Below are 65,553 nucleotides of genomic sequence, written 5' to 3'. Positions count from 1 at the left end.
TTTAAACATCCAATCGGAAACTAATAATCGAGTTCCATTGGCCTAATCAAAACTATTCAAAACTGAATATGACCGAGAAACCATCATCATCTTCTACGCTTTCGGGCTATTTTGCCATTATATGTTGTTCATTTTTTTATTCAATAATTGTCATAACTGAGCTGATTTAAAGTCTGTTAGTTTTCTCCTTAAATTCTCTTTCCAGTGATACCAAACTTGATAAGGTTTGTTTAAAATAGGCAAAAAGTGTCGGACTCCCTAACTTGATTTGCCAAGGTCACGGGAACCAGGCGCTATTTTAGCAGAATTTGAACCAGGGTCTGTTTACACATGTACAATTTGTTTGAATAGCTTTGTTTTCAATAAGTTGACATATAAATATCATGTATACTACAATTATGAGTCAGTTTTGAGGTGTGTGAGTGAGATGGCAAATGTTTCAAATCAACAACAATCGGGTGAAAAAATAATGAAAATGTGTTATGTGATCATCTTTGGGGATTAAATATATTCATGACTGAATGATGTCATCGTCTCTCGGCCAATTTTGGTATGTTTTTACCGGCTGTATATCCATTTTTATAAATTAAGTATTCAATGAAAGTTTTCACATTGTTGTTTTACTCTTTAAGGAAGGACAACAGTCTCATTTCTTTCACAATATTTTATTTATGGAAACAGGTAAAATAGAAACTTATAAATCTTGTCATCTATTGAGATACTTTAGCCGATATTTACCATATGCAACAGGATCCACTGCACAGGCCAGGCGCTATTTGACATCAAATTGTGGCGCCTGGTATGCTCATGTGAATCATAATCATGTGGCGCAATTGGTGGCTGTGCAAGTGCTATAGGACGATTGCATGAAAGGTTAAAAGGTTGATAAAAATCACCTGCAAACAAACTATTATCATCCTCTGTGAATCTTTGGCGCGTCATTCAAACCCATGCTTTGTAAGGAATATTAGCACTCTGTGGGTGATATTTCATTTTCACATGCTCCAATATCGTTGTTGTGCCTCCAGGGCTAGTGACCTGTGGCGAACATGAAACCTGCCTATTAGCGCTCAGCGCCCGCTTGTTTTGAAGCTTGCCTGCAGTGAAAATTGTTGTTTGGAGTCAACTGTATGTTTTGAGCAGAGGTGGCCTATTTTGAACAATCTAAAATATACTAATATGTTATACATCTACGCCTTGTTGGAATAGTGTATTTGAATGAGAATTCAACTACTGTATTTCGTCAAATAGTCACCCCCCTCAAATAAATGCCCCCCACCACTTTTTTCAACCAAGATGTTTCAAAAATGCCGATATTTCCATGCTATCTTGTGTAGTAAGCTTACCAAGTTGCGCACATGGTCGATAATAGTGTCAATAATTGGCGAAAATCTGGATCAGAAACCCGGAAGTGAGCCAGAAGTCAGTGTTTCTAGTTCATAGTTCGTCATTTTAGCGTGTGTTTTTACTTTACCTTATGATTTTAACGGGAATTATCGTTCTAAAATTGACCTTGAATAAACGCCCCCCCTTGGGAAAATGTAACGCCCCAGGGGCGTTTATTTGACGAAATACGGTATGTCAATACTGCTGTTGTCCTTGTTTATTGCCAAATATTCCATGTAACTAATAACAATTTTAATGACATTTCCTTCACTTTTATAGGCACTTTATGAACATTTTTTTCAGGGATCACTGAATAAGACTTTTAGTAAAAAATAAGCAATGTTTCAACAATGTTTTCATTGTAGATCCTGAGAATGGCTCAGCTAGGGATGAGACACCTGATTAGTGGTCTTCCATCAAGGAGCCAGTCCCATAGTTACATCTGGAGAAAGCTTGTAAGGTACATCTACAGCAAGACTGGAATTTGGGTAAGCTACATCAGCTTTTAGGCGACTTACATGCGCATATTTTTTGGGGGGGCTTTGGGCGCGCCAGCCCCGAGTAAAAAAGCAGGCGGCCAAAATGAAAGGCGGCGGAAGAAGAAAGGCGGCAAAAACAGGGGCAGCAAAAACGAAGGGGGCGGCAAAAAGAATTAGTAAATAAAAAAAAAGGGCAGAAAAATAATTTGATAAAGCATAAAAATTTTGGAAAAAATGGTACTATACAGGGCAAAAGCGCCTGCTTTTTTTTTTTTTTTTCTCTTCACTTTTTCAAACGACCGAGAAAAAATTGGGTCAACCTTTTCGAGCTTTTGAGGAAGGGGCGGCCACGGTACGCCACTGACTTACTATGCCGACTAGTCAACAGTGTTTGAAATAAGCACTTATCCTCTTGCCTGCTTGTCCAAAAACCAAAAATCATGATTAGCCATGCACTTGTCCAATGGACAACCACTATTTATTTTACCTCCAACATAAAGAAAATAAATATGATGTCATGTTTCAGTGTCATTTGTATCAAGTTCTCCAACTGTATTTTCCTAATTTCTTTACAATTGCTCATCAATCATGCTCAGTTCTGGATATTTTTGCTGAACCATGAAATGGTATCAGCCTATAAGAGTGAATGTTACTAGCTTACTTACTAGCTTACTTACTAGCTTACTTACTAAGTTACTAGCTTACTGACTAACCATTTGGTCTGAAATGGACATATCTCTAAATGCCACGAAGGTATGACCCCATGAGTGGTGTCATATGAAAGAGTAAAACATAAAGAATATAATAAAAATATTTCCAAATGCTGGAGGTCATCCAGGGGTCACAGGGGTCAAAAAGGTCATTTTAACTGAAAATGCTCGATTGAGCTTAAATTTAAATGCAATGATCCTTGTGACATTCTAAACATGTTTTAAACATTTAAAAATTTATTTAAGGTCATTAAGGGGTCATAAAGGGGTCAAAGGTCAAGGTTCTCAAAATGCTCCAATTGAGCTGAAATTTAAATGCAATGATCCTTATGACATTCTAACCATTTAAATATTTTAAGATTCATTTAAGGTCATTAAGGGGTCAAAAAATGGGGTCAAAGGTCAAGTTTTCCAAAATGCTCCGATTGAGCTGAAATTTAAATGCAATGATCCTTATGACATTCTAAACATGTTGAAAATATTTTAAAATTCATTTAAGGTCATTAAGGGGCAATAAAGGGGTCAAAGGTCAAGTTTTCAAAATGCTTCAATTGACCTGAAATTTAAATGCAATGATCCTTATGACATTCTTAACATGTTTTAAATATTTCAAAATTCATTTAAGGTCATTATGGGGGTCATACAGAGGTCAAAAGTCAAGTTTTCAAAATACCAGCTTCTCACGATCAAGGCGGCAATTAATGAAACAGTCTTATTAAAATTAATAGGGGCCAACTATCCTGCACAGTATTGCTGCTTGATCAGATCGTCACAGTCATCCGCCTAACTTACCTCGTGCCCTTGCAAAGGGCACAGTTGCTCTAGTTTATTTTATATTCTTTACTTTTCTTCTTTCATTAACACCACTCGGGTGGTCATACCTGCATTTCGAGATTATGTCCATTACAGACTCCGGGTGACAGTGGTATAGGCCTACCACAATATACTGCTGAAGCCACATGGTTCAGCTATGGTGCGGTTATCGCTCTAGTTCATTAACCATTTAACTAACTACTGAGTAGACCAATGGTGCCAGTTATTGAGAGCCAAATTCTGAAGCTAGTGCAGGTTTTGTAAGGGGGCTGTCATTTTCTTCAGAAGGAGGGAGTCACAAATATATGGGGGAGGGGGTCATAATTTTTGGAAAGAAAAATAGGGGGATGTGGTCATAAAAATTTGGATGACCAAAATGCAGGGAGTCACAAGATGACCACAGATAGTGTGTTTATTTTATTCAAAAAGACTGATTTCAATACAATGTTATCCTGTGTAAGGGGTAAAAATGCCGTGCTGCGAAGGTCAGCAACCAATGATGCAAACTTAGTGGTCTTTTTAATTCAGTCTTCAATTATAGTTATTACAATGCTGACTATTTGGAAAGTACAAATTCAAAGTAACATAGTACCCAGTAGTTTATTAGTCAGTATTAGTCAGTGGTTCTTGAGTTATGTTGTAAAGCGGGCTGAAACAACAACACTTTAGCAAAACTTACAAAATTCAATAAACAACAATAAATCACGCACGTTTTAATGATTTGTAGAATGAACTTTTGCAAAACGTCAAAGTGTTATTTTTCAAAAATACATAATGAAAATCAATTTTTGCTGAACCATGAAATGGTATCAGCCTATAAGTGTGTATGTTACTAGGTCCCTAACTAACCATTTGGTCTGAAATGGACATATCTCTAAATGCCACGAAGGTATGACCCCATGAGTGGTGTCATATGAAAGAGGAAAACATAAAGAATATAATAAAAATATTTCCAAACGTCAGAGGTCATCCAGGGGTCACAGGGGTCAAAAAAGGTCATTTAAACCAAAAATGCTCGATTGAGCTTAAATTTAAATGCAATGATCCTTATGACATCCTAAACATGTTGCAAATAGTGTAAAATTCATTTAAGGTCATTAAGGGGTCATAAAGGGGTCAAAGGTCAAGTTGTTCAAAATGCTCCAATTGAGCTGAAATTTAAGCATAATGATCCTTATGACATTCTAAACATGTTGCAAATATTGTAAAATTCATTTAAGGTCATTAAGGGGTCAAAGGTCAAGTTTTTCAAAATGCTCCAATTGAGCTGAAATTTATATGCAATGATCCTTATGACATGCTAAACATTTTAAAAACATTTTAAGAATCATTTAAGGTCATTGAGGGGTCATAAAGGGTCAAAGGTCAAGTTTTACAAAATGCTCGATTGAGCTGAAATTTAAGCATAATGATTCTTATGACATTCTAAACATGTTGCAAATATTTTAAAATTCATTTAAGGTCATTAAGGGGCAATAAAGGGGTCAAAGGTCAAGTTTTCAAAATGCTTCAATTGTAGGTATAGGCCTACCACAATATACTGCCGAAGCCACATGGTTCAGCTATGGTGCGGTTATCGCTCTAGTTTTGGCTGCTTTGATCATCAATTTGGCAAAATCACCATTTGACTCCAGCGCCTTTAGCGTCCACTGGTTAGTGTGTCAAGGTTAAGCTACTAAGTGCAGTTTCATACATGGATGTATAATTTATATTAATATTCAAATATTTTGTTTGTTATCCAGGAGGAAGAATACAATGCATCAACCAGGCAGGAGGTGGAATCTTACTGGAAAGAGAAAATACATAAATATAATGAGAGTCTGGCTTATAAACCACAGGTAGGAAAACAATAGGATAGCATTCAACATGTGGAAGAAAAGTCTTCCACAGAGGGAGAGAGTTAATCATATTGAAACCCATATACTCCCCCTGTATATGGCTTTACCTACAATGTACATGTGTATGTGTTCCACAATTTGAGTAAAGGTACCCAATTGTCTATTCTATTTGAAACCCATACTCCCTCTGTGGAAGACTTTAGCTAATCTTCCACAGGGGGAGTATAGATTTCAAATGAAATAGCCCAATTAAGCATCATAATACCACAGTCCAGTTATCTTAATCAGTGGTGCTTGACCAGAGAAGATAACTTACCCTTCCCAGAATCCTTTGCAGCATGATTCATCGCCTCACTTCATCAAATGACAATCTCATTACTTTGTACAGGTTCTCCCTTGGTTTTCATTTTGAGAATAGACTGGCTAAAAATTTGTTGATAGTCAAGAAATAAACATATTTTGCAAGCACCGGATCTGCTAGCCATAGCCTTGAAAATAAATATCAAAAGCTATCTTAAGAATCACTGAACAAATACTAGGCTTGTTTGTACTCATTTTAATGCATTTTTCATGCTGATTCCAAAAATTTAAAAAAAAGGGAAACTTGTCATCTGCAGTGTAGAGGGTTAATTTAGGGATTCAATCATGTTTCACCGTTGTTCATCACCGTTTAACAACGATGCGGCCGCGTCGTCTGCGTGGTTTACTTCGCGAGGGCAGCTTGCGAAGTAAACCACGCAGACGCGCCGAACGCGAAGTTGTTAAACGGTGATGAACAATGATGAAACTATGATTAAATCCTTTCAACAACGAAAAGAAGCTAAATATCGTATAATTCACGATTATTTTTACGAGGAATGTCAGTTAATCATTGCCACTCAGCCTTACAAAAACTTCGATGATTTCTCTTTTGATATCAGCAATAAAACTACAGAATAAAGCGGCAATGTTTAGCCGCTACTTGAAAAATACTGAATTCAACATGCGCACAAAGGTTCCAGGCATGACGAATTTTACGGCGCTCTCGCGTAACTCGTAGTCTCGCTCGCGTTCGCGTATACGCTACAGTAAAAGTGTGGATTCATCACGGTTTAACAACGGTTGGCTCCTGTACAAAGGTATAGGAAGAGTTGTTGAAACATATTTTACCTTTTACCCTATAACAGGACAACAAAGAGAAATATTATGTACTTTCCATGTTTCCGTATCCATCTGGGAAACTACACATGGGCCATGTGAGGGTGTATACAATCAGTGATGCGGTGGCGCACTTCCATCGTATGAATGGCAAACAGGTGAGTTGGGTATAGTGCATCTTATCTCAAGTTGAGAGCAACGCCTTGTTGGCAGATTTGAACCAGTGCGTTTATGCATTTGCATTTCCAGCGTACAGACAAATCGCCCTTCAACTAGTGTGTATATGTGGGCATGATTTGAATATGCCACTGCGAAATCCAACATGGTGTTGCTTTTTTTTGAGATGAGACACACTACAGAGTAATTGGGAACAGTCCATTAGTTGATCTGAAGGGTCATTAGTCCGAAAATGGTTCAAGTTAAATAAATTTAAAAAAAAAAAAAAATTGGATTTATAAAGCGCCTTTCTCCAGATCTTAGAGGACTCAAAGCGCTGTAATTTCGCTGCAATGGTGAATCATCACAATCAGATCGCATCAACTAGGTTGCTGCGAGCGGCGCACACCTATCCGCATTTAGATTGTAACATCCACCAATTATCTGTGCAGCTCCCCAAATTCCATTGGGTGAAGGAAGTTTTTGATAACCAAACAACTAATCACCGATTTGTGCGATACAGGAGGAAACCGGAGATCCCGGAGAAAACCTGCGAGAGCGAGCATGGAATCGGGATAAACCAAGTGCACATGAGTCCTTGGGCAGCGCCGGGCTTGAACCCGGGACCTCAGTGGTGCAAAGCGAGGGAATTACCGCTGCGCTAACTCGCCCTCCCTAGGGTTTAGGATATTTTAGGTTGGGATTAGGGTTGATGTTAGGGTAGGGCTTGGCATTAGGGTTAGTGTTAAGGTTAGGCTATGGTTAGGGTCAGAGTTAGGATTAAAGACAGGGTTAGGTTTAGGGTTAAAGATTAGGTAAAGGTTAGGATTAGAGCTTAGGTTATTATAGGTTAGGGTTAGGGTGAAGTTTAGGGTTACGGTAATGATTAGGATTTATAATACTTTGATTAAGTTTTGGGACTAACAACCATTCAGACTATCAACCTGTAACCCTGGAGATTTTGGGTTGGTACAATCAATGGCAAACAGGTAGTTTTGTAGTGCAATTCTGTGTATTGATATAAACACAACACAAAAAGAAGTCTGTACTTATGTAACCCGTCCTACACCACAATCTGATCTTGTTATGACAATTTGATTGATAAAGTCATGTGCAGAATCTTGTTATCTCCAATTTGATACCAAATTTGCTTTCAAACACTCTAAATTGACAAAGTTGATACCAGTATATGAAATTTGGTGCATTTGTAAAAGTTTGTCATATTTCACTTTAAATTCGTGCAAGCACCCCCTATGGAAGACATAACCTTAGGGAGTGTGAATTACAAATGGGGTTACTTAAATGGGTGGCTTCATTTAAAATCTATGCCCCTGGTGTGGGAGATTAAGGTAATGTCTTCCATAGGGGGTGTATGGATTTTAACTGGAACATCCCATTTCTCCTGTTATTCAGGTATTACACCCCATAGGATGGGATGCCTTTGGTCTGCCTGCAGAAAATGCTGCTATTGAAAGAGGTCTACAAGCTGATGAATGGACATACAGGTAAAACAATCAAAGCTTGAGAAAACCTGTGGTTTACCCACAAGATTAGATCGGAATTAGGCCTGGGAGGAGGGTACTCAAGTTTTGTTTTGGTAGGGATGTGCCACTAAGAATTTGAAAGTGGACCCATCCATATACCAACATACCATCCATATACCAATTTTCCAAGAAATTTGGCCTCATCGCTATACCAAAAGTCCAAAATTTTGACCAAACATATATATTGTAAATTTAATTTTCTAATACTTTTCCCAAAATTTTGGCTACAGTTAGGGGCAAAATTAGGATAATTTTGCAAAAAAATGACCCATCCATGTACCAAAATTGGCTTAGAAAAGGTCCACAGTTACCCCTTCACAGCCCCCAAGGATGCAATGTTGGGATGTCATGTCTGTAAGGAGCCTAGCTGGTCTAAAAACATTTACACAGATACTTGATTTTGTAATTATTTGCAGCAATATTGACTACATGAGGAAGCAGCTGAAGGATCTCAGTATGTGCTTCAACTGGGAAAGGGTGAGTGCAACTTGGAATTGTAAGAAACTGATTTATTAAGTTAAAAAGCCAGCTGTTGGAACCTACTTATCCACAAAAATAGCCTGTTTAGTAAGATTTCAGAAGGGCAAAGTGGCATTGATAAAGATCCTGCTAGGATTGAAAGCTCAGGATGTACTGCCCTGTTCTATGCTCCGTTGTGACAAGATCACAATCGGAAGTTCTAAAAATTTATTTTCAATAACAAACTCGGTCAAAAGGTGAATTTGAAAACAACTGTGCAGTCTTTATACAACAAGAATTCTGTTGCAAAGTCCGCCATTTTTCCCACATAGTTTTCTCAGTCTTCAACCCAGACAGTTGAGGTACCCCATGTGTTACACATTTTATGGTGATGATATGACATATGTGTACATCCATATCAAAACGATGCACTTGTCGGCTGCTACATTTTGTCTTATCTCACATAGCTAGAAATAAATACCAGACTCATCTCAAGTGGAGGTCACTTCAAATCATCCCCAAGTCACATGGTTAAGGAATGTTCTCTGTATTCCTAAACCATGTGACTTGGGATGATTTGAAGTGACATGCACTTGAGATGAGTCTGGTATTTATTCTCAGCTATTATGTGAAATAAGCCACATGTAGCACCCGCCATGTGCATTGTTTTGATATGGCTGTACACATATTTTTGTTGAATTATTATTATTATTATTTTTGATGTGTTTTTCTTTAGGAAGTGACAACATGTAGCCCAGACTATTATCGATGGACCCAGTACCTTTTTGTTAAGATGTTTAAAGCAGGTTTAGCATATCAAAAAGAAGCTCTAGTCAACTGGGATCCTGTGGACCAGACTGTCCTGGCCAATGAACAGGTGAGTATTATTTTGGTGGACCCAGTCATTTTTTGTTATTAGAAAATGATTAGGTAAACAAATCCAGTATAAATTTACTCACATCTTTAGCTTTCATCATCTTGGATGAAGACTTTATCAAAGGTGACCTGGTTCACAGCTTCTTCTGCAGAAACAGGCTGTATAGCCTCATCACCAGGGGTGCAATGGTGTAAGCAGTGAATCATATACGGGATCTAGAGTGTAACTGCCGATGTCCTAGGTTCATGGTGTTTGCCCCCGCAGGAAAAGCAGTGAACCAAGTCACTTTTGTGAAAGCCATCATCCAAGATGGCAAAAGCTATAGACCACTTGACATGAGACGTCATTGCCCGGCAGTATGCGCGCAAATTATGACAATTTCCATTGTTCTTTGCCCTGCAGTGTGCATACGCATTTTAAATTGCCCACCACATTTAATATAGTACAAGAAAGCCATTGAACTGTGTAGAGGTTCGTTGAAGCATATCGATAGACCAGTCCCTCGCCTTTGTTGATAAACAATGATGTCAAGTGGTCTGTACTGGATTTGATTACCTAATCATTTTCTGATAACCAATTAAGGGTAGACAGGGTATTGTTGGTCGAAGCAGCCAAAAAATCGATTGTTATTGTCTAAATCAATATATTAGTGAAAAATAACACTTTGATGTTTTGCAAAAGTTCATTCTACAAATCATATACTTTGAAAACTTGCTTAATTTATTGTTGTTAATGAGTTATGTACATTTTACAAAAGTGTTGTTGTTTTAGCCCTCTTTACAACATAACTCAAGAACCACAGGACCTATAAAAGCATTTCTGTGATATTTTAATTCTTCTACACGCTCGCAAGGAAATGAGCAATGCAATTTTTGTCGAAACTCACTACCATTCGCAAGATGTTGTGAACTACCAAATCGCAACACTTTAAAATTGTGTATTACCTTAAGCCAATACTAGAGATGAAACTGTTCAGTTCTTACATCTTCCTTTCAAGGTGTAGAATGCTGCAGAAGGGGCAGTGGAATAAAACTAATTGTTTTCTGGTTTCATATCATATTCAGTGTACTTTTCCTTTCACAAGCATTTTGTTTGTATTAATTGAAACAATAATGCTGAAATATTATATTTGTGCACATTTCTCAGGTTGATGAGAATGGTTGTTCCTGGAGGTCTGGGGCCAAAGTAGAGAAGAGACTGCTGAAGCAATGGTTTCTGAAGCAGCAACATTATAATAAGGTAAATGATAACAGTAGCAATGGCAAACTTTGTTGGGAACAAGAGGCAGGTTCTGGATTTGTACCAGAGAAGATCGCTCGAACATATAACCATACAATTGCCAACAATTAACCTCTATTCACTTTTCTTTGTTTGTGGTACTTAAAAAACTATTTAATCTTCCTTTACAGCAACCTGTTCATCCGTCATATGCTAACAGATTCGGTAGTTCTCTTAGTTTATCGGATTAGATCATTGATGGATTGGCATTACAATAATATGTTTGTTTATTTGTTCCTGTTGTTTTGTAGGCCTTGGTGGAGAGTCTAGAGGATCTACCAGATTGGCCAAGTGGGGTTAAGACGATGCAGGCTGCATGGATAGGGGACTGTGATGGGTGTACCTTCAACTTCAAATTGCAGGTAATTGGTAATGCATTCAAGAAAGATAAGCTGTACATCACAAAAGGAATTTTTGAGAAATAGCCCAAAGAAATGTGTCATTGTTGGGGGAACCATAAATCCAGTTGTAATAGTGTTATTTGTAAAATAGGCTGAAAAAATTAATGGAATGGTGATGCTCACTACCCATATCTATGGACAACATATTTGAGTACCTCTTTCCGTACTTTTCTCAGAAAAAAATAATTAAGCTGATAATGACGAAACTTAAAAAAACCATTTTACCAAATACAATATCAAAACCTATATTTATTACCCTGTTTTTGTATACATTTCTTTCAGATAAACCTTGGCGACAGCAGCTTCATACTACCCATTCACACACCTACACCAGAGCTGATATATGGTGCAGCATACATAGTATTGGCTCCATACCACACTCTATTATCAAAGACAGAATTCATGCAATGTCTCAGTGAAGAAGTTAGGAATAGGATACAAAAATTTGATGAGACTACACAAGGTAGGTGCACACACCCACACCAGAGCTGATATATGGTGCAGCATACATAGTACTGGCTCCATACCACACTCTATTATCAAAGACAGAATTCATGCAATGTCTCAGTGAAGAAGTTAGGAATAGGATAAAAATGCTGGATAAGACTACACAAGGTACACTTTGATCAGCTCGTAATCGGAAGGCCTTATAGCATCGCGGATTAATATTTATATATTTAATTTCGAGAATTGTCTTGTGACATCTTGCCAGAAGCATCTCAAATTGTTCATTTAAGTCCAATACGTTGTTTATTTTCTTTAACAAGCACAATAGAGACCAGACAAGTCAACTATGACACTTTTAATGTGGGTCTACTTTTCGGCGTAGTGATAAAAGCCCAACAATTCCTGCCGATTACGAGCTGATATCCACACCCACACTAGAGCTGATATATGGTATGGCTTACATAGTAAAATGGACAATAATTGCAGAATGAAAACATTGCAAATAACTTGTCCTGTGTGGATAGCCTCCATAGCATTGTCTGCTCACATTCATACGTTAACCATGGTTTCCAAATTTGATGGCCTCACTTGTGTGATAATAAAAGTATATGTATACACTTATATATCTTCATATCAGACTTAGTCTTTATTAGATTGCTTTGACATTGTCAATTTACACAGTGTGTTGTTTTTATGCTTGATTTTTAATGAATACCAAAATTTTGATGGTGTTTTTAAAATTGTGCTAATGGAGTCTGGCCCTAAGTACTTGACCACATTTCTATTTTTGGTGTGAAATCTTAATATAGAATCCTTTCTTGCGTGACTTGTTCCAACAAAATGAGCATAAAGTCACCAGGGTCCTATAGAAGATACAGTCCATTAAACATGACAAAATTTAATAGCAAACAAATAAAATTCTGGAGGAGATATTGCTTTTGAAGACCAAAGCAAGGAGCCATCCAAACATGTTTGGCATGATTTTAAAGGGTATAAAATAAGGATTTCTGGAATTTCTCAGGAAGTTATTTTGCAAATTTTATGCTCATTTTGTGAGAGCAGGTCACAAATATTTATTCATAACCTCATGAATAAACGCGATGCGTGCGATCCAATCATATTTTATTATTTGCGTAAAAGCTTAAGCGCAAATCGAGGTCATTAATATCTCACAATTGACGCGCAAAATGCGTAATTGTTCCAATGTCGCACACAATTGACTTCTGCGGCGCTGGTATTGTGCGTCCAACAAACTCTTGCAGCGCTGGCTGCGTATTTGGATTGGCGCGCTACCATATTTGCACAGATTGTGATACGCACTTTTGTTATTGGTCGTTCTGTTTTAGCCTGATCGATTTTTGGCAAGGGAAGATGTAAAAATCATCTATTTTTATCAACTTTTGAGCAAAATTTTGTGTTATTTTGTAAGGTGAAGAGATTAAAGTGAGCGGTTATGAATGAGGTTAATAACTTTGCATCGGTAATATATCGGGCATTGTGAAAAATCTAAACATTTTGCTTTGGACCTCGGAATATCCCTCGGGCTCGCCCTCGGGATATTCCTCGGTTCAAAGGCAAAATGTTTAGATTTTTCACAATGCCTCCAAATAACCGATGCGCAGTTATTAACCTCTAATTGATCGTTGATTCATATGATGGTAATTAGTAATATACTAACCACATCTAAATCACTATTGTTTTTCTGTGCAATCCAATCAATTTGCCATTCCCCCTACACCATGTGCAAACTAAATCATCTAGGCCTTGATAATGATAAAATATTTCATATTTAATATTTTTCTTATAGATATTGATCTAGGCATATGTGCTGTGCACCCACTCACCAACCAGCTTCTACCCATCTATGTATCCAATAGTCCATCTATTTTCAACGAAGATGAAACCCACATAGAGTGCCGGCTTGGTATTCCATCAGCCAGCAAGGAGCTAGCTGAGTTTGCAGTGCATCATGGGATTGATTTTGTTCCAGTACTTGTAGGAGAGGAGGATTTAGATAGTGATGTTCTTATCAACTCTAAACAGGTAAGCTAAAAACAGATGATTAAAGCTTTCCCATGATTCAGTTGGATTTACCAAGGAGCTAGCACAGTTTATAGGGATTGATTTGAAAGTTGGTAAAATCATGGAATTTGATTGATGTCATGGAAATTTAAAAAACAAATGTTAAATTCAGGGACAAGACATTTCTTATGATGTTTAACACTAAGGTCGGTGTACTGTACCTGCCCAAAAACCAATGACGTCAAGTGTTCATATTACATGTCCTGTGTGAAAAACTAATGCTGTCAATATAAGGTAACAATTCATGCGGAGTGCCCATCTCTCTTTCCTTGATGCCAGACTCATTCATGTATAATGTTGCTGTGGGGTGTCCTCTGCTCCTCCTGCAAATAGAATGAGTCTTCCTTCCCACTTTAAGCCGGTACCCATTTACACCTGGGTGAAGTGAAGCAAACTGGTTTTAACAGAACACAAATACAAATTTTGATGATATTTTTGCTAAACAAATGAATCTGCAAGAAATTGTTTGCACATAAACAATATGTAGCCAGAGGTTTTCAGCAGTATTAAAATCTAAACATTTTTTGAGAAAAGTGAGCTATGGATCACGAAATGACCCTTTAAACTAAAAAAGTTTCAAAATGGTGTTATCGGTTTTTGCTTCTCAGCTCTTTATGTGCTGTATTTTTTCACCAGTTTTCAGGGTTAGCAAGGAACAAAGGCAGAGTAGCTGTATTAGACTATGTGAAAGATAACAACTCACTAGGTGAAGCATGGACTAGTCCTAGGCAACATGATTGGCTGGTATCCAGGCAACGCTATTGGGGAACTCCCTTACCCATCATTCATTGCGAGAAATGTAAAGTAAGTATCATCGTTTTGCTATTGGTTATACAGTGTTATTCCAGATGAGAACGAAACTGGAAAATAGCCTCTGAAAGTGTTTTCTACTTTGATAAAATACCAAGGAAATGCTTGACACTGCAGACCTCTTGATCACTTACATAATTAGAGGAGCAAACTTATATGTGACAAGATCAAGGGAGATGAGTCAGATGTCGCTAATATTAATTTTGAGATATAGGTAGAGAAAATTATAAATTTCTTTTGTTACAAGCCGACGACGGATGTCGGCTTGTTCTGTCTCTTCTCAATTCTTTCTTCTTTCTTCTTACAAGCCGACGACGGATGTCGGCTTGTTCTGTCTCTTCTCAATTCTTTCTTCTTTCTTCTTCTTCTTTCTTTCTTCTGGCAACCAATCAACTGCATCTAGCTTCGCAAAGGATTGACAGATTTCAACCAAAGTTGACCCAAATGACCACTGGGCTAGGCCAAACCTTCCATTTGACTTTGACCTCGCTGTGACCTTTGACCTAGCTATAATGGTCAAAAATGTGATTTCACAAAAAATGCTACTCCTTCCACAAATTTCATGCAATGATCATGTGACTCATGCATATGAATCAACATGTGGCAGTGCTTTTAACTTCCTAAAAAGAATTGAGGTCAAAGGTCATTAAGGGGGTCATTTCCGGTCTGAAAGCTAAAAATATTCAAAAAATCACTGTCTTTACAAAATATATAGCAGAGAGTCGCCATTAGCACACATGCATTGCTACTAGCCAGGGTCTTTAGGATGCCTACAGGTTTGGGGTCAAAGGTCATTAAGGGGTTACTTCCGGTCAAAAACCAAAAATGTTCAAAAATTTTTATCTCAAAATGTAAACAGACCAGAATAATATAACCAACATACATGAATTAGTGTTCCCTGATGTATGCATGGTATTTTTTATTTTGGGGTCAAAAGGTCATTAAGGGTCACTTCCTGTTTTTAGCTGAATAACTTCAAGAATTTTTATCTCAAGAACTGAACATGTTAGAATTTTTTAATTAAAATTGGAACAATGCATTTTGTCGGTGTACATAAGGTTTTTTTTTACATTGAGGTCAAAGGTCAATAAAGGGGTCAAAAGGTCAATCAAAAATTTTCAAAAAATCAAAATCCATGTATAAGTTCCGATTAAGCTGAAATTCACCAGGAATATTTCTTATGACATCCTAAGCACAGTGCAAGAGCAGTTGACCCCATCCGTAACCCAGGGGTCAAGTTATAGGGGTCAAATTGCGGCTTGTATTCAGCGTCTGTTGACTCTAGTTACAAGCCGACGACGGATGTCGGCTTGTTCTGTCTCTTCTCAATTCTTCTTCTTTCTTTCTTCTTCTGGCAACCTCGTGACATTTTGCGTGAATTGCCACGTTTTTCGCCCGAGCTCTCTTATGCTTCGACAGATTTCAACCATACTTGAGCCAAATGACCACTGGACTAGGCCAAACCTTCCATTTGACTTTGACCTTGCTGTGACCTTTGACCTAGCTATAATGGTCAAAAGTGTGATTTCACAAAAATGCTACTCCTTCCACAAATTTCATGCAATGATCATGTGACTCATGCATATGAATCAACATGTGGCAGTGCTTAAAACTTCCTAAAAAGAATTGAGGTCAAAGGTCATTAAGGGGGTCATTTCCGGTCTGAAAGCTAAAAATATTCAAAAAATCACTGTCTTTACAAAATATATAGCAGAGAGTCGCCATTAGCACACATGCATTGCTACTAGCCAGGGTCTTTAGGATGCCTACAGGTTTGGGGTCAAAGGTCATTAAGGGGTTACTTCCGGTCAAAAACCAAAAATGTTCAAAAAATTTTATCTCAAAATGTAAACAGACCAGAATAATATAACCAACATACATGAATTAGTGTTCCCTGATGTATGCATGGTATTTTTATTTTGGGGGTCAAAGGTCATTAAGGGGTCACTTCCTGTTTTTAGCTGAATAACTTCAAGAATTTTTATCTCAAGAACTGAACATGTTAGAATTTTTAATTAAAATTGGAACAATGCATTTTGTCGGTGTACATAAGGTTTTTTTTTACATTGAGGTCAAAGGTCATTAAAGGGGTCAAAAGGTCAATCAAAATTTTCAAAAATCAAAATCCATGTATAAGTTCGATTAAGCTGAAATTCACCAGGAATATTTCTTATGACATCCTAAGCACAGTGCAAGAGCAGTTGACCCCATCCGTAACCCAGGGGTCAAGTTATAGGGGTCAAATTGCGGCTTGTATTCAGCGTCTGTTGACTCTAGTTTCTTTCTTTCTTCTGGCAACCGCAATCAACTGCATGTAGCTCCATGCAAGGATTGACAGATTTCAACCAAAGTTGACCCAAATGACCATTGGGCTAGGCCAAACCTTCCATTTGACTTTGACCTCGCTGTGACCTTTGACCTAGCTATAATGGTCAAAAATGTGATTTCACAAAAATGCTACTCCTTCCACAAATTACATGCAATGATCATGTGACTCATGCATATGAATCAACATGTAGCAGTGCTTATACCTTGCTAAAAAGAGTTGAGGTCAAAGGTCATTAAGGGGGTCATTTCCGGTCTGAAAGCTAAAAATATTCAAAAAATCACTGTCTTTACAAATTATATAGCAGAGAGTCGCCTTTAGCACACATGCATCGCTACTAGCCAGGGTCTTTAGGATGCCTACAGTTTTGGGGTCAAAGGTCATTAAGGGGTTACTTCGGTCAAAAACCGAAATATTCAAAAAAATTTATCTCAAAATGTAAACAGACCAGAGTAATATAACCATCATACATGAATCAGTGTTCCCTGATGTATGCATGGTATTTTTATTTTGGGGGTCAAAGGTCATTAAGGGGTCACTTCCTGTTTTTAGCTGAATAACTTTAAGAATTTTTATCTCAAGAACTAAACATGTTAGAATTTTTTAATTAAAATTGGAACAATGCATTTTGTCGGTGTAAACAAGGTTTTTTTTTTTCATTGAGGTCAAAGGTCATTAAGGGGGTCAAAAGGTCAATCAAAATTTTCAAAAATCAAAATCCATGTATAAGTTCGATTAAGCTGAAATTCACCAGGAATATTTCTTATGACCTCCTAAGCACAATGCAAGAGCAGTTGACCCCATCCGTAACCCAGGGGTCAAGTTATAGGGGTCAAATTGCGGCTTGTATCAGCGTCTGTTGACTCTAGTTTTATATTGTTTTTAGCGATTGATAAATTGATGTAACTTCGCAAAGAAGAGTCGTATCAACATGGGGTTTTCAGTTTCTGTAAACTCTAAATGTCCTCTTTAGAAACATGTGTTAAACTCATTTTCGACCAGTAGTCGACATGTGACTCATTCCCCTTGATCATGTCAAATATGTGGTATATGGGCCATACATTGTGTATTCACCGTGATACACACTGATGCAGAACCCTTTTGATCAGTTTCTATTAGTGTTAACCAGCTTTTTCTTCGGCATTATCCTACTTCTTGAAGGATAATTTCCAGAGAAATATCGGAAGAAGATCAGTTGGTAGTAGCTGGCAAATGCCGGAGGACGGCAGGGCATTTCTAATCCCTAAACCGGAGTATTCCAGCATTTTTACCTCAATAGAAAGTGAATCTGTGTTTAAGACTCCGATTCTGTGTTTAAGATTTAAGTTTTTGCTGAGGATTGTCAGACTGCAAAACTAACATTCAGCACTACTTAGGCCAAAAAAAAAAAGGTTCATCTCAAAGCTTGCGCGCACGTTTGTAAAATCCCACGATTTTTGAAAAAAAACAAATGCGGAAATTTTTTTTATTTAAAAAAAAAAAAAAATTTTTTATAGTTTTTTCCAGAAAAAATCGGCGAAAATCAGACTTTTTTCTCAAAATACCATGAAAAAAGTCGGGAATAAAAAAAAAAAAAAAAATTGCATTTCGCATTTGTTTTTAAATTTCTCGTGACCTTTGAGACAAACCTTTTTTTTTGGAACATTGCATGATACGATGGTTGCTTTTGTTAAACTAAAATGATTATAAATATGCATGGCATATATAAGTTTTGTTTAAATGTCTTTACGTCTACTGGATCTGTGAGGCACATAGCTTTACCCTAACATAACACAACTTATACATCTTCACAGGCTGTTCCAGTACCAGAATCTGATCTACCAGTTATTCTGCCAAAACTAAAATCAGTCTCAGGCAAAGGAATATCTCCTCTCTTACAAGCTACAGACTGGCTAAACGTCAAATGTCCTCAATGTGGCGGAGACGCTAAAAGAGAAACCGACACTATGGATACATTTGTTGACTCTGCGTGGTATTTCTTGAGGTATACGGATCCGCATAATGAGACGGAGCCATTTGTTAAGGATAAGGCAGATAGCTTGATGCCAGTTGATATGTATGTTGGAGGACAGGAACATGGTAGGTTGTCACTATGCAATGGGCTATGGGTGATAGGTGGATGTGCAGTGGTCAAGGGTCTTTTTTTCAGGCTCCCTGACAGTTCCGAAGACCACCAATTAGGGATCATGCTGCAGTTCTTTAGTCCCATTTGATTAAGACTCCCAAAATTTCAGCTCTTTAGCCACAATTTAGGAACATTTGGAATATCCATAGCTCCATAACGTATATTTTGGCCCCATTTTAGGTCATTAGCCCCAAAATTGCCCCTGTTTTGCCAGAAAAAAATCATGCCAGCTCTTAGTTCCCAACCAAAATGTAAGTTGAGTTAAGACACATCAAATTAACAGCAGAAAAGTCAACCAGAATTGTGTTATTACAGAATCCTCACCAAAATTACATAAATTGAGTGTTTGCACTTGATATAAGCTGAGAGAATAGACTAACAACTTTTCATCATAAGTAAATAAAGTAATACAACTTGAATAAAGTTGAATGGATCCTCGCATTTAATATTTAATGTCTCATATTGACTGATGTCCTGCTAGGACACAGCAGATAGGCCGCCCTCTCTATTTATAATTAATTTACATTGGCCGTGAGACATTTACAAGAGAATAAAATCATTACATGTTTAATTCGCCGGCAGATCCGCCATGAGCTGTTGTGGCGTGTGGTGGTGAGCTGAACGACATGTAATCATCAGTACGCGCTGGTTCGAATCCGAATGGTTCTGATTTTTTCTCTCCTTTATTATAATGCCAGTTTGTCTGTGCTCCATTTCTTTATTTATTATATATTTTCTCAGGCATGTATCCTCTGGATCCTCGCATTTAATATTTAATATCTCATTGACTGATGTCCTGCTAGGACCCAGCAGATAGGCCGCTCTCTCTATTTATAACTTGAATAAAAGAAACAAAAAGTTGATGTAAATTCATGAATAAAAAGATAACTTGACATTATTTTGTTTTCAGCACTTCTGCATCTCTTATACGCCCGATTCTTCAACCATTTCATTCATGATCAGAAGATGGTGTCACACAAGGAGCCGTTTAAGAGACTGTTGGTCCAGGGTTTGGTCAAAGGTCAAAGTTACAAGGTCGCAAGTACAGGGCAGTATCTAGCACCACATCAAGTGGATTTTTCAGGTTGGTTGATATTAGTAAAATATTTGACATTTTTGGTATTTTCTTTGCTATAAAAAATAGCAGAAATTGCATAAATTCTTTGTCATGTAATTGGTAAATCTCCCAAATGGTGGGGGTGTAGGTTTCAAATGGAGTCATGCATTTATGTAACCCCATTTGCAATTCACACTCCCTGTGGGAGAGATTAAGGTCATATGTTTTCCATATAGGGGGTGTATGGATTTCAACTGGAATTGCCCATTTCATCACAATCCATACTTACATGGGTGTTAAAGTGAAAACATGATGCATCAGTGAACTGGATTGGCTGATCAAGATCTTGAGATTTATTTCAAAATCACAGATTTGGCAAAAATACATGCCTTGCTTATCACAGGACTTTGGTTCATCAAAATATATTACTATCACGTAAAAATATGAATTTGGGAAAAAAGTGAGGGCCTGCTGTTGAGTAAATGTCACAATATCTCTTTATGTCCAAAAAAAAAGACAAGGTTTGTGTTTGGTCGCACAGGAGATTGGAAATGCAATACGATATGTTTGAATTAGACAATAATAACAGTGCACCATCTATTTTGAGGCCATTGTATGAAATCGGAGAGCTACCGCTCCCTCAGATAAATACCTTGACCCAAAACAAAACCAGACGATTTCACACAATGAACTCAAAATAGATGGTGCAAAGTTATTATTGTCATTCATTACCATCATATCTGATATTTTGAACAAATCAAAATGGCATTTTATGTCATAAAATGCTGTTAACTCTAACCAGTTTTAATTAGTGTTATTAATATAATCCAACATAGTGCAAAAATTGGCAAATTTGACATAAGCGTCGACAGCTAAAGCTATCAATCACAGAAGTGTGATGGGTATCGCGTGGGCATGTGTGTTTCCATAACGCTTAACATATACATGTAGACGCGCGCAGAAGTAATTGTAGCGCGTCTCTGTGTATTCCAGGAGTCATTGTGCGTTATTATTGCCCGTGCAATAAGTGCGCGGTCAGGCAATCAATTTCTTTTGATTGGATCACAGGCTTCGCATATTAATGAGGTTATGAATAAATTTTAATTACTTCCAGAGGTTTTGATGATATTACTGGATTATTTTTTAAATTTTTTGTATAAATTAAAGAAAAAAATGCAAGGGTGACCAGTGACTATTTTTTGCCTAATACCTTATCACTTATTTGACATATTATTCAGATGATGAACCTGTTGCCAAGGAGACGGGTGAGAAGCTGATAGTCCAATGGGAGAAGATGAGTAAATCCAAACATAATGGAGTCAACCCTGAGGAACTGTTAGCAAAGTATGGTACTGATGCCGTTAGGATGGCAGTATTGAAGAATGTGCCACCAAGACAAGATATGCTATGGGATGAACAAGGTATGGAGCTATAAATTTATCTTTTTCACTAAATATGATCACTCTGGCTTTAGCCATAATGGGGGTATTGTGATAGTGTATTCCTTCTGTACCAAAAGCACTTTCTCAAATTGAATGACCAATTCCTGCACACCTTTGGCTGCATACTGTTGGAGCTTTTGTAGATACAAACTGTTTTGTTCTTTAAAAGTTGTTCATAAATATGCAGTAGAAAGTGATTTTCCCTCATCCTGTAGAGTGTGTTGGCCCTCTTTTTTGTATCCAGATGGCTTCCTTTGCGTCTCCTCTCTCTGTTCTGTTCCTGTATTTGATTTGTGCATCCTGCCATATCATAACGTGGTTTTCCTCTATAATACAGACATGCCAACTAATACGGTATTCGATAATCTTTACCAAAATAATAATAAGTCATGCCTCAAAAAGTAATAGTAATAGACTACCGGTCTGAATTGACATCATGTGACCTGTTGAATTGGATGGTAACGTAGCTGTCATTTGATTGGTTGATATTTGTAAACATTGCATTGCTTGTCTTAAAATGTACTTTGGCATCGTAGATGCGAGTGCTATGAGTACGTGTATGCTGGTTCAATGCAATGAAGCACTCGTGGTGTGCGTTTGTGTTTGACTTTTCATTCATGTGCGATACCCAAAACGTAAATGATGGCATCCAAAGATGGGAAGAAACCTGGATTTAATGATCAATATGTTGTGAAATGGAGTTTTATTGTGAGGAATAGGAAAGACATGATGACAACACATGATTTGTAGAAAAGGTACAATTCTACAAAAAGTATGGTTTTGGGGTGCAAAATATGTTTTTTTGGTCGTCTGAGTATGGAAAACTGGATTTCGAAGTTGGCATGTCTGATAATCGGACCCAGATATAAAAATACTAGTTTGCATCTTATGTCACCTGTCAATCAAACTCAGAAACAATTTGTTTACGATTTGTTGTGATGATTTCTGGATGCAGCAGTAAAACAGCATGCCCTGTGGCTAATTTTGCATCTTCGAATATACAAACTGTCTCAAAAATTAGGTTTTAGTAATAGGAAACTTTCCTTCTGAAGGCACCATGCCTAAAAATACTGTTATTTTTTGCCATTTTCTGCGATTCCTTTTCTCTGATGAAGGCACCAGATGAATCATCCTTCCTTTTACTCGCTACTAACCAATCACCAGACTTGAACTACCGTATTCATTTCAATAAGCACACAAAGTCATTTTGGGTGGGCGCTTATTTTTTTACCTTGTTTACCAAATTTTTCCGTAAGGGCCGTTTATTAGACAAATTTACCTACGTTATAATAGGTTCCCAAGACAATCTAGTAGCTTTTCAAATGTATTGCATGTTTACACAGGACTTCAAATCCTCAAGCTATTTCACTGTATCAACGTCTATCAGTCACTTCAACATTAATGGTACCCTTTAGCAAATTGAAAATACCCTGGGTGGGTGCTTATTGGGGTATGGGCATTTATTGGAACGAATACGGTAGTATTTTTATCTTTGGCTCCAATTATAAGACATGGTCAGTTATGGTAGATTTGTTGCCCTAAAAATAGGCTTTGGTAAATGCTTTATTTGAAGCCTTTTCAAGCTTCAATGAACTTTCAGTCTAGTACCAAAATCTCTTGATGTTTCACCTATGTAAGACTGATCTCTATTGAAGCAGGGTATTCACAAATGAATATTAATGAGCTTATTTGGATATTTTGAATTTATTTTCAGATAATAATACTCAAAAATACAATAATAAAAATAACAGTTTTGATACAAAGCTGAACTGGAATGAGTAGAATATGATTCCATCAGTGTGAGATAATTTTGATAAGATCGATTTCAAATAATATGCCAGATACATTTTTGGGTATAGGCAGACAGGACAATACAAGACAGGACAGGACAGACCCAAATAAAACAAACAATTTAGATTTACCCTTATATGTTAGTTTAGTGTGTAATTCGGTAGTATTTTTATCTCTGGCTCCAATTATAAGACATGGTCAGTTATGGCAGATTTGTTGACCTCCTCTGTAATTGAGGCCTTCCTTTAGGCTCTCGTAAATGCTTTATTTGAAGCCAGGCCTTGCTGTCTAGATTTCAAAGGCGAGTGGTCAATCGCTCGCTACCTTGATGCTAGGCGAGTAATCAATCACTCGCTAGTGGTCGAATCACTCTCTAGGTCTGAAAGAGCAATCAGTATGACACACTTCCGCACTGCTGATATCCTGTCTTTCAGAAATCAAAACTAGTTTATTATGATAAATTGAATACATTGGAAGTGCTAAAACTTGAATGTAATTTAGATTCAATTTGGGTGATTCGCAGCGAGCGATATTTATTTTCTATGGTGAGTGGAAAATCGCTCGCTAGAAATTGAGTTTGGGCGAGCGGTGGCGAGGCCTGTGAAGCCTTTTCAATTAAGCTTCAATTTGTGTTGTTTCAGTCTAGTACCAAAATCTCTTGATGTTTCACCTATAGACTGATCCCTATTGAAGCAGGGTTTTCACAAATGAATATTAATGAGCTTATTTGGATATTTGGAATTTATTTTCAGATAATAATACTCAAAAATACAATAAAAATAACAATTTTGATACAAAGCTGAACAGGAATGAGTAGAATATGATTCCATCAGTGTCAGATAATTTTGATAAGATCGATTTCAAATATATTATGCCAGATACATTTTTGGGTATAGGCAGACAGGACAATACAAGACAGGATAGGACAGGACAGACCCAAACAAAACAGACAATTTAGAGTTACCCTTATATGTTAGTTTAGTGTGTAATTCTTGTTTCTTGTTTTTAATCAGATCTGGAAGGTGACTGGATACCCAATGTATGGAAGCTAGTCAGCAGATTTATTAAATTGAGGAATGAACTGGGGAACACAAACAAACAAACAGAAGATGTGGAGAGACAAGAAGATGAAATCAAGATAAAGTGCAATGAGACAATAAATATGGTAAGGAATTTATAAACACACTGAAGAGATGCGTTTATAGCCTGTCTTGTCTCAAGTGTCTTGTTGAGAGTAATGCCATGTTGGATTTTGCATTAGGAGATTCGTATTGGTATGTTTACATTGTGTTAACAGCGTACGGACAAATTATTTTTCTATGTGTGTTTATACCACAGAGGAGTAAGATAAGACAGAGCGCGTACCACTAGTCAAAGTCCCCGTGTATTGTATGGTACCAGTTCTCGCATATTCATGAGGGCCGATTGTTTGATCGTGCTGTGTCAAACAATCACGCCAGCGCTGCGTGTTTCGCCAGATACGCTGAAGGCTTGCGTAAGCTTCGCGATTACGCGATAGACCATGAAAATACGCGGTAATTGCGTAGCAGTCTCGCCTGTCGCATTTCATGGAACAATCGGCCCTCATTATCGGATGAAGCGGAGACTTTGACTAGTGGTACGCGCTCTGTCTTATCTTACTCCTCTGTGGTTTATACTCCTTGTGTGATTAGGTTAGCACGCACAATACTGCAAAATCCAACATGGTGTTACTCTCAACTTGAGATGAGACACACTATAGTATGGTGATGCCTGTGGGCATATTCGTGTGCGTAATGCACTGTAAATCACTGGTTTTCAGCATGATGTGGTATGTAGCAAGAGGTGAGGAAAGCATTTATTTTGCTTTCCATATCATTAGATGAGAACTGTGATGCATGTTGTGTTGAACAGCCATACTTTTGGGGTAATCGCTAGAGGGGCCAACTTTCAACAACTGTTTCAACTTCCAAAGAACCACCCAGCCCAGTGATTTGTGTCTTTCTAGCTAGATAGGTCACTTGCACTTGATGCTGCCATGGCTCCTAGCCCAGGCCCCCAACTCAACACAAAAGTTGGTAACCATGTGTGTTACCAAATATCGCAGAAAAGGGGTAATTTTTATGCCAGTAGCGAGGACCGCGAAATTGGGAAAATAGGCGGTATTTAATTCGCACTGTCCGCGAAATTTGACTGTGAAAGCAGAATAGGGGACTGATATTTTATTCAGACTGTCCACGAAATTAGGATAAAAGGGGTACTTCACTACAGTGTCATTGAAAAGGGGTGTTTGAAATTCTAGTAATTGAAATCCACAAAAAAAGAGGTTGTATTTGGCCAAATTTTGTCCTGGATTTTGCATGAAAAAGGGGGGTAAATTTGATGAAAAATCATTGCAAATGGGGTCTTTGAAAGATTTGGTGACACTCATGGTTACCAATGTTTGTGTTGAGTTAGGAGGCCGGGGTTCTTAGATATCTAAAATCAGTTGCACGGTTGGTTAGACAGCCAAAAAGTATTCATTATTTATCTTTGCCATCATTTATTTATCTACAGATCACTGAAAGTTACCAATCTAGAAATACCACCCTTAACTTAGTCATCAATAACCTCATTGGGTTAGCCAATCGACTTGCCAAGGCATCGGATCACATCATAAAATCTTCAACAACATATGAGAGGGCGTTGTGCTCATTGGTCATCATGGTGGCACCCTTTGCACCTCATGTGACCTCTGAGATGTGGAAGGGAATTGCTGGTGTGTCAAATCAAGTGGCTGCAGATTTCGATTTGGTAAGTTAAATTTTTTCATCACAAAGCGTCTTGTAATTCATTATCAAGGACTTACTGTATTTATCTCATTAAACGCCCCTGCTGGGGGCATGACATTTTCATTAAAGTCCTGTACTTTACCTATTTTATTTAACACTAAAAATATAGACCATACATGTCAACTATATTATTCTTAATGTCGATCAGTTTTTGGCGTAATGGTAAAAGCTTAAAATTTCCTGCCAATTATGAGCTGGTCAAAGTATAGGTGAAATGGCCAGAAATGGAATGATGGATAGACTATGATGAAAGGCTTAACCGCTTTGATCCATGAAATAACTGCATTCACCTGTCAATCAGGCTGAAAATGTTGTTGTTTGCTAGAATTTGTAGCAATCAATAATTATGAATTACGAATTAAACATGCTACATGCACGAATTAAACATGTAATGATTTTATTCTCTCGGAAATGTCCCATGGCCATGTAAATTTTATTCAGAGTGAATAAAATCATTACATGTTTAATTTGCCGGCAGATCTACCATGAGGTGTTGTGGCGTGTGATGGTGAGCTCAATGACATGTGAGTGCTCGCTGGTTCGAATCCGAACGGTTCTGATTTTTTTCTCTCCTTTATTATTGTGCCAGTTTGCCTTAGCTTCACTTCTTTGTTTATTATATATTTTCTCAGGCATATAACCTTTCTGATCCTCGCATTTACTTAATGTCTCACTTTTACTGATGTCCTGGTAGGACACAGCAGTTAGGCTGCCTTCCCTTTTTGTAAAAAAATTACTTAACTACATTTGGAATGGACTTCCTTTCATTTCAATCCCATTTATCTTTACACAGAAATCCCTATAGATAATTCTATATGTACCATCATTGTTGTCATGTACATGCAGTGTAGCGTCTACCTTAGCATTACCAACTGTCATATTATGTCCATTAACATCTACAGTTTGAACAAGGGCTCTTTTCCCCTTCCTGAGAAATTCAATAGTACATTGCTGTGGGTCAACTAGGGTATTGAATGGACTTCCTTTCATTTTAGTCCCAATTATTTTTACATTTATTGGTTGAGAGCCCTTATATGAGGCATAGTCTATCGCATAGGTGCCGTCATTGTTGTCCTGTACATCCAGGGTGTCTCTTCCTTGCGTAGCCTCTACGTTAGTACCACCAATTGTCATCTGTTGTCCATTGCAATCTACACATTTAACAATGGCTCTACACTTCTGCTTAGAACTACTTTCAAATCCTAACTGAATGGTACATTGCTGTGGGTCATCCTGAGGTTTCCATCTGATATCACACAAATCTGGCAGTGATTTTTGAATCTGTGCCAAAGCTGTATGATGCTTTGCAGTGAAATCAAAGTCAGTCTTATCTGATGCAGTCTCAGGTAGCTTTTCTATTTCTAGTTCATTCAGTCGTTCCATGATTTGATTTTGTGAGGTCATGAGCTGCCGGGGATATTTTTGGCTCATATCACATGATTGATTAGCAAACTCACAGGCACTGGTCATTTGGGCAGCAAGAAAGTCTATGGATTCCATACTTGAAGTCAAATTGTTCATCTCCGTTTCATATAGGTTTTTCAAGTGTGTTTGAACTTTGGAGTAATTAGCATCAATTTGGTTATGTAATTTCTGAGTCAACTCTTGCATTTTGTTTTCTTTCTTTTTGAAGTTAACGGTCAAAGTTTGCTGCAAGCCTTCGGCTGCCAATCTTGTGTATGCTAATTCCTGGTTTCTCTCATTTACCCTCTTTGAGGAGAGCTGCATATCAGCGACTATCTTTACAAATGCTGCTGAGAACTCGAGAAGCTTATGACCCTGATGATCAAGAAGGCCGCATGTTGCGCAAACTGGGACTTTGCAGTCAGGTTCTTCACAATACATAGTCATATCTTGCTTTGGGTGTTTTGTACAATGCTGCTGCTGTTGTATCATGGGATTGCATTTCTTGGCTTGTAGTTCTTCAATAGTCACAAGTTGATGATGTCGCATGGAGCGCATTTTCTGATGACTATCAATACAGCCCTGGCACTGGAAAGATGCACAATCATGGCAAAAACTCACAGCTGGATTATCATCGTCACAATTTCCACAAATCACTGCTGGGTTAAAGATATTTTCATACGGCTTTTCCACAATGAAGTTATTCTGCAGGTTGTCCACAGTTCCTCCTGGTAAGGTGATCAGTTTGCGACATGTTGGACAGTCAAGCTGTGACCTGTTACCAGCAATGCTTTGTAAACAAGATTTGCAGTAGGTATGTAAACAAGGAAGACATTTGGCTTGATGTTCAGCATTATCATACAGCTCAGCACAAATGGAACAAGTTAAAAACTCATCTTTGAAATCTTCCTTCATCTGGCATGGCAACTGAGAAGCACGAGCCATATTGCTTAGGTAGAAGCTTGTATTTTGTATGGTTTTGTGTGTTCAAAATCCGACAGAACCACAGCAAGGAGGGCAGGTACCACATTACTTCCTGCATTTTATTTTCACCCTTTTAGGCTTTCTTTAAATCTGTGTAATTTAAAAATACATAGACATTTGTTATTGTGCAGTGTATGTTAAAACTGAAAATTTTTATTTTCACCCTTTAAAAACTGAAATTTTTTATTTCCACCCTTTTGTGCTTTCTTTAAGTATGTGATTAAAAATGCATAGACATTTGTTGTTGTGCAGGGTGTTATGAAAATTTTATTTTCACCTTTCATGCTTTCTTTAAATTTGTGTAATTTAAAAATACGGACATTTGTTATTGTGTAGTGTGTGTTAAAATTGAAAAATTTTATTTTTCACCTTTCACGCTTTCTTTAAATTGGTGTAATTTAAAAATGCAGACATTTGTTATTGTGTAGTGTGTGTTAAAATTGAAAAATTTTATTTTCACCTTTCACGCTTTCTTTAAATCCAAGCCTTGAAATAAGTGGGCGCGGGGAGCAAATTTGCTCTCGTAAAGCCATCAATTGCTGCTGGTCCTTGTTAAATTAACATGAACCAGGAGCAATTTTCTGAAAGAAATTGCTCCTGGTTCTAATTTTGCCCTTGATGCTCCTGGTTCTTGTAAAATCCCAGTGAACTAGGAGCAACTTTCAAAAACAAATTGCTCCTGGTTCCAGTTTGCTTATTTCAAGGCTTGTTTAAATCTCTGTAATTTTGAAATACATAGACATACATGTACGTTAATGTGCAGTGTATGTTAAAACTGAACAATCAGTTAATTATTCACACTTTACTACCGAAATTTATTAAACATAAAAGTTGTTGAAAATTTGAGGAACCGAGCGCGTAGCGCGAGACGTTCAATCGAGCGCGTCTTGCTGACGCAACCTCTCTGGATAGTATACTAATAGCAACAGAGCCCGAAAGTAGTGCTATGCTATGAGGTGTGGCATCGCGATCATGTTGCAAAGGATTCTGGGAAGGGTATATCTTCTCTGGTGTGACACAAAGGAGTACAATAAGTTTACCAGTACTGTAACTAAGGGACAGGTATAATGTGTGATAATTATTGGTTGTGATCCCTTTGTGCGTGTCTATATATTTATACATGATAAAGAATTTCTTTAAGTTCTGTATTTTCATTACAAACAAAATACTAAAACTGTTGGTAAATTTGACTAATATTAAGAAAAATTGATTAATCCTACAAGATGCGAAGTTTTGCCAAATGAAACATAGCTAAATCCTAATCCTTTAATTAGTTCTAACTGGCAATGGAAGTCAAATTGTAATGTTTGGTAATTTTTGGAAATACAGGCCAAAAAATGTGTTTTAGGGTATTTTTTGTATGCTGTGACAATCAAGCCCAAAGACTTATACAGGGTGTCCCAATAAAAACAGAACCCTCATTGCACCCTCTTTTCTCCTATTTTTGACAAGTTAATCAAATATATATTTATATTTATATGGTAGCTTTAATAAACCGAAAGAAATATTTCAATCGGCTCACAACTCTTGAAGATATGCTCTTTTAAAGAAATGTACCTGTTTTTTACTCTGTCCACGGAAGAGGTTTGGCTACTTCAAAGATTGAAAAGGATTGACAGGTAACATGCATGAATATCAAGCATTCCTCAATAATAATGTTATAAAAATAACGAACTTTGTTTAGGGAATGGTGGGGCTATGGATTGTGCCAAGTGTCATTAACTTGTCGGCAAAATGGATGCCATGGCCGCCCCACTTATTGAGAATTTGTTATGTTTTCTTTATATCTTTATTTCAATTTGGGCATATATTTGTAATTTGGCCGCCCCACATTTGTGATGGCCGCCCCACATTTTTCAACCTTGCTACGCCCTGGATGGGACTTCTCTTGCTATATTTGCAATTTAACTTATTTTTTCTTGGGTTATTTATGCCTTTTTGTTTTATTATGTTTCTTACTTTGTTGTTTCTTGCTTTCTTTTTATTTACAACATGTCATTTTCTCTTTTTAGGATAAAAGGTAGCCTGAAAAGGGCTGTTTGGTATGTTTGGTTCTTCTGAAGTGAGTTTAATGTGCTGATGTGCCCTGGTTGCCTCCTTGACAAATACAGGTTTCAGCACTGATCCGCATTGCATCAATTCCATTGCGTACATGTACCCTCCTTGTGCGCCATATACTTGCGAATGCAGCAGTAGTACGGCTGTGAAGATGTTGGAGGCTAGCTGTTGATCCTCGCTCATTTTTCAAAAGGGCAGTGAACAATTCTACTTGATTTTGAAAAATTAACTTTGTAATCTGAGTATAAATTGAATCAAATAATGCTTTACTACACTTTGAATGGACTTCCATTCATTACAGTCCCATTTATATTTACATATATAGTAAGCCTGCGTATTTATAGTCAATTGTATACGTGCCATCATGGTTATCCTGCACATGCAATGCATTCATTTTATCTTGTGTAGCTGCCACCCTGGCATTAATGGTATTATGGCCATTGACATCTACAACTTGAACTATGGCTTTGTTACTGCCGTGGACACCTGGCAACCCTACTCGAATGGTACATTTCTGTAGGTCAATAAGTGGCATGGTTTGGAAGGGTGATCCTCTCATATGAGTGCCATTTATAAGAACACATAGGGGGATTGAGTATGAAAAATTACTGTCGTAATATGAATCGTATTCAATTGTATATGTGCCATCGCAATTGTTCTGCACACTCAGTGAGTTTCCACCTTGTGTAGCGTCTACCTTGGCATTACCATTGGTCACATTATGGCCATTGGCATCTACAGTTTGAACAACAGCAGTGGCTTTCCTCAAGTTAAATCTATATGCTACTAGTCCTAATTGAATGGTACATTGCTGTGGATCAACCTCAGACAGGGAATTGAATGGACTTCCTTTCATTTCAGTCCCATTTATCTTTACATACATTGGCTGTGAACCCCTACATGAGGCATAGTCAATTATATATGTGCCATCATTGTTGTCCTGTACACGCAGTGAGTTGCCACCTTGTGTAGCTTCTACCTTGGCGTTGCCAGTGGTCATATTATGGCCATTGCGATCTACAGTTTGAACTTTGGCTTTATCATGCTTATTGCCGGAGACTCTTAGCAGTCCTAATCGAATGGTACATTGCTGTGGGTCAACCTCAGGCAGGGTATTGAATGGACTTCCTTTCATTTCCATTCCATTTATCTTAACATACACTGGCTGTGAACCCCTACATGAGGCATAGTCAATTATATATGTGCCATCATTGTTTTTCTGTACACGCAGTGAGTTGCCGCCTTGTGTAGCTTCTACCTTGGCGTTGCCAGTGGTCATATTATGGCCATTGGTATCTACAATTTGAACTGTAGCCTTCAGCCTCTGATATCCATTTGGCAGTCCTAACTGAATGGTACATCGCTGTGGGTCATCCTGAGGTTTCCATCTGATATCACCCAAATCCTGCAGCGATTTCTGAATCTGTGCATTAGCTGAATGGTGCTTCTCAGTGAAATCAAAGTCAGTCTTACCTAATTTTGTCTCAGGTAGCTCTGCTATTTCTAGCTCATTCAGTCTTTCCATGATTTGGTTTTCTGAGGTTAAGAGCTGCCTGGGACGGCTCATATCACATGATTGATTAGCAAACTCACAAGCACTGGTCATTTGGGCAGTGAGAAAGTCTATGGATTCAATACTTGCAGTCAAATTGTTCATCTCTGTTTCATACAAGTGTTTCAAGTGAGCTTGAGCTTTGTTGTAATTAGCACAAATTTGGTTGTATAGTTTCTGAGTTGATTCTTGCATTTCTTTTTCTTTCTTTTTGAAATTTGTGGTCAAAGTTTGCTGCAGGTTTAATGCTGTGAATCGTTTGCATGCAAATTCTTGGTTTCTCTCATTTACCTTCTTTGAGGAGAGCTGCATATCAGCGACTATCTGTTCAATAGCTGCTGATAGCTCAATAAGGTCATGACCCCGATGGTCAAGATGGCCGCATGTTGCACAAACTGGAACTTTGCAGTCTTTACAATACATAGTCATATCTTGCTTTGGATGTTTTGTACAATGCTGCTGCTGCTGTTGCATCATGGGATTGCATTTATTTGCTTGTAGTTCTTCAATAGTCATAAGCTGATGATGTTGCATAGAGCGCATTTCTTGATGATTATCAGTACATCGCTGGCACTGAAAAGAGCCACAATCATGGCAAAATCTCACAGCTGGATCACCTCTGTTGCAATTACCACAGGTTACAGCCAGATTAAAGATATTTTGGTACTCCTTTAAGTTTTCCACAATGAAGTTATTTGGCAGGCTGTCCACAGTTTCTCCTGGTAAGGTGATCAGTTTGCGACATTTTGGACAGTCAAACTTTGGCTTCTTCCCAGCAATGCGCTGTAAACAAGATTTGCAGTATGTATGTAGACAGGGCAGACATTTGGCTCGATGTTCAGCGTTATCATATAGCTCAGCACAAATGGAACAAGTTAGAAACTCATCTTTGAAATCTTCCTTCATCTGGCACTGTGGCAAACAGGCAGCCATATTTTTTTGGTTAGATTTATATTATAGATGCATTTATACACTGTCAAGGCTTGTTGATAGAATTTACCTCAAATTTATTTCACAGGCTTTTTACCAGAGTACTTCCACATAATGTCACAAAATAAGCTATTGTTTTCTTGGAATTCATATGCCTCAAACCAAAGCATTGAATACGATCGATGCTATGCTAACCGTGACACTTTGACCCAGACAGCCAGCTCAACTAAGTAGAATTCAGTTTACAGCATGATCAATATTTTCATTTGTGAAATGTTGACTCTTAGCCATTTTAAGTAAATTTTAACTAAATATATATTGAATAACATTATTAGATGACTATATTACTAGATTGATATACATTCAGGAGAAATTAAAAAAAAATCTTCTGACCAATTTCTATTGAATTAATTAAATGCAAGTTGTCAGTGAGATATTATTCACAGTGCATGATAGTAAAAGCCACACTGTGAATGATGCGGGCTGTGAATTGACACTAGCCTGCACTACATTATGATTCAGCACATGTACAGCAGGAATTGGTACATAATCATGCTAATTCACATTACATTATGTGGAATGCTGCATTTTATTTTCATCCTTTTATGCTTCCTTAAAATCTGTGAATTTAAAAATACATGACAGTTTATTGATGTTTAAGTGTGTTTGACAAAACCATATATTATTATTAACACTGTACCACACAAGCATGGAGTTTATTAAACAAACAGAAAAGTTGCTAAAAATTTGATTCAATGTGAAAAAATGACTACCAAACAAAAAAAGATGACTAGATTTGTGATGAATTCATTAAAAAGTGACATGCTATAAGTGATAGGGGAATAATTGTATACACCATTTATATTGCTATCTTCATAAGATGAGTAGTTTATCAATGCAGTTATCTTCATAAGATAGATAAGTAGTTTTCCCTTTGTGGGTGTGTCTGTTTGTGGGGGGGGGGGGGTATTGTGGTGTGGGTGTGTGGGTTGGTGCATTTGAGATCTCTTACCTTGTGGATACTTTAACATGCTCTCAAGGAAATTATTCTAATTTTCAATTTTATGTCAATTAGGCCTAAAAAAATTGTTTGATTAGCTTAACATTAAAAAAAAAATTAGGGTAGGTCGGTCGGCAATATTTTTTACACATTTTAAGTGGTAAATTGCGCATGATAAAGGCCTTGGAACTTTTTTATTTCTTTTTTTTTATCTTTTAATTAAAAATTGTTTTTAAGTCTAGGGTCAGGCCTATTTTTAGGGTCAGTCGGGTTACGCCAATCAAACAAGGCCTTATTGTATGTCCAGAATAAAGCAACATATTCACATAAATGTATATATTTACAAACACCTTTAATATACATCACAATATTACCGTAAATAAAATTCCATAAAGATAAAATAATATTCAAAAACCTTAATACCTCTGGCCAGGGTTTACTTTAACGCACAAAACATGCGTATTTACGCGTTCACACACTGCGGACCCCTTCAAATCGAAAGTTCAAAGTCCAACGCGTACACAATCTTAAAAACGTATGCGTTCAAATATTACAAGAATTGAAAATAGAAACACCCAATATTGTTAAAAATGTCTTCCAAAATAAACATACCCCTGTTTTGGACCCCTTCAGAGGAAAAAATTCACATTTGAAAGGGTCAAACAAATTTGAAAATACCACTTCAGAAAACTAATTAAAGAAAACCCTGCCTCTGGCTGTATAATCAGTGGTGTAGCCAGGACTTTTTAAGAGGCGGGGGTACTTTGACAAAAATGGGCTAAACACAATCCACCCAACAATTTTTTGCATTTCAAGTTCAAGAGAGAGAAAATGTCTATGAATTTAAATAAAATAGTTTGCCTTATTACCAGTGGCTGCACCAGGATTTTTTTTTTGGGGCAAAGTGAATTTCAGGGGGGGCAAAATTGCTGCAAAAAGTGGAAATTGGCGTGATTTGGGGATTTTGCCTCAAAAGTGGGGGGGCAAGACAAATATTGGGGGTGCCCCCCTTGCCCCCCTGTAGCGCCGCCACTGCTTATTACATATGCAGAAAAGGTGTGTGTGTGTGGGGGGGCTCAAATAGTACATGAACGGGAATATCTTGAGATGTCATATTTTAGTTTGGGATAGGATCAGCCTGGAAATTATTTAATTAACATTACATTTATATGTGGCATATTCCATACTGCATTTCTCAGTATGAATTTCATTTTCTTTTGAGTTGTACCCCCTCCACTTAGTAAAGTGTGCATAACTAAAGGATACCTATAGTGTTGGACAAGGGTTCAACTAGAGTCAAATAGTCTTACAATAATAGCTGCATGATCACTCACAAAGAATTTCCTTTAATTTTAGTTGTATACCCCCTCACCCTTAGTAAAATGCGTAACCAAATAAGACCATTTAACTTTACAGTCGGGATAGGTCAATCATCAACTTTGAGGGTGGGGAAGGTAATAAATTAAAAAAACCAAAACAATACAAAAACGAATCATACAAACCATAATACTAAAGTAAAAACAACAACAAAATATTACTTTGCATAAAAGCTATTTTATTTATAAGTTCAGTCTTTATTTTTTCTTCTTTTAAATTTAAAAACAAAATACAATTTGAATTTTATCTTTCATTTGCCCGATAAGAGATCGAATAGCCGATTAGGGACATACCACAGACTAGGGACCAATCACACTAGTACGCAATCATGCGATGTCCACTGCAACCAGTGTGGTCGGACCTAAATTGTTGAAGTTCATAACACAACACATCACACAACGCAGTCATTATACAGCGTATTCATGTAACACGTCATAAGACATGGTCACTTTACAATAAAAATAACATATATTTGTATCCATGTGTTTATGCAAATAATTCAGTAAGATTGGATTGCATGCGTCATGTTTATTCATGAGGTTATGAATATACTTCAATCAAAGTTTACAATCATGTGCTTCACATGTGGCAGTCTTGATACAATTATAATGTTATTGTTCTCTTTAAATGACCATAAGGCCTAAAAAAGAATTGATTGATTGGTGTAACATTAAAAAAAAACTTTTAAAGTTGTAAATTGCGTTTGAGAAAGGCCTTGGAACTTTCTTCTTCTTTTTTTTATTTTTCTTAAATTTTATTTATTTATTTATTTGTTTTGCAAAAATAAAACCAAAAAAGAAACTCTAGGGTCGGGTCTAATTTTAGGGTCGGTCGGGTTACGCCAATCAAACAATTTTTTTAGGCCTAAATACAAAATTGCTACTGGAATTGTATGTCAATTGTCTTATCTGTATCTAACTATATGACATGATAATTACGAAGATTCTTCTAAACAAAACAAAATTTGACTCCCTAGTTTGATGGTTTCGCTTTTCATGGTCGAAAAGCATCAGAATTTTGATTGATGATAACTTCTTCTAGTTGGACGAATCTCAGCTTAATCAGAGTGACCCCACTGAGAACATTAAATATACTTTTGAGAAAGAGCATGAGGGTACTATACCGTTTTTGGACACATTAATTGTTCGCTAGCTGGATGGGTCAGTGAAGTTACTTGTATAGAAAGGTCACACATACTATGGCCAGTACCAATTTTAATTTGCCCCACCCTTTTCCACCATTTCCACCAAAAAGTTGGGGTGATCAGGACTCTTTTCGATCATCATAACTGAGGATGCGGATAAAGCTGCGGATACCCAAATTGGGCTTTTAAGCAAGTAAAAGAAAAATGGATAAGAAACAGGCAAAGAAACCTAAAAAGAAGACGGACACTGACATCCAGGCCATTTAGGATATTCAGAAAGCATGGCATAGCCACTGCCATGATATGAAGCCAAGCACTAGTTTTCTGGTCCACCCCAAGTACAAGGTTGACCCCATTAGCAGCACGGATTGCGACAGGATTCGTCCAACTGGAAGAAGTGATCATCAGTCAATATTCTGGTGATGCTTTTCGACCATGAAAAGCAAATCCGTCAAACTAGTGAGTAAAATTTGGTTTTGTTTAAAAGAATCTTCGTAATTATTTATCTTCAAACTTGATGAATGTATTTAGAGACTAAATGATAGGAATTTTAGTTTTTACTGTCCTCTACCATGTGATAGACGACGACAGGCAGGTCCAATATTTTGACTACGATAAAAATATTGGCCTGCCTGTCGTCTATCATAGGTAGAGGATAGTCAAAACAAAAAATTCCTATCATTTATTCTCATTCTTAGTCAGTTAAATATTATTTTAATAACTGTAAACTATTTTTTTAAGCAAAAACTAAGTTACCATCATAAAAACTCCCCTTATTATACAATGAACAAAACTTGTTTACAACTTCACAACACTGGTGTAGCCTCTACTTTGTCTTTGCCAATGGTCATTTTATGGCCATTGACATCTACACTTTGAACTATGGCTTCATACTCATCATCATAATATCTACTTTGCTGTACTAATCGAATGGTACGTAGGCAGAGTATTGAATGGACTTCCTTTCATTTCAATCCCATTTATCTTAACATGAAGTGGGCCCCCATATGAGCCATATTCAATCGTATATGTGCCATCATTGTTATCTTGTACATCCAGTGAGGATGCATGTTGTTTAGCGTCTACATTGGCATTGCCAGTGGTCATCTTTAGGCCATTGACATCTACAGTTTGAACTATAGCTCTCTGTCTCTGATATCCATTTGGCAGTCCTAACTGAATGGTACATCGCTGTGGGTCATCCTGAGGTTTCCATCTGATATCACACAAATCCTGCAGTGATTTTTGAATCTGTGCCAAAGCTGAATGGTGCTTCTCAGTGAAATCAAAGTCAGTCTTATCTGATGCAGTCTCAGGTAGCTGTGCTGTTTCTTGTTCATTCAGTCGTTCTATGATTTGGTTGTGTGATGTTAAGAGGTGCCTGGGATGGCTCATATCACATGATTGATTAGCAAACTCACAGGCATTGGTCATTTGGGCAGTGAGAAAGTCTATGGTTTCAATACTTGAAGTCAAATTGTTCAGCTCTGTTTCATACATTTCTTTCAAATGTGTTTGGGTTTTCTTGTAATTAGCACAAATTTGGGTGTATAGTTTCTGAGTTGATTCTCGCACTTCTTTTTCTTTCTTTTTGAAATTTGTGGTCAAAGTTTGCTGCATCTCTTCAGCTGTCAATCGCTTTGCGTGCTAATTCCTGTTTTCTCTCATTTACCTTCTTTGAGGAGAGCTGCATATCAGCTACAATCTGTTCAATGGCTGCTGATTGTTCAATAAGGTCATGATTCCGATGGCCAAGATGACCACATGTTGCGTAAACTGGAACTTTGCAGTCTTTACAATACATAGTCATATTTTGCTTTGGATGTTTTGTATAATGCTGCTGCTGTTGCATCATGGGATTGCATTTCTTTGCTTGTAGTTCTTCAATAGTCACAAGCTGATGATGTTGCATAGAGCGCATTTTCTGATGACAATCTATACAGCCCTGGCACTGGAAAGATGCACAATCATGGCAAAAACTCACAGCTGAATTATTATCATCACAATTTCTGCATATCACTGCTAGATTAAAGATATTTTGGTACTCTTTTAAGTTTTCCACGATGAAGTTATTCTGCAGGCTGTCCACAGTTCCTCCTGTTACGGTGACCAGTTTGCGACATTTTGGACAGTCAAACTGTGACCTCTTACCAGCAATGCTTTGTAAACAAGATTTGCAGTAGGTATGTAGACACGGCAAGCATTTGGCCTGATGTTCATCATTATCATATAGCTCGGCACAAATGGAACAAGTTAAAACTCATCTTTGAAATCTTCCTTCATCTGGCACTGTGGCAAAGAGGCAGCCATATTGTTTGGTCAGATTTATAGTAAAAATGCCTTATACACTGTCAAATGCCCGTTATAAATTTTGGCTTGTCGATACAATTGATCTCAAATTTATTTCACAGGCTTTTTACCAGAGTACTTCACATATGTGCTAAAGAGGCAGCCATATCTTTGGTCAGATTTATGTTCCATTGAATTAATCAAATACAAGCTGTTGATGTCTGAGATGTCCTTGTTTTGCATGTAAGCAAAAGGCATACTATGAATGTTACCATGGTTACAGGCTGTCCGTATATAGTTTTAGTGCTGTGGGTACAACAGCATTACTGGTCGAATACGATAGGATTTCAGTCTTAGGCGCCTTAACACGGCTACCCAATAGGCCCGGGGTTTGAACTTAGTCTCCGGTCGAGGCGGGTAGTTGAATTCGACAGGCGATCATGCAAGGAGACTTATAGACTTGAAACAGCCACTGTCATTGATTGGTTAGGCTTAGTTTAGGGTTAGGATGAGGGTTAGAGTTAGGGTTAGGATTAGGGTTATGAATAGGCTTATGGTTAGCTTACACAAAATAATTACTTGAAGGTTGTACACCGCCCCCCCCCCCAAAGTAACTTGTTGAATCAAAAGCTAGAGGGCTGCAGACATCGATCCATCATCGATAACAGATAAACACTGGTTACCAAAATGCAAACAAGATCATGCTGACCGGCATAGCCATCTTCTTCCATTCCTGTCACCGCCGCATTACTGGTCGAATACGATAGGATTTCAGTCTTAGGCGCCTTAACACGGCTACCCAATAGGCCCGGGGTTTGAACTTAGTCTCCGGTCGAGGCGGGTAGTTGAATTCGACAGGCGATCATGCAAGGAGACTTATAGACTTGAAACAGCCACTGTCATTGATTGGTTAGGCTTAGTTTAGGGTTAGGATGAGGGTTAGAGTTAGGGTTAGGATTAGGGTTATGAATAGGCTTATGGTTAGCTTACACAAAATAATTACTTGAAGGTTGTACACCCCCCCCAAAGTAACTTGTTGAATCAAAAGCTAGAGGGCTGCAGACAGGTTCAAAGACCTATCAGAGCGCTATCAGAAAACCGTCTATTTATTATTAACCGAAATCCTATCGTGTTCGACCAGTAATGATATACAGAGAAGATCATGCTAGGCCCACATAGCGGGCCCGTTCTCTCCTCTTTTGTTTCATTTTGATCGTTTTAATTACCAATCATGTGTTCATAGGATTCTAATGTAACAAATTATCCGCTTGTCAAAGCTCTATTTTCTTTCCTTCTTTGCTTTTTTTTTAAGTTAAGAACCACATATTACGCTTTCAAAAAATAAATTTAACAAAAATTCATTGCTTGTTGTTGACACAGTTTTGGAGATAATCGCAATTTTATGAAAGAAATCCATATTCAATGCTGTATTATATGCAAACTTCAATTTGATGTTTCTCCTCATCCGAATGTATTTCACCCTTGAAAATCTGCGATCACGTGGGTGTTGTCATGGAGATTGATATAATTGAAACTGGCATTGACCCTTTTCAACACTGGAATGTGCTCCATACAAGCCCTGCAATTTTCGAGTTCAGAACAAATATTTGAACAAAATTTTGCACAAAATGTTCATTTTATACGCATGAAGGTGAAAATGGGAATTTTAGAAATTTTTTAAAAAAGTTCACATTTTTTTCAATATTTTTTTAAAAATTATTTCTTTAGCATTCTGAAAATTGAGATTATCTTGATTGATAATCGATTACTGATAATCGATTATTGATAATCGATTATCGATTATTGATTTTCGATAATCAATTATTGATTGACACCTCCATACAAATAGCCAGTAGGCCTACGTAAGGAAAAGGCATGATTTGAAAATCACCCCAATCATTTTTAATGCTATTTGAGTAGCGGGCCCAATCATGATTGATATTGATAATTGATTATTGATTATCAATTATTGATTATCGATTATCGATTGTTGATTGACACCTCCATACAAATAGACAGTACGTAAGGAAAAAGCCTGATTTGAAAATCACCCCCCCCTCCTCCACATCATTTTTAATGCTATTTGAATAGCGGGCCCAATCATGATTGATATTGATAATCGATTATTGATAATCGATTATTGATTATCGATTATTGATTATCGATTATCGATTGTTGATTGACACCTCCATACAAATAGACAGTACGTAAGGAAAAAGCCTGATTTGAAAATCACCCCCCTCCTCCACATCATTTTTAATGCTATTTGAATAGTAGACATAATCTTGATTGATATTGATTATATTGACTGAATATTGATTATCGATTATCAATCGATCCATCATCGATAACAGATAAACACTGGTTACCAAAATGCAAACAAGATCATGCTGACCGGCATAGCCATCTTCTTCCATTCCTGTCACCGCCGCATTACTGGTCGAATACGATAGGATTTCAGTCTTAGGCGCCTTAACACGACTACCCAATAGGCCGGGGTTTGAACTTAGTCTCCGGTCGAGGCGGGTAGTTGAATTCGACAGGCGATCATGCAAGGAGACTTATAGACTTGAAACAGCCACTGTCATTGATTGGTTAGGCTTAGTTTAGGGTTAGGGGTGGTGCAATAATTATGTGTACCCCGGGGTGAATTATAGGGGGGCAAAGATTTTTGGCAGGCCAAAGGGGGGGCAAGCATTTTTTGGCAGGTCGAAAGGGGGTCAAGCGATTTTTGGCAGGTCGAAAGGGGGGCAAGCAATTTTTGGCACATATATTTTGGGCACCGTTTCTATATTACGCCCTAAAAAGGCGAGGGAAAACTTCTGAACACGTTCAAATATGCAAAATTTCCTGCTTCATTTCGCTTTCGCATTATATGTTAAGACAATTTAAGGTTTTAAATTTGGGTTCCCCAAAATCTTGCATGTGTAAGGGGGGGGCAAAAGATTTTTGGCACATCAAAGGGGGGGGCAAAGGTTTTTGGCACATCGAAGGGGGGGCAAAGGTTTTTAGCACGGCCAAAGGGGGGCAAGCAATTTTGGCAGACCATTTTGAGAATTCACCCCGAAGTACACATAATTATTGCACCACCCCTTAGGATGAGGGTTAGAGTTAGGGTTAGGATTAGGGTTATGAATAGGCTTATGGTTAGCTTACACAAAATAATTACTTGAAGGTTGTACACCGCCCCCCAAAGTAACTTGTTGAATCAAAAGCTAGAGGGCTGCAGACAGGTTCAAAGACCTATCAGAGCGCTATCAGAAAACCGTCTATTTATTATTAACCGAAATCCTATCGTGTTCGACCAGTAATGATATACAGAGAAGATCATGCTAGGCCCACATAGCGGGCCCGTTCTCTCCTCTTTTGTTTCATTTTGATCGTTTTAATTACCAATCATGTGTTCATAGGATTCTAATGTAACAAATTATCCGCTTGTCAAAGCTCTATTTTCTTTCCTTCTTTGCTTTTTTTTTTTTTTTTTTTTTTTTTTTTAAGTTAAGAACCACATATTACGCTTTCAAAAAATAAATTTAACAAAAATTCATTGCTTGTTGTTGACACAGTTTTGGAGATAATCGCAATTTTATGAAAGAAATCCCTATTCAATGCTGTATTATATGCAAACTTCAATTTGATGTTTCTCCTAAACCGAATGTATTTCACCCTTGAAAATCTGCGATCACGTGGGTGTTGTCATGGAGATTGATATAATTGAAACTGGCATTGACCCTTTTTCAACACTGGAATGTGCTCCATACAAGCCCTGCAATTTTCGAGTTCAGAACAAATATTTGAACAAAATTTTGCACAAAATGTTCATTTTATACGCATGAAGGTGAAAATGGGAATTTTAGAAATTTTTTAAAAAGTTCACATTTTTTTTCAATATTTTTTTAAAAATTATTTCTTTAGCATTCTGAAAATTGAGATTATCTTGATTGATAATCGATTACTGATAATCGATTATTGATAATCGATTATTGATTTTCGATAATCAATTATTGATTGACACCTCCATACAAATAGCCAGTAGGCCTACGTAAGGAAAAGGCATGATTTGAAAATCACCCCAATCATTTTTAATGCTATTTGAGTAGCGGGCCCAATCATGATTGATATTGATAATTGATTATTGATTATCGATTATTGATTATCGATTGTTGATTGACACCTCCATACAAATAGACAGTACGTAAGGAAAAAGCCTGATTTGAAAATCACCCCCCCCCCCTCCTCCACATCATTTTTAATGCTATTTGAATAGCGGGCCCAATCATGATTGATATTGATAATCGATTATTGATAATCGATTATTGATTATCGATTATTGATTATCGATTATCGATTGTTGATTGACACCTCCATACAAATAGACAGTACGTAAGGAAAAAGCCTGATTTGAAAATCACCCCCCCCTCCTCCACATCATTTTTAATGCTATTTGAATAGTAGACATAATCTTGATTGATATTGATTATATTGACTGAATATTGATTATCGATTATCAATCGATCCATCATCGATAACAGATAAACACTGGTTACCAAAATGCAAACAAGATCATGCTGACCGGCATAGCCATCTTCCATTCCTGTCACCGCCGCATTACTGGTCGAATACGATAGGATTTCAGTCTTAGGCGCCTTAACACGGCTACCCAATAGGCCCGGGGTTTGAACTTAGTCTCCGGTCGAGGCGGGTAGTTGAATTCGACAGGCGATCATGCAAGGAGACTTATAGACTTGAAACAGCCACTGTCATTGATTGGTTAGGCTTAGTTTAGGGTTAGGATGAGGGTTAGAGTTAGGGTTAGGATTAGGGTTATGAATAGGCTTATGGTTAGCTTACACAAAATAATTACTTGAAGGTTGTACACCGCCCCCCAAAGTAACTTGTTGAATCAAAAGCTAGAGGGCTGCAGACAGGTTCAAAGACCTATCAGAGCGCTATCAGAAAACCGTCTATTTATTATTAACCGAAATCCTATCGTGTTCGACCAGTAATGAGAATTGGCAGTGCAATACATTACGATTTGACACATGTACAGCAAAGAGTGGTGCATAATTATGCTAATTCACATTACATTATATGGAATATTTTATGCTGCATTTTATTTTCATCCTTACATGCTTGCTTAAAACCTGTGAATTTAAAATTAAATGACAGTTTTATTTATATTGTTTGACCATGGGTGTGAGCTAACCATTATGTTGGACTTCAATGACACATCAAACTACAATGTATTAGTGAAGTCGACCGTACCATTTATTCAAATTTGATTATCAAATGTACATTTTAACCTCTTGTAGTTGTATTAGTTACATTTGTCTCTAAGCCATCAAAATCCCAATCTTATCTGACCAAAATGTCATGAAATATTACAAAGTGACAGTATAGATTGTTATGTCCATACTAATTACTCCGGTACAGATCCAAAAGGGATACTGCAGGATTTTGTCTTAAAGGTGCTACCAATATAGGTTTTTAAAATAATACACCCTTTATTTACATGTTTTGTATCATTTTTTAATGTTTACATTGTTTGAGTGATTCAAGGAAACCCTTCGTGAGCATGTATTCAACAGATTAATTGAGTAGGGCAAACTACACGCATCAATATGCCTTTTGTTTGAAGTAAATTGGACATATGGTTTTCATGATACACCAATTTATATTTTCTTTGTATCTTATTGTTTTTATCAATAATCAATGTAGTTAATTGAGCTAAAATGACTGTAAAGGCTCATTAATATGTAATTTTTGCCAATAATTTGTATAATTAATCAGCATTTATGCAAACTAGCTCATTATTAATTATGTGATTATGCAAATTAGAGGGTGGGTTCACTATATAATACATTAGAACATATAAGAAACATTTTGACCAAGTTTCAAAGCAATAGTATGCAAAATAAAAGTGCCCTGAACATTTATTTATGCATGGATTTTTGAAGTACCCTACAATGTAAGATAGATGATGAAATCCCATAATGAGTCATTCTTTACATCGCTTTGAATGGACTTCCTTTCATTTCAGTCCCATTTATCTTAACATGTAGTGATGACGAGCCCCAATATGTGTCATTATTATGTTTTCAGGGTTATTAGGAGTTAAGAAAACCTAATAATGATAATATTAGATGGCTTATTTCGCATGATACCATAACATATCGGATTAAGTCATACAAATATCGAACTCGCCGTTGGCTCGTCCGATATTTTTATGACTCATCCGATATGTTATGGTATCATGCTCAGCCATCCAATATTATATCATAGTCAATTGTATATGTGCCATCATTGTTGTCCTGTACATCCAGTTCGTATCCATTTTGTCTAGCTTCTACCTTGGCATTGCCAATGATCATGTTATGTCCATTGCCATCAATGGTTTGAACAATGGCTGAATATTTCAAGGCAAATTTAAGGGTACATTGCTGAGGGTCAATGGACTTCCTTTTATTTCAATCCCATTTATCTTAACATGTAACAATTGTGAGCCCCAATTATAGTTATAGTTAATTGTATAGGTCCCATCATTGTTGTACTGTACATGCAGTGAGTTTCCTCCTTGTGTAGGGGGGCAAGCATTTTTTGGCAGGGGTTTCTATATTACGCCCTAAAAAGGTGTAGGAAAACATTAGGAACACATTCAAATATGCAAAATTTCCTGCTTGCCACGCTCGCATTATATAATAAGACAATTTAAGGTGATAAATTAGGGTTCCCCAAAATCTTAGTGTGTAAATGGGGGGCAAAGATTTTTTGGCACATGGAAAGGGGGGGGCAAAGGTTTTTGGCACGTCGAAAGAGGGGGCAAAGATTTTATGGCACATCAAAAGGGGGCAAGCGATTTTGGCAGACCACTTTGAGAATTCACCACCCGGGCTACACATATTTATTGCACAGCCCCTAATTGCTGACACATTTTACCATTTTCACACTTTAACAGCTGCTAATATTTCAATTTTATCAATTTCATGTCAAGAATTGATTTAAATTCACAATAGACATGGTATGCAATACATAAATGACATAAATTGGCAAATGTGGAAAGCAGAAGTGAAAATGGCTACTTGTTTAGCCACTACACAGGGGGTGTCTGAGGGGGATGTGCCCAATACAAACTATTGGTCCACTTTTCCTATTCTACTCCGTATTAAACCAGATGACCTCTACAAACCCCTGCGTGCTACGCTATAGGACCAGCAACAGCCGTCGGCGGTTTAGTGTTAAAATCAGGAAAATTGTAATAGTCACAATTTATGCTAAGGTGTATATGGATTTCATATACATTTGTGCACTTTGTGTATTTTTTTCGTGAATTTTGATGGCTGTTATACACACCGCCCGATTTTTTTTGTATAAAAATACGACAAAATCACCCATACCACAAAACACACGATAAAGGCGGAAATGACACACTTATGCTTCTGTTCTCATTCAAAAATTACATTTACGCTCTACCAAATGGGGGCCATCTTGGATTTCTGGGAAAAAATTATGTTATAACGTCAAATTAATGTCAGATTCTGATTTTTTGGGGTCGACTTACCCGAAAAAGTGTCTTTGTACACGATTTTTGGTACTGTGGTTCAAAACTTATTTTTTCAAGATGGCGTCGGCGGCCGCCATCTTGGATTTCTGGGTAAAAATTAGGTCATAATGTCAAAGTAATATCAGATTCAAAATCCTTGTAGTCGACTAATGCCAAAAAGTTTCTTTGTACACGCTTTTAGGTCCTCTGGTTCAAAACTAAATTTTTCAAGATGGTGCCGCCACCATCTTGGATTTCTGGGTGAAATGATGCCGTAATGTCAAACTAATGTCAGAATCGGAATCCTTGTACTCGACATATCCGAAAAAGTGTCTTTGTGCATGATAATAGGTTCTCTGGTTCAAAACTTACATTTTCAAAATGGTGGCGGCCATTTTGGATTTTGGCCTCTAGCGAAAAATGCCGGGATTTTCGCGAGGGACATGGAGGCTATTTTGTTTCTAAATGGTCCATAGAAGTCGAATCAATCGTCAAACCTTACTAGCCAGAGAGTGGTCACCAAATTGAGTTTTTTCCCTTAACTAGATATTTCAGTAAGTTTTCAGGTCAAAATTTCTCTGCATATCAGGTCACGTTCACTCGAGGTTATTGAACGCTGTTCTCCACATAGGATATTTTGGTTGGTTGCAGTTTTCAGCGGGTATGATTTTATAATTTTTTTACTACGTGGCATGATTTTATATGCTGCTTTTTTGTTTGTAAACTTTAATAAATAATGATTACTCTTACTTATTATATTTGTCTTTGGATGAACTACAGAAAATATATCAGTTACTACACTTTACATTTCAGCGCATAAAAACTATATATTTGTCTACTCTTTGTAATACCAACCACCTACTCGTGTGAATAATGGTACAGTCTGAATGGATGGTAAATGGTAGCAAGGTCGTCCTTCAGTTAAGTTGATGTTGAACCTGGTTTATCATGGAAGGTCGCGATTAACCCAAATTAATAGATGTTCGTGGGACAAAGGTCGCGCCTATGCGCCGCACAGTAGAAAGATTGAATTGCCCCTGAGAAGTAAGAAACTTTTGCAAAATGAATACCTAATTGAAGCGATTTGGTGGCCCATTTTGGCACTATTAGTGTGTAAAATTTTAGTTTAAAAAAGCCAAAAATTTGTGAAATGATGGTCCATGAAGCCTTTTGTGGAAAAGTTTTCCCTATTATTGCAGACCTATTAAATTACATAAATTGGCAAATGTGGAAAGCAGAACCGAAAATGGCTACTTGTTTACCCACTACATGAGGGGTGTCTGAGGGGATGTTCCACCCTGAGAAGTTGAAGCCATTTGGTGCATCATATTTACACTATTTAAATCATTGCTTAAACAGAAAAAAGGGTCCGAACTCAATTAGCAAAATGTTAAATGTTACACAAGTCCACTGAATTCAGGCCCATACCCAGGATTTTTTTTTTTTTTTTGGGGGGTGCTGATTTTGAAAAAGTGGACTTTTTTTGGGGGGGGGGCGATTTTGTAAAAAGTGGACTTTCTTCCCCAAATTTGGACCTTTTTTCACCAAAAAAAGTGTTAAAAAGACTTTTTGTATACTTTTTGCAAATTTGGGGAGGTGCGGTGCAGACTCAAGCAGCCCCCTGTGTACTGGGCCTGCCACTGATATGTTAGGCATATAAGACCTGCCCCCCTGAATCCGCACCTGCGGGTGTAGAAGTGAAAGCGACCACTTGTTTATAGGCCTATACACACAAAAGGGGTAGGGGGTGTCTGAGGGGGATGTTCCCCTTGAGAGGTTGGAAAATTTTACAAAATGAAGGTCCAATTATTGAAGTCATTTTGTCAAAATTTTACTTGAGATTTGAGATTCACAATTACTAAAGCATGCATGGATTGATATTGAAATCATTTTTTTGGTGATGCCCTGCATATATAGGCGGGCCCGCATGAATTTTCACACGCTTATGGGCCGTGGACCCACTTTCACACAACGCATAAAATAACCACAGGCCTATATATGACCGACTGCGGTTTTTGTAGGCATGAGCAGTGATGGGCATACTCAATTACATGCAATTTAACCTTTCTCTTCTTTTTTCCTCCCTTTTCTCTTCTCTTTTTCTCCCTTTCTCTTCTCTCCCTTTTTTTTAGGGGTGGGGACCAAAAAGTGGGGGGGGGGGGGACATTTGATATTGTGTCCCCCCACTTTAAAAAGTGAGGGGGACATGTCCCCCTGTCCCCCACCCGATTTACGCCCTTGCAAAACCAATAGGGTTACCCCCCTTTAAATACAATTCATAACCTCATTAATAAACGCGATGCGTGCGATCCAATCATATTTTATTATTTGTGAAAACGCGAACGCAAATCGAGGTCATTAATATCTCACAATTGACCACAAAATGCGTAATTGTTCCAATGTCGCTTTACAATTGACTTCTGCGTGCGCCGTGTTAAAGCGTCCAACGAACTGCTTGTGCGCTGGCTGCCGATTTGGATTTGCGCTACCATATTTGCACAGATTCTGATACGCACTTTTGTTATTGGTCGTTTTGTTTTAGCCTGATCGATTTTGGGAAAGGGAAGATGTAAGAATTGTTTATTTTTACAAACTTTTGAGGAAAATTTTGTGTTATTTTGTAATTTATAAAGATCAAAGTGAGCGGTTATGAATGAGGTTAATAACTTTGCATCGGTTATATGTCGGGCATTGTGAAAAATCTAAACATTTTGCTTTGGACCTCGGAATATCCCTCGGGGCTGCGCCTCGGGATATTCCTCGGTTCCAAAGGCAAAATGTTTAGATTTTTCACAATGCCCTCCAAATAACCGATGCGCAGTTATTAACCTCTAATTCTGTAAATTCAGGGGGCCTCTATATGTACATGTAAAGGGTAATTGCATTATGGGGCTATTTTGAGGGACAATATTGAAACTATTCATGAGACCAAATTTAACCAAAAGTTGTAAATATGGTATTTTAACCTCAAATGACCTTTGACCTCAGTATGACCTTTGAGTTTGGTTGCATTAGGATTTATATTGTTCATGAGGCCAAATTTTAACCAAGTTTTAAATAATGGTAATTTACCAGTTGACCTCAAATGACCTTTGACCGCTGTATATGACCTTGAATACCACCAATAGATGAGGGTTCCCATAGTACAGCTATGACATAAGTTTGGTTGCTATAGGATTTGAAATGTTCATATTACAAAATTTAAGATTTGACCTTTGACCTTTGACCTCAGTATATGACCCTGAACACTACCACAAAAAGTATCCATAGTTTCTGACCATGACACACCTATCCTGAAAATCTGAAGTCAATCCGCACATCCATTCACAAGATACAGCATCTGGTGGTACATACGGAAGCACATAAATATGGAAGCATGGACAGTGCAAAAACAGTATGCCTCATGGTGGAGGCATAAAAATGACCCATCCATATACCAAAATTGATCTTTGGAGAAAAGGGGTAGTTAATATACTAAATGGCTGAAAATGCGACATATGTTTGTGTGGTCATTTGTACTGAGTACCCTAGGCCTTCAGCGTGGCTGCCAATTGTTATATCACCCCAGTTGGATTTTCATATAACTTGAATATGAAGAGTGAAGGAAGTCAATTTTTTTTTATGGATATCAGAGTTCATCCGAGGTCAAATAAGTAATGCATATTACTTGTCCATAAAAAATTGATTGTTTTCAAAAAGTCCAGACCCCTCCCGATGGTGCATCCCTGTTAGACAAAATGGATTGATTGCTTCTGCCATTTTTCAGCTAGTCAAGTAGTCTAACAAGTAGAGCTTTTAAAAATGTTGAGGGTGGGTGAAGTAAAAAAAGAGAACAATACATATATAACTGTAATATTACAATATAAACAACAAACAAAATTCCTTTAGCATAGAAGTTTTATTTATGTATTAACTTCAAATCTTTATTTTATACTTAATGTGCTTCACACCAAGCAGTCCTGATAACAATTATAATGTTATTTTTTTCTTTAATAAAATGACCATAATGCAAAAGTTCAAGTGCAACCTTATGTCAATCATGCAATTGTATATATATATATACATTGTATATATGACTTGATTTGTGCCTATATTTAAGAATAATTATGAAGATACATTGTGAGAAATTTTACAAAGTGTTTATTATTATACAATCAATGTTTTTAACTATATATTTCATTTCCAATTATTTAAATGTTATGGATGTAAATTGTGCTATAAATGCCTGTGCACTATAAATCACTGTCCATTTTCATATATACATATGGGAGAACAGAGGATTACTTCTTTTATCCAGTGAAGGAGTAACCCAGGTGATAGAAAAAAAAAGAGAAACAAAATGACCCTTCAGATGGCTTTCCCCCAGTAAAAACTTATTACGAGAACGTCCAATTTTTGCCCAAATTTGGTTGATTTTTACCCCCTCCTGAAATTCACTTTCACTGATGCCACCCGGAAAAAAAATTATGGTGCTGCCACTGACAACTTAGGGTAACCAGCATCCATTTTGTTGGCTTAAGGCAGGCCTGAGGCAATTTTTTTGCGGGAGCACTGATTTTACAAATGCAGACTTCTCAAGAGAAATCTTAATTCTGGCCAAATGCAGACCTTTACCCGCTGAACAATTGATTTTAGGAGCCTATATTTTGGACAAATTTCATAGAAAATTTGTCATAATCAGAGACGGTTATCTATAATTCTGATATTTTTTACAGACCAAGCAGACCTGCCCTTGACTATGGGCCTGGTAATATCACAAATCCTTTACTATGCTTTGAATATGACTGCCTTTCATTTCAGTCCCATTTATTTTTCAAAACAAATGGTAACCATCCGTCACGAATGGGAGCTAATGGGCTGTAATGTTGGCAGAGATTGTTTTGAGATATGGCCCATTAAGGGGGTACTACACCCCTGCCCAATTTTGTGCCTATTTTTGCAATTTTCTCAAAAATTATAGAGCATTGGTGACAAGTAAGATGTATATTATAGGGGCAAGGACTACAACTGCTACACTGGACATTTTATTTCAGCACAGACAACAGTTGTGGAGTTACAGTCAAAAATGAGGGAAAACCAATATTTGATCAATAAATCAATAACTACTTGCCTTGAGTTGCTGAATTTTCAGTGCACTAGTTGTAGTCATTGCCCCTATAATATACATATCTTACTTGTCACCAATGCGCTATAAATTTTGAGAAAAACGCAAAAATAAGCAAAAAATTGGCTAGGGGTGTAGTACCCCCTTAAACCTCTCAAAAAACAATAGAAAACAAAGCATTTCCTAACTCTTTTACTGATTCTTTTACTGATTTTTAATTACTACCTTGCAAACAAGCAACAGGGGAATGTAATATATCAATATGAAGCTTATTTGTAGGAAAACTTGCCTGTCCAATATCTCAACAAGTGAAAATGCTGACATTACAGCCTATTTGATTCCCCATATGCAGTCAACATTAATAGGTAAATTTTCACGGGAAAATTTTCTGGACACATGACCAATGCCTATCAATGTGAGTGTAACCTCGAGCCCGATCTCTGACCCCAGGCGGTGACCTCGCTATTCAAGTCTTAGTAATTTTGAATTGGAATAGTATTTTTGACCGCAATTTTGATGGAAATTTGTGCATTGCAAATTTATTGAATATTATGTAATAATTTCTTCACAATATCATCAAAACATAATTTAAAAAATAGATATCTATCTACGGAAAAAAATATTTATCTACGGAAACTCTTACCATAATATTATTAACATGCGACAAGTAACTTATTTTATTTCAAAGGAGGAATTCTTCCTATTCAAATACATTGGAAGAACACCCGCATAATGCTAATATGTCTGCGCCCATGGGTGTCACGTGTCCAGAAAATTTTCCCGTGAAAATTTGTCTTTTAATTCTGACTGATATGGGTCAAAGTATTACATTACGTACCATCATTGTTGTCCTGTCTTTACACATGAAGGCTCCATCTTGTGTAGCTTCTTCCTTGGCATTAGGGGGCTGGCATTTTCTTCAGAAGGGGGAATGTCCCATATATACTGGGGGGGACATAAATTTGTGGGAAAAAATAGGAGGGGGATATAAAATTTTTGATGACCAAAATGTAGGGAGTCACAAGATGACCACAGATAGTATGTTTATTTTATTCAAAACATGTGATTTCAATACAGTTTTAGCATGTTTAGGGGGTAAGGTGTATCGGTGGTGGTGGTGGGGGAGGGGGGTCATAAAATTGTTGTCGCCGAAATGGGGGGGGGGGAAGTCACAATTTTATTGACGCTGACTTTTTGTAAATTTGGGACCCCCCTTCCGAAGAAAATGCCAGCCCCCTGGTCATGGTCATTGACATTTCTTAGTCAGGGGGAGTGGTCTAGTTCGTAGACACATTTCTGATTGGACAATCGCATGATTTCGGGTGCCGTCTATCAGGCCGTAGACGACCCCACGCCATCACGCGCCTTGATAATGCGTAACATGTGTGTAGAGGTGCGCGTATGTATCGCGCTGGATGCGTAGACTAGTGCGGAATACGCGAACGCGCTAGCAATACGCGCAACAGAATACGTGAAGTTGTAAACAAGTTTCGTTCATTTTATAATGAGGGAGTTTTTATGACGGTAACTTAGTTTTTGCTTAAAAATTTGTTTACAGTTATTAAAATAATATTTAACTGACTAAGAATGAGAATAAATGATAGGAATTTTTATTTTGCCTATCCTCTACCTATGATAGCGACAGGCAGGTCCAATATTTTTATCGTAGTGGATACCGGCTGCGCCGGCATCCACTACTCAAAATATTGGACCTGCCTGTCGTCTATCATAGGTAGAGGATAGGCAAAATAAAAACTCCTATCATTAATTCTCTAATTACAGACTGACCAATAGCTTTCTTCTTGCCAAATCTACCTGCAGTCCTAATGCCCCTGTCATACTTTCCTGCTGCTGCGGCAAGCGGCATGACGTATCGACCAATGACAAGCCTTGATTGTGTCCGTTTGTCTGCAATGTGCGTGCGCCACGCCGCTCAGCGGCAAACGGCATTGTAGTATGAAACCAGCTCAACTGAATAGCACATTGCTGTAATGTCAAGTTCAGGCAAATAATAAATCCTGGGACTTTCTGTCATTTCAGTTCCATGGCATTTACATTAACATGTAGGTCACAATAATTAACATAAAAATGCCATACTTTTTATTCCGAGTACTACTTTACTACACATTGAATGGACTTCCTTTCATTTCAGTGCCATTGATATTAACGCTTAGCGATGAGTTCGGGAAGAACCTACGTAGTATTGAGCCTCCATCATAGTAAATTGTATATGTGCCATCATTGTTGTTCAGTAAATGCCGTGATTCTCCATCTTGTGTAGCTTCTACCTTGGCATCGCCAGTGGTCATAGTATGGCCATTGATATCTACAGTTTGCACAATGGCTTTCTTATTGCGATTTTCACCAGGCAGTCTTAACCGAATGGTGCATTGCTGTGGGTCAACTTCTGGTAGAATATTGAATGGACTTCCTTTCATTGTAGTTCCATTTATCTTTACATGCAGTGGTTGTTTACACTCATACGAGGCATAGTCAATTATATATATGCCATCGTTGTTGTACTGTACATGCAGTGATTCTCCACTTTGTGTAGCCTCTACCTTGGCATTGGCTGTGGTCATATGACCATTGACATCTACAGTTTGAATGATGGCTTTATTCAAGCCACGTCTACTTTGCAGTCCTAATCGGATGGTACATCGTTGTGGGTCAACCTCAGGCAGCGTATTAAATGGACTTCCTTTCATTACAGCCCCATTTATCTTAACATGTAATGGGCCCCCATATGGGGCATATTCAATTGTATATGTGCCATCATTGTTGTCCTGTACATCCAGTGAGGATGCATGTTGTTTAGCTTCTACCTTGGCATTGCCAACGGTCATTTTACACTTACTGTTATCTACTGTTTGAACAATGGCTTTCTCCCATGAATCACCTAACAGTCCGAACTGAATGGTACATAGCTGTGGGTTGCATTTTGTACCTTGTAGTTCATCAAAAGTCACAAGCTGATGATGTTTCATGGAGCTCATTTCTTGATGATTATCAGTACATCGCTGGCACTGAAAAGAGCCACAGTCATGACAAAACCTCACAGCTGGATCATCTCTGTTGCAGTTTCCACAAATCTGTGCTGAATTAAAGCTATGTTGGTACCCCTTTAAGCTTTCCACGTTGAAGTTATTTGGCAGGCTGTCAACAGTACCTCCTGGTAAAGTGATCAATTTGCGACATTTTGGACAGCCAAGTTTTGATCTACCAGTACCAGCAATGCGTTGTAAACAAGCTTTGCAGAATGTGTGTAGACAGGGCAAGCATTTGGCTTGATGTTCAGCATTGTCATACGGCTCAGCACAAATGGAACAAGTTAAAAACTCATCTTTGAAATCTTCTTTCCTTTGAGCCGGTGACAAAGAAGTAGCCATATTGTTGGTCAGATTATATTACTTTAACTATAGATTTATAGATGCACTATGTAAAAAATAGGCACTTCCTTTCTTGGCATTCATAGCCATACAAGCCGATATGCGTTAAATCAATACATTGAATAAGATAGATCCGCTCTTTTACTTGCATTTGACCCAGACAGTACAGACAGACAGACCAAGTAGAATTCAGTTTGAGCAATGATCCTGATCTTTTCACTTGACTTAATAGCTTGCACGAAAACTATACTGACAACGTACTATACACTATACAGCTACATGTGCACTGTTGATACATGTACTATTAACCTCTATATTAACCATATGTTTACAGTCAGTCGTGAGCACGCTCAAACGCTGCTCTGTGTGAAAGTAAATATGCATAACAACCAGTGCGTGTAATGCTCCGTGGCCAATTATGCATACTAATTAGCTCATGACATTCCCCTGTTTGAAGAGCTCTCATTTCTTTGTTTTAACACGAAAAATTACGAAACTTTCAAATTATCATGCCAACCCAATGAACTTGCACGCTATGTAAAAAAAGAAGTAGATCCAAGTTTATTTGGATGAATAAATAGCGTGTGTTTTGAACTAGCACATTTCAGTACAAATGTCGGAAAAACACAGTATTAAATTCCATTTTTCTGCGGTAATTGAAATAACACAATTGTATAATTCAAAAATCTGACCGATACAAAGGTTTTGAATACAAATACCTCGAAAAATCCGTACGAATTGGCGGAAATCGACCAGGAGGTAGACACTTTTTGGGAAGGTAAAATGAGGTTCGAGAACAATCAGCCCATGACATTTCCCTGTTTGAAGAGCTCTAATTTCTTTATTTTAACACGAAAAATTATCACTCTGTCAAATTAGCATTCCAAACTAGTGAACTTGCATGTCACAAAACAAGAAGGAAATCAAAGATTATTTAGATGAAAAATAAACGTGTGTTTTGAACTAAACAATTTCAGTAAAAAGTTGGGAAAAAAAGCATCATATTTAAACTTAATTTTGTATTTGTAATTTAAATAACACAATCTTAAAAATCACAAATATGAAATATAAAACGGTTTTGTACACAAATTCCACGAAAATGTTGTACAAATTGACCTAAATCACCCGGGAGGTAGACAGTTATCGGCGAAGATGAAATGAGCTTTGAAAATATTCAGGTTTTTTAAAACTTTTTGTTTACTTATTTATGCTGTGGCGAACTTAAACGCGTATCACACTGTACACCACTTGCATAGCGCGGCGTCACGCATAAAGTTAACTTGGCGCTGGCTGGCGGTATTTGTGTTAGAGCGCGTACAACCCGAATGTTGATTGATAGGTGACGCAAAAAATACCACGAGAAAGGCCTGCAATCCGGTAAAATTCACATTTTTTCATCATTTTTGAAGAACAATTTAGACACTTAATCTAAATAACACATACCTATAAATATACCAAACGAAGCGGAATTATGTGAACTACGTGAAAATGACGTCAAAAAAGTCCATGATTAGGTAAATCGGATGGGAGGTAGACGAATGTCGCCTAAGGTTTTCAATTTGGAAAAATTGAACAAAAAGTTAGTGTCATTTAAATGATCAAAAACAACAAAAATAAAGCAAACTTGGTCTCGTTTTTTGTCACAGAATTAAATGTACATGCCTCCTTAGCAATTTGGAAGCAATTTTGATATGTTTTTCAGAAAACAGATGACAGTATATACCTTATCTTTCAGGTCAGCCAGTGCTGAGCGTGTTTTTGTCTAAATTATTGTACACGGATTGCGAGCGAGAAACCATGAGATTCTTCGAGATCCTCATTTCACAACTAGCCGATTCAGCTCATTAGCGACCGTGCTCACGACTGACTGTTTAATATTACTTCCATATATTTCATGCTACATTTTATATTCACCCCGTATATATACTTCCTTAAAACATGTATAAGTATATGCAAAAGTAAATCATATACCATAAATATTAACACTTTACTACTGGAATCTTATATAAGCAGAAAAGTTGTTTAAAATTGGATTCAATGTGAATAATGACACCAACAAATTTTAATTTCAACTTTCAAGGTATATAGTGCATTCAAGTGTAGCATTAAAAGGGGTGCAATAAACTTTACTAGTAGGTTAGTAAGGGGCTGTGCAATAATTATGAGTCCTGGGATAGGGTAAAAAAAAATTTTTTTTTGGGGGGGGGGGGCAAGAATATTTTGGCAAACCAAAATAGGAAAAGTGATTTCTGGCAGACAATTACATGGCACCTTTTAAATAACACACTCTAAAAAGGTTTCATACATTCTTAAATAGTCAGTGAGAAACAATAAAAGCAAATGTTAGAAAAATTTGAGCCATTATTGTGTATAAGGCCCTTCACAATTAATTCTTAGTTTCCTGTTTCATGGTTGAAAACCAGGGATGAGGCGACTTTTAATTATTTATTATTAATTATCTTTTATTTTCTTTATTTTAAAATAAGTGGTCGCAACCTACATCAAGCCATTTTGACAAGGAGCATGCATTTAATTATTACCTAGCTGGGGGGGTTTACACCCCCCAGCTAGGTACTGTAATGCTATCCATTCTTTCTTCTGGGGTCAAATCGTAGAATTTCATTTTCTGGATATCTGTAAGAGGTACGGGGCTCAAACATGGTGACAACAAACCTCAAGATCAGGGGAACATTATGGAACATCATGCATAGGTCAGGTCAAAGGTCATCTGGGGTCAAATCTTAGAATTGAATTTTTTGACATCTGTTAGAGTACGGGACTCAAACTCGGTGAAAACAAACCCTATGACCAGGGGAGCATTTTTGGAACATTTTGTAGGGTCAGATACCTCCACAACACCAACATGCCCCAGCTAGGTTTGTGGTCTATGACCACCATTTGCCAATAGTTTTACTACTATGTTTGATTTTATACATAAGTAATGGTACAATTAGGTTCTATGTTTATTCATCATTATAGATGATATGATGAAAGTCAGAAAGTAGCAAATGGTAGTCATTAAAAGTTATTTTTAAAGAGAAAATCCAAAATATAAATAAAATAATTAAATATTTTGCAATTCTCTACTTTGGACGCGGGCAGGAAACAGGAAACTAAGAATCAATTGTAATTGGCCTAATGCACAGGCACATACTCTGTGCATGTACTGCAGTGATTTTGGACACTCTTTTGGGTTGATGATACATTTGTATTTGCTTGTATTTTCCAACATTTTTATTGACGATTTGTTATAAAAATCGCAAACATTATGGATTTTTTATTCTTGTGTATGATAATTGCTCAAGAAATTGTACGAAATAATGCACTTGTATGTGAGATGTTGATGCATCTCTAATGCACTTCCTCTTGCATTGCTTGGGCATTAGACATATCAACATCTCAGTACACACCCGGGAGGGGTACTCACATAGTAAAGGCATGTGGGATGTGCCGCTCCAATGGGTAAGTTTTCCATGAAAAATCCTTAGACATGGGTCTATGTTTTGAAGAAAAAAATCCTTAGACATGGGTCTCCTTTTTAAATTTTCCATGCTATATGTGTGAAAAACATGTTACTTTTACTATCAAGCTCAAATCCTTAGATATGGGTCTTATTTCCTGAAAATCCTTAGATATGGGTCTCTATTTTCGGAAAATCCTTAGATATGGGTCCCTATTTTCGGTAAAATTACGCTTGGAAATGGGTAAGGGTTCGAAGCTCAAGCCGCACATCCCTGTCAAAAAATAATCCAAGTAACCCCCCCGTAAGTACACATGCCTTGTATTATACAAATTATTGTCAGGCAATCAAATTCTTTTGATTGAATTCCCTCTGCTGTGCATAATCATGGGGTTAAGAAGTATTCTTGGTTTGTCCCATGTGAAATAGGATAAAGGAGGATTTTGTGATCCTAGCATCCTCTTTTTATGACATTTTTCCCTGCATTTTCAGTAGATATCCACGAAAAAAGCCTATCCCTAAAATTTCAGTTGATTCTGATTTTGCGTTTATGCGAGTTATGCGTGATTATGCGTAATTACACTGCTCCATAGGCCACTGTTGTAATTTCGTTCTGGTATACCAGAACGAAATTCAAATTTGACAATATTTTTGCTAAACGAATTAATCTTCATGTGTGTAAAGTATTTTCCCCTGTGGGGCTCATGCATTAGGGGCTGTGCAATAATTATGTGTACCTGGGTGGTGAATTCTCAAAGTGATCTGCCAAAATCGCTTGCTTCCCCTTTCGACGTGCCAAAAATCTTTGCCCCCCTTTCGACTTGCCAAAAAACCTTTGCCCCCCCTTTCGATGTGCCAAAAAAATCTTTGCCCCCCCCTTTACACACTAAGATTTTGGGGAACCCTAATTTATAACCTTAAATTGTCTTATCATATAATGCGAGCGTAGGGAGCCGGAAATTTTGCATATTTGAATGTGTTCCTAATGTTTTCCTACACCTTTTTAGGGCATATTATAGAAACGATGCCCAAAATATCTGTGCCTAAAAATCGCTTGCCCCCCTTTCGACCTGCCAAAAAGTGCTTGCCCCCCCCCCTTTTGGCCTGCCAAAAAACTTTGCCCCCCCCCTTTTGGCCTGCCCCCCCTATAATTCACCACCCGGGGTACACATAATTATTGCACCACCCCTTATAGGCATCAACACCTCAGTATGTTTGTATTATTTTGAACGATTTCATTCTCAAACAGTGATATGCATTTATTAACTTGTAATTAGGAATACAGTACAGATACATTCAAATATGCAAAATTTCCTGCTTGCATGTTATATCTAGACCATTTAAGGTTTGTAATTGGGAACAATAAAGAGAGCGACTGAACTTCCGAGAGAGAGACCTACTCGGAGAAACTTTTGATGGGGCTATGTCAAACTGCTGATGAGAAGCATTGATGATGATGATGAATTGGTAATCCAAATATTTGGCATGCACAAGGAGGGGGGTGAGGGAAAAGATTTTGTTGGCAGGCTGAGAGGGGGTGGAGGAAGCAATATTTGGCATCCCAATAGGGGGCAACCAATTTTGGCAAGCCGTTCAGAAATTTTACCCTCATAATTATTGCACAGCCTCTAATAAAGGGAAAGGTTGAATTCAATATTTTGAGGTTATTATATGAAATGGAGCATTTTGATTATAGTGCATATCTGTAATTAACACAGTGTTCCTGGAGTCATTAGGGGTGGTGCAATAATTATGTGTACTCCCGGGGGGGTGAATTCTCAAAATGGTCTGCCAAAAATCGCTTGCCCCCCCCCTTTTGGCCGTGCCAAAAAACCTTTGCCCCCCTTTTGACGTGCCAAAAATCTTTGCCCCCCTTACACATGCAAGATTTTGGGGAACCAATTTAAAACCTTAAATTGTCTTAACATATAATGCGAAAAGTTTAGCAGGAAATTTTGCATATTTGAACGTGTTAAGTAACGTTTTCCACGCCTTTTAGGGCGTAATATAGAAACGGTGCCCAAAATATCTGTGCCAAAATTGCTTGCTCCCCTTTCGACCTGCCAAAAATCGCTGACCCCCCTTTCGACCTGCCAAAAATGCTTGCCCCCTTTTGGCCTGCCAAAAATCTTTGCCCCCCTATAATTCACCCCCCCCCTCCCGGGGGCACCCATAACTATTGCACCCCCCCTTATGAGACATCACTGGCCATGTTTAAGGGCATGGACAAGCAATCAAATAATTTTGATTGGATTAACCCTGCTGCATATATTCATGGGGTTATGAAGTAATCATTGTGTGTCTGTGGAGGGGTGTATTAATTTTGTGGAGGGATATTTATACATTGTACATGTACTAACCTTATGGAGACCTTAACCTTATGGAGATCCTAACCTTATGGAGACTTTATGTATACCCCTGAAGTGAATTTTAAGGGGGGAACATGTTTTGACAAATTAAAGGGGGAGGGGTCAAAGATTAAATCTTAATGTCCATTGAGTTGGGCTATTCCAGTTGAAATCCTTACACCCCTATAGAAGACATGACCTTAATCTTTCATACAGGGAGTGTGAATTTCAAATGGGTTTACCTGAATGGGTGACTCCATTTGAAATCTACACCCCCTGTGTGGGAGATTAAGGTCTTCCATAGGGGGTGTATGGATTTCAAATAGAATAGCCCAGAAGTTGTTGTTGTTAATGTAAACAACAAACAAATGTTCTTGGCATAGAAGAAAGTATTTGAGTCAAGATATTTAATGTGCTTCATATTAGTAGGCATGTCCACTAAAAATTGAAGTACTTTTAAATTGATTCAGACCTAACTTATTGGCTGGGAATTGATGAAAGAAACATTTTGGCGTTTAAATAATCTTAATCAGATGTTTCATTCCAGAGATATGGCCATTTGTGTGGCACAGTTTTATATAGGGCTGCTAGAACATGTTAACAAGTTCAAGTCCAAAAAGGAATACTAACAGAAAGTGCAATTTTAGGGTGCTTTTTTTAAAACTAGCGTTATCTGGACCATTATATTTGCTTAACAACATGAAGTAAGATCATCCTGAAAATTTAAGCGATTTTGTTAACATACAACAAAAAATATAAGACCTCAAAACCCATGGTTTGTTTGGTGGAACCTCAAGTATGATCATAGATGGCTGCCATGGAAAATATCTCCATAGAGGAGCTGAACAAGTGCATTATTTCAAATGAATAGCGGAAGTCTTAAACCTTGTTCAATCTTTTAAGGTCAGCACATTTTATCTTAAAAAATGATTATATTTCATCATGCCATAAGTTTGGTAACATTAATCACTACCAATTTTTAGAAATTTGCTCCAACTCAAAAGGTTATCTTTACTACATTGAGCAATATACTGTGTGTGCATATGGAAGCCATGATGGGTACATGTAGCATATCTAAAATGGACATGGTGGTCAGAAGTGTATAATTTGAGATGGGTTTTGGAAGGCTTAAACATTTTAAACATCCTGCACATTTTGTCTTCAAAAAATAGTTAAATTTTATGAGTATGTAAGTTTGCTTGTTTGAATCAATCCAAATTCGGAGATAATTGTATTTCAACACCTGATGTACAGAGTGGTGTCACTGCAACCTGTTGTAGCTCTCATCTCGTTAAATTTTTCTTTAAAAAAAGTTCCTCTCTATTTACTGACCAATCAAGAAAGAGTTTGGTTAATGTTTTCTGGTGGAATCGGGAATTTCTTGTTTTAGGTCTAAATTGGGCCAATGCAAGTACTGACATACCATTTATCAGGTCTGGGACTTCCTGCATTGAGCTGTGTTTGCATAGACAATACATGGGTGAGCAGGCCTTGCTGTTTGAGGCGAGCGATCGCTCTCGCTCGCCACCGCTCGCCCAAACTCGATTTCTAGTGAGCGATTTTCCACTCGCCATGGACACTAAATATCACTCGCTGCGAATCTCATAAAATCAGCCAGCGAATCAGCAAATTCAGTATTTGATCGATTTTGTACCCCTCAAAGCCAGAAATGTACAAATTTTAGCGCGCGAACGTGAATACCATTTTAAAACCGAAGCTCTACTTTATTATACCCCAATAAGGGTATTGTGAAAATTCAACCACTCGCCTAGCATCATGCTAGCGAGTGATTAACCGCTCGCCTTTAAAATCTAGACGGCAAGGCCTGGGTGAGTGCAGTAAATGGGAAACCATTCTATGTATACGTAGCAGCAAATGTATTGACATTGGACATCCCTAAATATACTAGGCAGTCCCAATACTATTATAAATGGTTTCGTTAATATGTAAACTAGTATAGTACAAAAGTGCGACTGCAACCTTATGTTGATTATATATAAAGATATACAATGGGGAGAATACCGTATATCCTGGAATAGTTGCCCGCCCCTTCAATTAAATACCCCACCATTTTTTCAACAATCAAGATGTTTCAAAAAATGCTAATATTTCCATGCTATCTTGTGTTGTAAGCTTACCAAGATGCACATACAAGCGCTAAATGGCATCGGTAGTTGACGAAAGTCCAATCGTAAACCCAGAAGTGAAACGGAAGTTATCATTCCTACATTATTTCAGTGTGAGTGTTATCTTCACAGGTCTTAACTCAAATTTAAAACTTTATTGTTACACTCGTCCACATTAATGTGACACTTTAAGGTACAACTCTTCAAAATCAGACATTTCAAACCACAGCTCAGTCACATTGAGTCACCTGGATATTTTGTGAACTAAGACAAGGCAGGCCTAATATCAGCTATTGCAGATAGGGCCTTCCATCTCTAATCCTTTGATATTAACCTAAGAGGGATTAGTGCCAAGAGGCCCTATCTGCAATAGCTCCACCATAAACATTTGGACAATTTCTGCATTCTATATTGTACATAATCTAAAATATGACACCTGGCAGCTATTGCAGATAATAATATCTAGTATATATATAATAATTATCAAGCACAAATGGCATGGTCTTATTTAAAACAAACTCATATTAACCATAAAAAGAAATAAAAACAGCAATCTCTCAACACGCGATATTCAAAATTCCCGCGCTGAAATGTTCTAGAGCAATGACGTCATGGTTATTTAAGCTCATTTGTCGTCAGGCTTCATTGAATTATTGGGACGTCATTGCTCTAGACAATTTCGGCGTGGGAAATTTGAATATCGCGTGTTGAAAGATGGCTGTTTTTATTCGTTTTTATGGTTAATATGAATTTGTTTTAAATAAAACCATGTGATTCGTGCTTGATAATTATTTTTCTAACATATAAGACATAATGTTGTGATTACCGGACACTTCCTTTAATAGTGAACACAGTTATACATGCCAAACAACAGTGTGGATTAACATCAGTAATTTCAATACCCTTTTCAAGAAAAAAATCTTGATTGGCATAGCAATTACTTACTGAAAGTTGAGACAAAGAATTTAGGAAAAAATCGGAATTACGCCACCATGAGCTATCTACAGGAATTAAAAGTGTCATTACATGTTCTGTACAATTTTATAAAAATCAAGTGAACATAATAAACTACAGGTTCACAAGCCAATGACTCAATTTTCCGGATAATTCCACATAGCATGTATTTTTCTAGGTTTCATAATATTAACATTATTTCCATTGATATCAGACATGCAACTATTATTTGCTGTTGGTAGTTAGTAACAGGTTATAGCCATTTCAGTGCCATTGATAATAACATGTAATGATGAGTTTGAAAATAACCTACGAACAGTATTCAGTAATGAGCCTCCATACCCGGGTCATAGTCAATTGTATATGTGCCATCATTATTGTCCTGTACATTCAGTGAGTATCTACCTTGTGTGGCTTCTACCTTGGCATTGCCAATGGTCATCTTATGGCCATTGGCATCCACAGTTTGAACAATGGCTTTCTTCCTACCAGGTGTACTTGGCAGTCCTAATTGAATGGTACATTGCTGTGGGTCAACCTCTGGCAGGACATTGAATGGACTTCCTGTCATTTCAGTACCATTTATCTTTACATGTATTGAGCCCCCATATGAGGCATAGGCAATTGTGTATGTGCCATCATTGTTGTTCTGTACATCCAGTGAGTTTCCACCTTGTGTAGCTTCTACCTTGGCAATGCCAGTAGTCATATTCTGGCCATTGACATCTACAGTTTGAACTATAGCTTTCTTACTGCCATTTCCATTTGGCAATCTTAACTGAATTTTACATTGCTTAGGGTCAACGGGTGGTAGAATACTGAATGGACTTCCTTTCATTACAGTCCCATTTATCTTTACAAGTAGTGGGCCATCGGATAAGGCATAGCCAATTGTATATGTGCCATCATTGTTGTCCTGTACATGCACTGAGTCTCCACCTTGTGTAGCCTTTACTTTGGCATTACCAGTGGTCATATTATGACCATTGACATCTACAGTTTGAACTAAAGCTTTATTCAAGCCATGTCTACTTCCTAATCGAATGGTACATTGCCGTGGGTCAACCTCAGGCTGGGTATTGAATGGACTTCCTTTCATTTCAGTCTCATTTATCGTAACATGTAGTGGCAGTGAGTCTCCATATGGGTCATACTCAATTGTATATGTGCCATCATTGTTGTCCTGTACATCCAGTGAGTCTCCATTTTGTGTAGCTTCTACCTTGGTATTGCCAGTCGTCATAATAAGGCCTTTGGCATCTACAGTTTGAACAATGGCTTTCTGGAAGCCACGTCTACCTAACAGTCCTAATCGAATGGTACATCGCTGTGGGTCAACCTCTTGCAATGTATTGAATGGACTTCCTTTTATTTCAGTCCCATTTATTTTAACATGAAGTGAGCCCCCATATGAGGCATAGGCAATTGTATATGTGCCATCATTATTGTCTTGTACATGCAATGTGTCTCCAAATTGTGCAGCTTCTACCTTGGCATTGCCAATGGTCATCTTCTGGCCATTGACATCTATGGTTTGAACTATGGCTTTCAAATTGCGATTTCCATTCGGCAGACGTAACTGAATGGTACATTGCTGAGGGTCAACAACCTGTGGCAGAATATTGAATGGACTTCCTTTCATTTTAGTTCCATTTATCTTTACTTGTACTGGTTGTTTACACTCATACGAGGCATAATCAATTGTATATGTGCCATCGTTGTTATCCTGGACATGCAACAAGTTTCCACCTTGTGAAGCTTCTACCTTGACATTGCCAAAGGTCATATTATGGCCATTGGCATCTACAGTTTGAACAATGGCTTTCTTTGAGCCATGTTTACTTCCTAATCGAATGGTACATTGCCATGGGTCAACCTTAGCCAGGGTATTAAATGGACTTCCTTTGATTTCAGTCCCATTTATCG

General features: G+C 37.5%; 3 protein-coding genes across 3 annotated transcripts in view; 1 reads left to right on the top strand and 2 right to left on the bottom strand.

Moving 5' to 3' along the window:
* The first annotated feature begins 5,135 nt into the window (after positions 1-5,135).
* On the top strand, positions 5,136-26,651 carry LOC140142487 (probable leucine--tRNA ligase, mitochondrial). Its single transcript, XM_072164475.1, has 16 exons — positions 5,136-5,226; positions 6,393-6,521; positions 7,933-8,024; positions 8,480-8,540; positions 9,259-9,399; positions 10,546-10,638; positions 10,929-11,039; positions 11,361-11,541; positions 13,333-13,568; positions 14,244-14,411; positions 18,537-18,822; positions 19,779-19,952; positions 21,164-21,346; positions 24,172-24,323; positions 25,694-25,930; positions 26,601-26,651. The coding sequence occupies exons 2-16, from the start codon at positions 6,423-6,425 to the stop codon at positions 26,649-26,651; spliced, it is 2,265 nt and encodes a 754-aa protein (XP_072020576.1). The 5' UTR covers positions 5,136-5,226; positions 6,393-6,422.
* Positions 25,928-28,399, bottom strand: LOC140146561 (E3 ubiquitin-protein ligase TRIM45-like). Its single transcript, XM_072168434.1, has one exon. It carries the CDS (start codon positions 28,315-28,317, stop codon positions 26,710-26,712), a length of 1,608 nt encoding a protein of 535 aa, XP_072024535.1. The 5' UTR covers positions 28,318-28,399; the 3' UTR covers positions 25,928-26,709.
* Positions 28,400-63,949: 35,550 nt separating this feature from the next.
* The window catches only part of LOC140142478 (filamin-A-like), a 2,007-nt gene continuing 403 nt past the window's right edge, over positions 63,950-65,553 (bottom strand). The window contains exon 1 of the mRNA XM_072164468.1: positions 63,950-65,553. This exon is cut by the window's right edge and continues 403 nt beyond it. Coding sequence (XP_072020569.1) covers positions 63,950-65,553 — 1,604 coding nt within the window.

The sequence above is a fragment of the Amphiura filiformis genome, chromosome 2 (assembly GCF_039555335.1).
Source record: "Amphiura filiformis chromosome 2, Afil_fr2py, whole genome shotgun sequence".
Classification (NCBI taxonomy): domain Eukaryota; kingdom Metazoa; phylum Echinodermata; class Ophiuroidea; order Amphilepidida; family Amphiuridae; genus Amphiura; species Amphiura filiformis.
Note: the sequence above shows the minus strand (reverse complement) of the source record. Positions and strands in the feature narration are given on the sequence as shown.

Coding starts and splice junctions, on each gene's coding strand:
- LOC140142487 (XM_072164475.1), top strand. CDS start 6,423: ATGTTTCCGTATCCATCTGGGAAACTACACATGGGCCATGTGAGGGTG. Junction 8,025..8,479: donor GCTGATGAATGGACATACAG/GTAAAACAATCA, acceptor AATTATTTGCAG/CAATATTGACTACATGAGGA. Junction 13,569..14,243: donor TTCTTATCAACTCTAAACAG/GTAAGCTAAAAA, acceptor TTTTTTCACCAG/TTTTCAGGGTTAGCAAGGAA.
- LOC140146561 (XM_072168434.1), bottom strand. CDS start 28,317: ATGGCTCGTGCTTCTCAGTTGCCATGCCAGATGAAGGAAGATTTCAAA.